Raw genomic sequence first — 64,584 nt, forward strand, 5'->3', positions numbered from 1 at the left:
TACATTGGTGACGGATGTGTATAGTGTTGCAGACCCTTTTAAGAAACATTTTATAGCTGTTACTGAAAAGATGGAGTTGTCATTTTCTGTAGATGTTGCTGTGCAATACCTCAGATCAGACATTTCAAGTAACTTCCATAATATGAATTTGACCGTGACTACATCAGAAGAAGTAATGTCCATCATATAATCTTTAAAATCAAAAACATCTAGTGGGTATCATGAAATATCAACAAAGTTAATCAAAGAATGTGATTCTGAGTTAAGTAACATGTTAAGCTATCTGTGTAACCAGTCGTTTATCAGTGGAATGTTTCCTGAATGGTTGAAATATGCTGAAGTTAAGCCACTGTTTAAGAAGGGAGATAAAGAATTAGCATCAAATTTCTGTCCAGTTTCACTTTTGCCGGCATTCTCAAAACTTCAGCTTTATAACTGTCTTCACAAATAACATACTGTCAAAGTTGCAGTTCGGATTTCTAAAGGGTTCTGATATTCAGAATGCTATCTGCACTTGCAGAGAAAATATACTTAATTCATTAGACAAATAATTGCAGGCAACTGGTATATTTTGTGATCTGTCAAAGGCATTTGACTGTGTAAATCACAATATCCTTTTAAGTAAATTAGAATATTATGGTGAAAAGGAAATGCTGCAAAATGGTTCAAATCTTATATCTCTGGCAGGAAACAAAGGGTGTTATTAGGAAAGAGACATGTATTAAGCTATCAGGCATCATCCAACTGAGAACTAATTACATGTGGGCTCCCACAAGGTTCCATCTTAGGGCCCTTACTTTTTCTTGCATATGTTAATGACCTTTCATCAGTAACATTACCAGATGCCAAGTTTGCTTTGTTTGCTGATGATACAAACATTGCAATAAATAGCAAATCAAGTGTATTCTTAGAAAGATCGGCTAATAAAATATTTGTGGCCATTAATCACTGGTTCCTAGCCAATTCTTTGTCACTAAACTTTGAAAAAAGAAAAACACTACATGCGGTTCAGAAGTTGCAAGGGGTGTCCCACGAGTATATGCCTAACATACGATGACAAGCACATAGAAGAAATGGACAATGTTAAATTCTTAGGATTACAGCTTGATAATAAATTCAACTGGGAGGAGCACACCACAGAACTGCTGAAGCATCTTAATAGATCTCCATTTGCAATGCGAAAAAGCTGGCATACTATGCTTACTTCCATTCCATAGTGTCACATGGGATTATTTTTTGGGGTAATTCATCAAGCCAAGCTAAGGTTTTCTGGGCAGAAAAACGTGCAATAAGAGATATGTGGTGCAAACTCATGAACATCCTGCAGAAGCCCGTTTAGGGAACTAGGAATACTAACTACAGCTTCCCAATATATTTATTCCTTAATGGAATTTGTCGTTAAAAATATATCACTTTTTCAAACCAACAGCTCAATTCATGGAATCAATACTAGAAATAAGAATAATCTACACAAGGATTTAAAGTCACTTACTCTTATACAAAAAAATGTTCATAATGCAGGAACACACTTTTTCAATAACTTGCTAGTAGCCATAAAAAGCTTAACCACCAATGAAATTCAATTTAAGAGAAGCCTACAGGATTTATTGGTGGCCAACTCCTTCTACTCCATTGATGAATTTCTCAGTAGAACCAGCCGATTTGTGTGTGTGTAAGGACAATCTAACTTCTGCAACATTTCAGTGTAGTAATGTGTTCATTGTAAATACGTGTGTGTGTGTGTGTGTGTGTGTGTGTGTGTGTGTGTGTGTGTGTAGTTCTGTTATATGTTTATTACCTTATAAATAAAAAAAACATTTTTTTTTTAATTTTAAATTCAGTGCATTAATGTGATCTTAGTAAATGAGTGTTAGTAAAATAATTCTTTCATATAGTGTTCATTAAAAAAAATGACTATCATTCCACTTGAGACCTGTGAAAGGTACATTAGCTTATTTGTTTCAGTTGTAAATATTTGTCATGTGTTATTGTTTTTCTGACATGCTCTACATCCTGGAGGGCCTCCTCACAATGGATCAATTGGAATGAAAGTAAATCTAATCTGATCTGATTTAATTTTCAAGAAATCGTACAAACATGCAGTCATTTCACCATTGGACATACTCCCCTATGGATGTGGTGGTAAGGATACCTGACATAGAGAAACAACTGAAGGACTTGAAAGCAAATAAATCACTGGTTCAGGATGAAATCCCAGATCAGTTCTACAGATACGCCTCTAAAGCATTGGCCCCTTACCTACCTTGCAGTATTGGGACAAAGGCTTTCTACCCTACTCTCCATGTTGCCAGATGTAACCAAGACGGCGGCGATGATGTCATCCAAGATGGCGGCGTGTGGACTTGGCAACAGTGCATGAAATCATCCAAGATGGGGACCGTGACATCATTCAAAATGGCGGCCTTTGGCGGAAGTTTTGAATTTTGGTGGGAAGATATGTCAATTGTTCTATTCCACTAACCTAACCCCCTCCCCCAGAAAATGGAAGGAAGTTTAAATTCCATCAGGATAATGCAGCCTCTACTAACGTATGAAAATGGCGAGAAAGAAAGGGCAGTTGGGCTACCTCCACTGACCCAAGTCATCCAACTGCCATCTCTTCCTAGGGATTAGCGTGAACTTTGAGTATTGGTGGTAAAGAAAGCTCACTTGGGCTATCCCAATTAACCTAAGAGAATGGCGGGAAAGTAAGTGCCGTTGGGCAACCTCCACTAACATAAGTCACCCAACCGCCACCTTGTCCTAGGAAATGGCGGGTAGAAGACACAGCCTGTGCTGGACATAAGTCTTTATTATTTTGCATACAGTCTTTATTTAAACAATCTGAGGCAGTACAGCCATCCAGTGTGTTCACCACGAGCTCTGGACTCCAATTGGCCTAGTACACAGTACTGCCACCAGAGTGCGCTGTTGTCCATTCTGCAACGTAATCCAAGATGGCGGTCTGGTGGTGGAGAGGAAGGGTCTCATAACAGTTTGTGGGAGTTGGATTTCTCTTGCTCATCCTCTGATGTTTATAAACATGTAGGTCTTGTAAGAAGTAATTATATGGAGCAAACATGTTGCATAACCTAATGTTCAGCACTGTACTCTGTTCATCGTAACCTAATGCTCGGTCCTTTGTCGCCACTTAACCTATTGTTCCGTTAAGTGGTTTCTCATATCACCCCCATTTCCTTAAGCAGAATGATTATAATATTGTATAATGAGAAAAGAAAACATTTAAAGCTAATGTGGTTTGCTGTATTTGTAATTACTTAGTATGTTTATTGTTACAACAGTGCTTATGGTTTAGATTTTCTGTAAGGTTTTTGTAATGAAGTTATATAGTTCTGTCTTTCACTGCAGTGATAAATGTTGAAGAGACATTTTGTGAATCAGTTCATGTGTGAGAGGTGCGGAAATCTGCATTCACTTAATGAAGTTCAGTAACAACTTAAAGTGTAGGTTCAGTCTTTGTCGGTGAGATTAGTATCCCATTTTTCATTTAGATGTATGGTTTTATATGACTGCACACTCACCTTGCACTGCATGAGTTGTGTACTGAGAAACATTATTGAGTATTGATGAAATGTCGTCTCGCATTGCACATCGCAAGTACTATAAAAAAAAGATTGCAGAGCAGACAAGCAGTAATTTGCACATAGGCAAGCCACAAATTTCATTGTCATTGTAGTTCATAGTCAGAGTCAACGCAGTGATTTTCAGAGAGCGTTTATGAGAATAATATCAACAGAAGTTTAGAAGTTTAATGTGAGTGAAATATTTTATGAAAGTTTGCACTTTGATTTCAGACAGTTTAACAGATAAAGTCAGATGTGTTGAATTCACTGATCATTTGTTGTGTAATTACTGTAATAATTGTGGTACAGCAATTGTTTTCTAAAATAACAAAGATTCGCAACAATTTAGTGCCAATGTTTAACACAGTCATTTTGTCACAGAGTCAGATGGCATATGTAAATTTCAGTGAGAACAGATTTCTTTCTCGCTGTCGTACTGTCTGGTTGACTGGTTACTCTGGATTTCACATCGTATAGTGTGGGCTTTCCATATTTCTGTCTCAAATAAGCTTCAGATATTTTCAGTCAACATTTCTCAATTACTCCATCTTTGCATATCTTACTGTCAGACGTCACAACTACATGAGTGCTAAAACATTTTGAAGTGTGCTTTGAAGATCTCATTGGCTCTTCTGATTGCTGAATACGTTTAATTTCAACAAGATGGCCGGGACTGCCACATATTGAATGCAACAATAGACTTGTTATGAGAGAGGTTCTGTGTATGGGTGATTTCTCTCATTGGTGATGTGAAATGGCCACCCAGATCTTATGATTTTACTGTGGAGTATTTGAAATATTGTGTGTGAATCAACAAATCACGATCTATTCCATCCTGAAGGCTGAGATCCAGTGTTTAACATCAGAACTAGAGTTGTAAGTATGCCAAAAAGTTTTTGGAAAATTTAAATGAAAGAACTAGAGAGAGTTTGCAGAGTCATGGTTGACATTTGATTGATTTCATATTTCAAACATTATCACAGGTCATATACACTGCAGTAATAGGTAAATTACTTAATTTCATCAATAAATTTATGTCATTATATGCTCAAAAGGAGCGATCAATATGGCACAATCCTTATTTGCGAGCTCACCATACATAGTCCTTGTAGCATCACACGAATGTCCTGTCGATTTTAAAATAATTAGACTAGTGAGTGAGTGTTGTTCATGTGCGTACATCTTGCAGACATTTGTTCAGGCTTATAGGCAATGTCAATAATTTATTCACTGATGAAAATTTTTCTCACCAGTCCATTGCATTTTGAAAGAAATAGAGATTTTCACAAATAAGTTATCATCAAATTATTTTTAGAAAAAACTGACGTACTGTTAGATGTATTTAGAAAAACTAGATGGAAATATTATGATAGTGGAGATCTGAATCTAGATTTTGATGTAACAACATATAAACAAGTGTCACTGAACAGAAAAATCTCCTAAGATACTACAGTTATCACTCTGTTAATAAAGGCTGACTCGCATTTGATGGAACCGAACATCACGCCAGTTCTAAACATTACACAGTGCATTTCTGTTACTGCATTCACACTGGCCATCATTTGCACAGAATGTCATGTCACATCCCCGTTAAGGTTTCTTGGGAAGAACGTTTTGAGGTTGGAGTGTGGGTAGGGGAACTGCGTCTTTGTCTGCTAACAACAGAAGTTAAACAATCTTAGCCCAGCTTAGTCATTTTATAGTAGTGTATTTGTGCTTTTCCTTCCTCTATACCTTTATTTTGTTATTTTGCTTTGTTTTCATAACAAATGTTAAATGTTCCATGAAGACATGGCTATTGCTCCATTGAGTGCTCTTACATATGTGAGTCTATGTGTCTAAAAGCGAAAAATGGTTTAGATTTTACAATAACAGAACAGAGCTGATGCCTACACACCTAAACAAGGACATAAATTGATGAAGAAATTTTTATTAAATAAGTTTTTATAATTAAGTGAAAAGTAAACTCTATTGAAGGAGAAAAATACAGTTGTTTATGATATTATTTCAAAGTATCAAAAAACGTAACGGATAAGTTAACCAGTCTCTAAATAGTCCGTTACAAATACCGTTTGATCTGTTTGTATGGTTATGTTTCCCTAGCAAACAAATTTCAATGTTTTGAAATACTGTTTCACTTCTCAGCAGTTTAACATACTAAATTCATCAAGAGCATCCGTTGTTCAGTTTGATGGTACATTGTGTAATGTGTCAGTCCATTCAGTTCTATTGACCTCTACTGCGAATGGGCTTTGATAGACTCATAAAAAATCAAGCACGTCTTGACAGTATTTGTGTCACTTTTTAAGCAACAGAAGAATCATGTGATGTGGCAGTGTTTCCATTATCTGATCATTAATCTGTATCTTTAAATTATACTGTAGGCATATAACTATGCCTGTCCAGAGAGTTGTTATCATCTGAACTGCCACTGAGGATAAAAGTAAAATGTTTCATAAGTCCTTCACTGACAGATTCTGGTTTTGTCAGTATTATGGTAACATATGTCAATTTAAAAAATTATTTGCCAGCTAAGATAATATTTAATATGTTTTTAACGCATTTTAACACAATTTAATGACAGAATTCCTGTAAGAAATGCAAAGTAAGTGCTAGTTTAGTCTGTGTTAAATGTGGGAATGAGTATAAAAAAGCCATTGCAGAACCCAAAAAAACACAATCTCAGTAATATTAAGAGTCCCATCAATAAACTTCATAGAACATAATAAATAATGTTGCTAAATATGCAACAAATAACAAAATTAATATCTCTCCTCAAAAAATCTAGTTTTTTATATTATATCAGTTGAAGAATTAGAAAGTGTCCATATCAAACTTGGTTCATCAGAATTATATTCAACAAATGCATGTATCTCATCAATAAATACAAGTGTGCTTATCTCCTCTGTGATCTTGCCTGGGTTTGTTCCAAGAATAGTAAAGCTGTTCAAATCATTAGACAGTGTAAGATATGTATATAACATCTTGCAAGAAATTGAAGAAAATAATAGAGTTACTGTACATCATTTAATGTACTATATAAAAGAGTGTATAACTGATAGATATGTTTCTGATGAACCTTAAGTATCTCAAGTAGTTCCAGCATATAAAAAGATAGATATAGACTCTCCTTCAAGTTGAAAAACAATTTCTATAGTACCAGCTTTTCTAAAGAATTGGAATGTATAACTTACCAGTTGTTATCTAGGAATAATTAGTACATCACAACATGATTTCAAGAAAAACTTGTCCTGTGTTGATGATATAGCCTCTGTACTCAAATACCTACCTCAAGTATTTGAGAATAAGTACTCTGCTCAAGTCACTTTTGTGACATAAGGAAAGCCTTTGCCTGTGTAGAGCATACACTACTTCTAGAAAGAATAGACTACTATGACATTAGGGATAACAGCCTTAAACTATTAAAAACAGATCTATCGAATTTCAAGAAAGTTGTCTGTGTTGGCAAAGAAATGTCCAGTACAGAACAAGTTGAGGTAGGTGTTTCACAGGGAACTATACTGGGCCTTTTCTTGTTCCCAATAACGATTTAACTATTTATTGGCTATTTCCTTTTAGTCCGTTACCTATAAGCAAGAATAGACTAAATGTTGTATATTAACTTTCATGAACAGCACATAATATTCTAACACTATTTCAAATATGTTAGTATAACTAAGCATTATGATATTTAAGTGGAGGATCTACATAAAATGTTTACATAAAAAGAAAATAATAATGAAAGTCTATGTACTACCATTTGGCCATCTGGTGCACAGATGTATGTCCTTCCACAAACCAGAAGGCATGTGCCACTAGTCTACTACAGTATGCAGCACTGGTGTATCAATAATTTTGGAGTTTGTAATTCTGGACTATGCTACTATAAACACTACATTACACAATACTACACTGCTGTACTTGACATCAGAACCAAGCTAGTTACCTCATTTGTCCAGATGGGTAGGCCCTGGTGGACTGAAGTACAATTCAGCATTCACAGGAGTTGTGCTACTGTGCATCCAGATCCTCCTTGAGTCTAATCTCCTCACTGCTTCCAGAAGGTTGTTACAGGTGTATGTTCTGCTGTGGTGCATCTCATTGTTGTGATGTATGCTCTCTTCCTGGTTGTCTCTCAGTCATGTAGGCTTGCAGTTCATAAGCTGATATATTAGCTACCATTCCAATTCTGCTTGTGCCACAGTTCCACATTTCTTATTATGTTATAGGCTGTTGTTTGTTTTCTAGACAAAATAGTTACCTAATGTCTCAAGAAATAGCCTACTATTTTAATATAATTTACCCCTTATGTTGGCAGATACTACACTTATCAAATCATCTTCATAGGCAATGCACCATGTAGTGTTTGTTACACTCAAGTTCGATCAGTAATGGTTCTGTGTCAACATCCCAGAACTCTGGACGACAAACAGAACCCTGTCGGCCACCTGTGGTGATGTTTTCTTTTGTGGCGGCGTTCGTATCGACAAACAATTCGCTGTAGAAACGGCTTACGAAGTCACCGCCACACTTTTAATAGCGGGCCAACCGGTCCGCTGGAACTGTGAACAGAAAGATGAAAACCCAAACACTCTGATTAAATAGAAGTCGGTACTTATCTTTATTAACGAAGATACAGAAACACAGTAGTGAACTCCGTGTCTACAGAAATCTGTCTAGTTCGAGTCGGAGCGGCTAGGTCAGCGTCGGCTGACGACAAACAACAACTCTGCTGCGATGAACACACAACTGACTAGCAAGTACACAATTCGGTGGCGAGTATACAACTGAGCGGCGAATACAGAACTGTCCTAGCACTCGCGACTCCAGCGCTTAAGAAACCAGAAGCCAGCGGTGGCGCGCGCAGACTTGCGGCGATTTCCTGTCTCGCTGGCGCTGCTTATGCGGACGGCGTCCAGACTTTGATGCTGCCAACCTTTTGACAGCCGGCTCGGGTGGCATTACTGGCTAGGATATAACACTCCTCCTCCCCAAATCGCCGCACCGTCGTTGAATAATGACGTGGCGAGCGTCGACGGCGGGGGAGGGGTCTGGCCGCAGGCGTAGCAGAAGAGACCGGGGCAGAGACTTGTCGGTGGCAGTCCCCGGTCTGCACCCCAGCATTGGCTGCGCGGGGCCTCGGGAAACACCGACTGAAAACCGAGGTCAGGGTGCACGCCTGTGACCACGGGCGCAGCTTCTGGTACTGGACGCGACGGGGCGTCGGGACCCACGAAGAGAGGCAGCGTCTCCTGACGCTGCGTCGACGGCTGCTGAGTGGGCGCCGGACAAGGTGCTGCGGTGTCAGACTCCTTGGGGGTGCCCAAGGAAAGCGGCTGCAGGACAGGCTGCACAGCCACCGCTTGGGAAGGCGGCCCGACTGCGGGGTCGACGTCCATCAGCTCCGAAGGTGGTGGCGACTGAAGAGGGACCGCAGGCGCCGGAGCGACCACCTGGGGCGCTCCCGGATGAAGCTGCGCGGGAGGCATCAACGGGACGGGCTGTCGGCGTGGTAGCGGCGACGGCTGCTGCTGCTGCCCTGGGGGCGGCAGCGAAGTCGGAAGGCGCGGCTGGAACCCGCCGCGGACCAAATCTGTGGACAAAGAACGAGCGGCAGAATCCGGGCGGCCAGCGCGGCGCAACTGGTTCTGATGCCTCCTGTGCACCCCAGTAGCACCTTGAACAGTATAAAAACCGCGACCCTGGACACTTATCACGGTACCACGTTCCCAACGACAGCGACGTGATAAACTGAAAAAAAACGGCGTCGTTGCGCTGAAAACGCGTGCGATGCTCAGAAGCGGCGGGTCGATCCGGGGGGTGCAACAACCGTAGTAGGGTGCGATGACGACGGCCGTGGAGAAGCTCCGCAGGCGAAGGGCCGTCGCGTGGCGTGGTCCGGTACGACGACAGGAACGTGATGAGGGCCTGCTGACGAGAGTGCGTAGCACGAAGGCGGTCCATATGATCCTTGAATGTGCGTACAAAACGTTCCGCTGCACCATTCGATTGAGGGTGGAACGGCGGAGTAAGAACATGGCGAATGCCTTTGGCAGAACAAAAACTTTCAAATTCAGCAGAGGTAAATTGTGGACCATTGTCAGACACTAAAACTTCTGGAAGACCCTCAATACAAAAAATTGAAGTCAACGCCTGTATAGTTTGTGGACTGCATGGGCACAACAAACGGAAAATTACTAAATGCATCTATCACGATGAGCCAACGAGAATTCCAATATGGACCAGCGAAATCAATATGTACTCGCTGCCAGGGACCGGCAGGGCGTGCCCACTCAAAATAGCGTTGAGGCGGAGCAGCTTGGTGTTCGGCACACGTCGAACAATCTGTAGACATCTGCGTAATCTGCTTATCAATGCCGATCCATGTACAATGACGGCGGGCAAGCTGCTTGGTGCGGACCACTCCCCAATGACCTTGATGCAACAAGTCGAGGACCTTGGATTGGAGCACTTGGGGAACCACTACACGAAGCTGGTCATTCTCGGTGCGTAACAGCAAAACTCCGTGCGAAACAGACAACAGATGACGTTGCGGATAATAGCGACGAACCACATGATCTGATATGTCCTTTGCCTTGGACGGCCAACCACGTTGAACAAAACGTAATAGTAAACTCAGATGAGGATCCGTAGCTGTCTCACGTGCCACCTGACGATAATCAATCGGAAAATCCCGGAGGGATTGATGCTCATCGGCGTCAATCTGATGGCAAGAGTCGTCAGAGGAATCGAAGACATCATCCGCAGCAATCGGCAATCTAGAAAGCGCGTCAGCGTTTGCATGCTGAGCTGTAGGGCGATACAGTATCTCATACTGGTATTGTGATAACAAAAGAGCCCAACGTTGTATTCTCTGAGCTGTCCGCTGAGGAACTGGTTTAGACGGATGAAACAGTGACGTCAGGGGCTTGTGATCTGTTACTAAATAGAATGATCTACCATAGAGGTAGTGATGGAATTTTGTGACACCGAACACAATAGCCAACGCTTCCTTGTCCAATTGGCTATAATTACACTGAGCTTTGTTTAGCAATTTAGATGCGAACGCAATAGGACGTTCGGTGTTACCGACTCGGTGAGACAACACAGCACCGAGGCCGAATGAAGAGGCATCACAAGCTAACACCAGAGGCTTGTTAAGGTCGTAATGGACCAGACAACGATCAGTCAATAAAGCCTCTTTAAGCTGCTGAAAGGCTGATTGGCAATCAGCTGACCACACAAACGGAACATTCTTACGGCGGAGACGATGCAACGGTGCAGCAATCTGTGATGCATTAGGTATAAACCTAATATAATATGTCAATTTGCCAAGAACTGCTTGCAATTCATGCAGATTGCGAGGAGCGGGCAAGTCACGAATAGCTGCTACATGTGACTGGGAGGGATGAATGCCTTGAGCATTAATAACATGTCCCAGATACTCCATCTCCGTAAGGAAAAATGAACATTTATCGATGTTGCAACGTAGGCCTGCCTGAGACAACACTGTAAACAAACACTCCAAATTACGGAAATGTTCAGCAGGCGTCCGACCGGACACAACAATATCGTCTAAATAGTTGCAACACGATGGCACATTAGCCAGAAGTTGTGACAAAAAACGCTGAAAAACAGCTGGAGCTGACGCTCAACCAAAAGGCAAACGCAGAAAACGGAACAACCCCAACGACGTGTTTATGACAAAATACTGTTGTGATTGCTCGTCGAGGGGCAATTGCAAATATGCTTCACGGAGATCAATTTTGGAAAAGAAACGAGCTTCCCCTAACTTATCCATCAGCTCGTCCGGTCTAGGCAAAGGAAAAGAATCAATGACAGTCTGAGGGTTAACTGTCGACTTAAAATCAGCACACAAACGTAACTTGCCAGACGGTTTCTTTATAATAACTAAGGGAGAAGCCCACTGGCTCGCTGAAACGGGTTGAATAACACCGTTGTTTTGCCAACGACGAAGTTCATCTGCTACAGGTGCCCGGAGGGCGTGAGGCACTGGACGAGCATGAAAAAATCGAGGCTGAGCATTATCTTTTAACGTAATATGAGCGGCAAAGTTCGCAGCACTAACCTAGTTCGTCTTTAAATATGTCACTGTATTGTTTACACAAATCGGTTATGCTGTCTTGAGGAACAACAACAGAATTAATTAGCAACACATTGTCTTGGATAGACAGGCCAAACAAGTCAAAACAGTAATCCGAAAATGTTTACACTGTCTGTAGCGCGGAGCACTGTGAATGAAACTGTTTTTGTATTGCCACGGAATGTGGCTGGCACGCTACATACACCTAACACAGGAATTTGTTCGTCACTATAAGTAGCCAAAGAATGTTTTGCCGCTGAAAGTTTAGGGCGGCCGATAGCCGCATACGTAGCACTATTTATGAGAGTCACAGACGCACCAGTGTCTAATTGAAAATTGAAGGTCTTATCCTGGATGCGTAGCTTCACAAATAGTTTATTACACTGTCTCTGGATCGGTGCAGTGGAGGCGGAAGACACAAAATCAGCGCGTGTTCGCTGCTTACGACAACTCGTGGGTTGGGCGGGTGGAACAACAACTCCCGCTTCACTTGCAGTCTGTACATTACTTTTTACAGCGTTTGAAATACGCTTGGGTCGCATAGCAGAGGGCTGGGTGGGTGGCTTATTGCGAACAAGTTTATTACCCACACGAACCGTGGAAGAGTCTTTAAACGCGACCTTCTGGACGGGCTGGCTTTGAAGAACATGAATATCCATGGGCTGGGCAGCACTAGAATTGTTCTTGCGTTTACGCAAACAAACAGTCTGGATGTGTCCTTTCCTTTGACAAAAGTGACAAACCGCGTTTCTTAACGGGCAACGTTCACGAGGATGAGCAAGAACACACTTAGGGCAAGACTTAACTCTATCATTTTGCACACGCGGCTGACGAATGTGTTTAACATGACGCGGCCGGCTAGTGTTTACAGTCTGACTCTGCCGGTGGGGCCGCGGGCGTGACATAACTTGCTTAGCACAGGCAATTTGAGAAATACATGGCTGATCTAACTCACACTCAGCATAGTCAAAGGTATCTTGGGCTTCAATGATGTTCATCACAGTCTCTAATGACGGGTCAGGCAACTTTAAGATAGCAGCACGAATACGAGAATCTGCAATGTTTTGAGTAATAGCGTCTCGTAACATGACATCACTGTAGGAAGCTCCACACACACAATTAAATCGGCACTGACGGGTGAGGCCCCGTAAATCTGTTAACCACTGTTTATTAGATTGATGTGGCAGTTTCTTTAATCTGAAGAACTTGAATCTGGCTGCTGCCACACGAACTCGCGACTCGAAATACTCAGCAAGCTTGTTAACAACAACGTCATAGTCTAAAGCTTCTGGCTTGGATTCCGGGAACAACTTACAAAGTAGTCGATAGACTTCCACGCCTGCAGTGGAAATTAAATAAAGCTGCCGCTCAGTACCCGTGATTTTGTAGACTGTCATGTGCGCCTGCAACTGCGCGAAATATTCTCGCCATTCTTCTCTTGATGCATCAAAAGCACGGAAAGGTGGTGCTGCCTGTGCTTGTTCCTGTTGTGTTGGAGGGTTAGCCGCTTGTTTGGTGATTGCTTCCACCAGACTTTGTATTTGCTGACTCTGTAACAAGATCAACTGTTGTAATTCGGCAGACATAGTGAACACAAATTAAACCAGCCCCCAAAATTTTGTCGCTATAATTAGTATAACCAGAAACAAGTTGAACCAGCCCTGCACACGAGTTCGGAAGCCCTCGTCGCCAGTTTTGTGGCGGCGTTCGTAACGACAAACAATTCGCTGTAGAAACGGCTTACGAAGTCACCGCCACACTTTTAATAGCGGGCCGACCGGTCCGCTGGAACAGTGAACAGAAAGATGAAAACCCAAACACTCTGATTAAATAGAAGTCGGTACTTATCTTTATTAACGAAGATACAGAAACACAGTAGTGAACTCCGTGTCTACAGAAATCTGTCTAGTTCGAGTCGGAGCGGCTAGGTCAGCGTCGGCTGACGACAAACAACAACTCTGCTGCGCTGAACACACAACTGACTAGCAAGTACACAATTCGGTGGCGAGTATACAACTGAGCGGCGAATACAGAACTGTCCTAGCGCTCGCGACTCCAGCGCTTAAGAAACCAGAAGCCAGCGGTGGCGCGCGCAGACTTGCGGCGATTTCCTGTCTCGCTGGCGCTGCTTATGCGGACGGCGTCCGGACTTTGATGCTGCCAACCTTTTGGCAGCGGGCTCGGGTGGCATTACTGGCTAGGATATAACATTTTCCACAAATGTCTTTCCAGGACATTCTAATACCACCTGCCTGTCTCTACAATAATCTCTTTTGCTGTCTCGGTTTTTAGAACAAGGCAGGCCACAATAAATTATCAGACATCCTAGCTATATCAATCATCATGTCTACAACATACTTGTTTTATGAGATATTCACAATATTCATTGCATGACTCATGACATCATCAGTGGATTTTCGTTTCCTGAATCTTCACTACAGGGGGCTCATGCCTACTAACTCTGTGTGGTTCCTCAGTCAGTGGCATGGAACCTTACGATCATCATAATAAAATAAGGGAAATCAGAGCTCGCGTAGAAAGGTATAGGTGTTCATTGTTTCCACGCACTGTTTGAGAGAGAAATAACAGAGAATTGTCGTGAAGGTGGTTCGATGAACTGTCTGCCAGGCACTCCAGTGAGATTTACAGAATATCCACGTAGATGTAAATGTACATCATTATCCCATAGGATCTTCTCAGGGTTGATAATATACAGGGCTATTACAAATGATTGAAGCGATTTCACAGCTCTACAATAACTTTATTATTTGAGATATTTTCAAAATGCTTTGCACACACATACAAAAACTCAAAAAGTTTTTTTAGGCATTCACAAATGTTCGCTATGTGCCCCTTCAGTGATTCGGCAGACATCAAGCCGATAATCAAGTTCCTCCCACACTCGGCGCAGCATGTCCCCATCAATGAGTTGCAAAGCATTGTTGATGCGAGCTCGCAGTTCTGGCACGTTTCTTGCTAGAGGAGGTTTAAACACTGAATCTTTCACATCACTATGCGTGAAACTTGCCTGCACGCGTTCAACCGTTTCTTCGCTCACTGCAGGCCGACCCGTTGATTTCCCCTTACAGAGGCATCCAGAAGCTTTAAACTGAGCATACCATTGCCAAATGGAGTTAGCAGTTGGTAGATCTTTGTTGAACTTCGTCCTGAAGTGTCGTTGCACTGTTATGACTGACTGATGTGAGTGCATTTCAAGCACGACATACGCTTTGTCGGCTCCTGTCGCCATTTTGTCTCACTGCGCTCTCGAGCGCTCTGGCAGCAGAAACCTGAAGTGCGGCTTCAGCCGAACAAAACTTTATGAGTTTTTCTACGTATCTGTAGTGTGTCGTGACCATATGCCAATGAATGGAACTACAGTGAATTTATGAAATCGCTTCAATCATTTGTAATAGCCCTGTAGTAGGTGATACAACTTTATTTGTCGCAAATTTGTACAGAAAACCGCAGACATCTGTTACCACTTGGTTGTTAATGTACGCCTCCCACTCTTATACTCTTGTTTGGGATAGAAGTTCCGTATATCGTTGTTTGACTTTTCCATAGAAACTCAGCCTTCTTTGTCATTCCGCTAAGGATCTCGGGCAGTATCTTCTTGCCTGCCTTGTTCTATGTCTTAAGGACTGTAGGCCAAGATTCCAGGGAATGTTAAATCCTTTTGACTTCCTACCAATGCTGAGACTACCTTGTCTTCTGCCATCTGCAGTGCTCACACCGATTCATCGACTTCGTCGTTAACATCAAATCTGCTTGCTTGCAGTAGTTGTATCTTGAATTCTGCCTTTAAAAGTTCCAAATTCACTTTGCATAGATTATATAGTCGCTTGGCCTGTATGTTACCGTCTAAGTCATTATCTGCAGTGTGAAGTAAATGAGATTATGGTCATCTGTTCTAAGTCCATCACAGACCTTCCAGTTTGCAGTGAGGTCACTGACTTTCGAATCTGAATGGTGGTATCTCTATTTTTTGCCACACATGTGCGATTTTCGAAAGTAAGTGGGTTGAGAGGGCTCTTCATGACAGTAAGGTCAGGCTCTTGCATGTCATCCTGCAAGCAGAGTCCTCTTTAATCAGGTACTGTGCTATGCCACATTATTGATTCTGCATTTGTGTCCATTGCAAAAAAGTGTCCTTCATGTTGACCCAGTATTGCTGCTGTTTTTGAGTTTTCTATATTTGGTTGTATCTCGTGACTGTATAGAAAATATTGTTTCATTGTCGTAGAGATGAGAGTTGGTGATTAATGACCTACAATCATTTATTAAATTCAGTGCAGCACCATATGGAAATGATACCACTCTGCTTTACATTAGTAATGATTACAGTAGCCTTATCACTTGTGTTGCAAAGACTATTGCTCAACAATCCTTTAGGTTCAATACAAACAGATTCTTACTGAATAAAAACAAAATGCAACAGATGGTTTTCAGTCTGAAAGACAAGATTCTGTCAGACGATCCAGGTTATGTTAAGTTTTTATAGTATATTTAGATGATAAATTATCTTGGGATAATATGTATGATGTGTTAGTGGTATATTGTATAGAGTAATTTATTTGTTAAGCTGGTTTATGGTTTGTGTATTTTAAAAGTATGTTAGAACATCCTATTTTTTCTTGTTTCCAAAACTTAATGTCATATGCTATTACTGAGATGTGACAAGGTAGTAGTAGGCAAAACACAACAGGGAATAACAATATTAATGTGGTAATATTAAACTGCAGGAGCGTCTATAGAAAGGTACCAGAACTGCTCTAATTAATAAATGGTCAGGAGGCCCACATAGTACTAGGGACAGAAAGTTGGCTGAAACCAGATATAAACAGTAATGAAATCCTAAACTCATATTGGAATGTATACCACAGACACAGGCTGGATAGTGAAGGGGGAGGCGTGTTTATAGAGATAAAAAGTGCAATAGTATCGATGGAAATTGACGGAGATCCGAAATGTGAAATAATTTGGGTTAAGGTCACAGTTAAAGCAGGCTCATACATGGTAATTGGATGTCACTATACGCCCCCTGGCTCAGCAGCTGTTGTGGCAGAGCACCTGAATGAAAATTTGAAAAATATTTCGAGTAGATTTCCCGACCATTTTATAGTTCTGGGTGGAAATTTTAATTTGCCGGATATAGACTGGGGACTCAAATGTTTATAACGGGCGGCAGGGACAAAGAATCCAGTGAAATTCTTTTTTTTTAAGTGCATTATTTGAAAACTACGTTGGGCAGTTAAACAGAGAACTGACTCGTGGCAATAACATATTAGACCTTCTGGTAACAAACAGACTCGAACTATTTGAAACAGTTAAAGTAGAACACGGAACCAGCGATCATAAAGCGGTTTCCGTATCGATGATTTCAGCCTTAAATAGAAATATTAAAAAAGGTAGGAAGATTTCAGAGTACTTGACGGATCAACACAAAAGTTTTGTCTCAAGTACAGATAGTGCTGAGGATCAGTGCACAAAGTTCAACACCATCATATAATATGCATTAGATGGGTATGTGCCAAGCAAGATCGTAAGAGCCGGCCGAAGTGGCCATGCAGTTCTAGGTGCTGCAGTCTGGAACCGCAAGACCGCTACGGTCACAGGTTCGAATCCTACCTTGGGCATGGATGTGTGTGCTTTCCTTAGGTTAGTTAGGTTTAAGTAGTTCTAAGTTCTAGGGGACTGATGACCTCAGATGTTAAGTCCCATAGTGCTCAGAGCCATTTGAACCAAGATCGTAAGAGATGGAAAAAGCCACCGTGGTACAACAACCGAGTTAGAAAACTGCCACAGAAGCAAAGGGGAACTTCACAGCAAAAACATAAACATAACCAAAGCCTTACAGACAAACAAAAATTACGCGAAACGAAATGTAGTGTGAGGAGGGCTATGCGAGAGGCGTTCAATGAATTCGAAAGTAAAGTTCTATCTACTGACTTGGCAGAAAATCCTGTGAAATTTTGGTCTTATGTCAAAGCGGTGGGTGGATCAAAACAAAATGTCCAGACACTCTGTGACCAAAATGGTACTGAAACAGAGGATGACAGACTAAAAGCCGAAATACTACATGTCTTTTTGCAAAGCTGTTTCACAGAGGAAGACTGCACTGTAGTTCCTTCTGTAGATTGTCGCACAGATGACAAAACGGTAGACTTCGAAATAGATGACAGAGGGATAGATAAACAGTTCCATTTTACAAAAAGTACGCGAAGGAACTTGCCCCCTTCTTGCAGCGGTGTAGCATGGGTCTCTAGAAGAGCTTAGCATTCCAAAGGATGGGAAAAGGGCACAGGTCATCCCCGTTTTCAAGAAGGGACGTCGAACAGATGTGTAGAACTATAGACCTATATCTCTAACGTCGATCTGTTGTAGAATTTTGGAACATGTATTATGTTCGAGTATAATGACTTTTCTGGAGACTAGAAATCTACCCTGTAGGTATCAGCATGGTTACGTCTGATGTCAACAACTACTGCCCAATCTCTCTTCTGACTGTGTTATCCAAAATTCTTGAAAAAGTATGCATTGTAGAGTAGTTTCACACCTTTGTACAAATAAAGTTTTAACAAAATGTCAGTTTGGTTTCCAGAAGGGTTTTTCAACGGAAAATGCTATATATGCTTTCACTAGTGAAATTTTAAATGCTCTGAGTAACCAGAAGTCACCCATTGGGATTTTTTGTGATCTATCAAAGGCTTTTGATTGTGTGAATCATGGAATACTTCTAGATAAGCTCAAGTAGCTCAAGTACTGTGCTATGAATGGGACAGTGCTCAAGTGGTTTAAATCATACCTAACTGGAAGAGTGCAGAAAGTTGAAATAAACAGTTTACATAATATGCAAAAAACTGGTGATTTCTCAAACTGGGGAACAATCAAGAATGGGGTGGCACCAAGGTTCGGTCTATGGTCATCTGCTGTTCTTAATATATATTAATGACTTGCCATTCTTTATTCACGAAGATGCAAAGCTGGTGCTTTTTGCCGATGATACAAGTATAGCTATCACACCCAACAGACAAGAATTAACTGGTGAAATTGTAAATGATGTTTTTCAGAAAATCGTTCAGTGGTTCTCTGCAAATGGGCTCTCATTGATCTTTGACAAAACACAGTATATACAGTTCCACACAGTAAATGGAATTACCCCATTAATAAATATAGTCTTTGATCAGAAATAGGTAGCTAAAGTAGAAAATTCAAAACTTCTAGGTACATGCATAGATGAGGTTTTGAACTGGATAAAACACACTGAGGATCTGCTGAAACGTTTGAGTTCAGATACTTATGCTATTAGGGTCATTGCAAATTTTGGCGATATATATCTGAGTAAATTAGATTACCACACCTATTTTCAGTCTCTGCTTTCGTATGGCATCATATTCTGGGGTAACTCATTATTGAGTAAAAGAGTGTTCATTGCACAAAAGTGTGTAGTCAGAATAATTGCTAGAGCTCATCCAAGATCATCCTGCAGACACTTATTTAAAGAGCTGGATATCTTCACTGTAGCCTCACAATATATGTATTCACTTATGAAATTTGCTATTAACAATCTGAACGAATTCAAAAATAATAGCAGTGTACACGGCTACAACAGTAGGAGAAAGGATGATCTTCACTACTCAAGGTTAAATATAACTTTGGCTCAGAATGGGGTAAATTATGCTGCCACAAAAGTCTTTGGTCACTTACCTAATAGCATCAAAAGTCTGACAGATAGCCATATAGCACTTAAAAGGAAATTAAAAGAATTTCTTAATGGCAACTCCTCCTACTCATTGGATGAATTTTTGGATATAGTAAGTGGGTAATTCCCCAACCCCCACAAAAAAAAATTAAAAATATTGAGTGTCATGTAATATTTTGTCTAATGTAAGACCTTGTATAGACACCATTTATTAACCTGACACATTCCACATCATTACGAAGTGTCGTATTCATGATCTATGGAACAAGTACTAATCTAATCTAATCTCATTACTGTATAGCTACACTATTGATGACAAACCATTGGAAACAGTATCCGGCGTAAAATATCTAGGATCCACTATCCAGAGTGAACTTAACTGGAATGACCGCATAAAACATATAGTGGGAAAAGCAGATGCCAGATTCAGATTCAGTGGAACAATCTTAATGAAATGTAACTCATCCACGAAGGAAGTGGCTTATAAAGCACTTTTTCGACCCATTCTTGAGTATTTTTCATCTGTCTGGGTTCCCTACGTGATAGGACTGATAGAAGAGATAGATAAGATCCAATGAAGAGCTGCGCATTTCGTTTCTGGGTCGTTTGTTGGTGCGAGATCGTTACGGAGATGCTGAACAAACTCCATTGGCAGCCGTTACAAGAGAGGCATTGTGCATCACTGAGAGCTTTACTATTGAAATTTTGAGAGAGCACTTTCCAGGAAGAGCTGGACAACGTATTACTCCCCCTTCCCCCTCCCTCCCACCGCCCACATACGTCTCATGTAATGCCCATGAGGAGAAAATTCGAGGTTTTAGAGCTAATACAGAAACTGACCGACAATCATTCCTCCCACGCGCTATTCGCGAGTGGAACAGTGTTAGAGGGCTCAGTTAGTAGTACAAAAAGTACCCTCTGCCACACACCATTAGGTGGCATGGAGTATGATGTAGATGTAGACTGTCACAATCAGTTAACAGTTAGAACTCATGGTGCACAAATTATTTAATAAGCTTTCACAAACTGTACAAGATTTATCAGAACAAACGTTCAAACGAACACTGCATGATTGGTTATAGTTGAGTCTGGTAAGAAGGTCCGCTACAGTCGTAACTGGCTGGACGCAGCTGCTTCGAGCGCCTACCTCAGCCAACGATTTAATGCGATTTTGTGTAACATCTCTATGGAAACGCCTCAGTGTTATCTCCGCTCTATAGACGGTTATTGTTTCCGCCTGTAGCCGATTGTGCTTCGCAACTGACAACGGGCAACAGCGCTACCACCTGTCAGGAATCTACTCATCTATTCCTGCAATACAATGAAATTTATCAACATTGCTGTATAATACTGTAAATTTGATAAGTGCCCCATAGTTCTTTTAAATTATCAGTTGTATTGTATTGTGTGTGTGCCATTGTCTATTGTTGTAATGGCCTAAGAAAAATAAAATTATTAATATTTTTACAATACCAAAAGGAAAAATGCCCTCCACTTTGCTACAGAGAATCTAACTTTGGCACAGAAAAATGTGAAATACTCATCTATCAAACTTGATAATCTGATCTTGTTAATAAAAATGTCTGATAGAAGAGCACTGGTAAGTAGATTAAAAACTTCTTCTTTAACAAGGGCAGAAGGAGTAGGAATTAGAAGTCAGTTACAAATATGTTTATGAACAGATACTCCCACATAAATATATCCTCGGGTTTTTTAACTGATTCTGTAATCTCTTGGTCAACTGATACGTTTCACACCGTAAAGTTTCTCAAGAATATGATTTACGGAGTATGAAACAAAGTAACACAAAATATTATTCCGGTCCTTCACGCTGACGTACACCGAAGGAATGTAAGTCAACTGCGTTCACATTTTAATGTCACCCTCTTTTTGAAATTATGGTGGAGGATACTAAAATGTACGTTTCTCTTCTATTATCGACGCTCCGCGCGAGGCAGGCGGATAAATATAGTTCATCTCGCCCGCACAGTCTGAGGCGGAGATTCACATGCGAAAATTGAGATATCTTCGTTTGATGTTCACGGGTTTATGGCAGACAAGTGACATTTGCGTTCCGGCGCTGGTAAATTAGTTTGGGTTAGGGAAGAGGAGTGCTTATGGTTGGACGAACGTAACCTTTATTTTGCATTGTGTGACGAGAATATGCCTTCATCTTTGTGAGTGTCATAATGAAAATATAGCTTTAATAATTCTTGTTATGAAATGTGAATCGTGCAAAAGTATGAGATTGTATTGCTGCGGATTTAATGGTTTCGGACAAGTGTCACCATCGAAGCAAATTGATACAACAGGGTATACATTGTTTCCGCTCAAGAACGTAACGGATGTTTCGTTTTCGTGGAATTACATGGTGGTCCTTACAGGTATTCATAGTTACCTCTTTCTGAAGACTAATACGTCTTTCTTAATAGGCAATAGTTATGATCAATATTGGTTTTCTAGCATCTTAAGGGAATGACATGTTGCAGGTACAGATGTTTACGTGTCTGGGTTTGTGGAAGATGAATCGAATATTAGAAAGAAACTTATTTTGGGCGATGAAGAGAGAGCGATACAGGTAAGTCAGAAAAGGCATTCACCTAACTAAACCTTCCTGTAATTTCCTTCCTGAGACACTCCACCAAACTAAGTTTTTTAAATAATACGGTTCTGGCCACTCGAAATTATCGTGCAGCAGACAGTTTTTACAGTTTCTTTTGGGGTATTTTTCGTCGTTTGTGGAGGAATCTGCTATTCTCTGTGCAAGTATTCTAATTGGAATCGAACGTCTGATATTCAAATACCACAGTAACAGAATTTAAAATGCGCAGCATTACGTATTGCCATTGGAGAGATCAGTTTCGCCCGTAGACGTAAGCAGAGGGAGGGAAAAATAAATAAACTGAAAAGCGTTTAGTTGCGGGCTTGTTGGTTGTCTCCTATTCTGTGAACTCAAGTACCACTGTATTACATAGTTGTTTCAAATCAAGTTCTCACTTTTACTTTTAAAACACTTTATTTAAAATATACACATGTTGACTTTATTAAAATAGGCGCACGAAGACTGACTAATGCGCCTCAACACACACACATATATACACAAACATCTGTCACCACAATCGATATTTCTCGAACATACTCGATATCCGATATAAATGTATTACAATTCCAACACGCCTCCTTACATTTATATCGCGATATTTAACATATTCCTAATTTTAATGAATTTTTCTTTACATAACGACTTTGTGAATATATCTGCAACATTTTCATTCGAATCTACTTTAACAATATCAATGAGTCCCTGTAAATAATACTCATGCACAAAATGGTAATGTACTTCTATATATTTTGAATTCTTTGTGAAATTACCAAACTTCGCTATATTTAATGCTCCTGAATTATCTTCATATATGACAATAGGTTTTTCAAATTTAACATTAAAAATGTCTAAAATATCATGTACAAGTTTCACCTCGCTAACAGCTTCAGACAATGCTACATATTCTGCAAAAGTTGAAGCCTTTGTGACACTCGCTTGTTTTCTTGACTTCCAAAATACAACATTACTAAATAATCTAATTACATAACCAGAAGTTGACTTTCTATCCACACTATCACCTGCCCAATCTGAATCCACAAAACAATCTAATATCTCAGCACCTTCATTCCTACAATAGTTTAATTTCAAATCTTTAGTTAAATATAAATATTTCAAAATTCTCAAAGCATATTTAAAATGAGTACTACTGTAACAACTTTGGAATCTGCTCAAGTAATTCACACTATAGCTAATATCTGGTCTAGTACCCGAACTTATGTACAAGAGTGCACCTATCAAGTTTCTATATCTAACGTCATTACAATCTTCATACGCTGGTTCTAACTTTAAATTTACTTCCATTGGAGTTTTGTACAAGATCGAATCTTCAATTTTATATTTCGCAGCTAACGAATCAATGTATTTTTCTTGACTCAAACTCATAACTCTTGTTTCATAATCATAATTAATATCGATGCCAAGATATCTTTTTACCTCACCTAAATCTTTCATATTAAATCGCTTTGACAATAAGTTCTTAATCTTAACAATTTTTTCTTTTCTCACACAGCAAATGAGCAAATCGTCGACAAAAATAATCAAATAAATCAAGACATCTCCATCTCTCAATACATAAAGACAATAATCATATTTACTCCTTTTAAAACCTAAACTTCTTAAAAACTCGTCAAGACAATTGTACCAAGCTCAGTGCAGTGTCGGGGTTAGAGTGTGGGGCTAATATGTGCATAATAATATACTAATGAATAGATTTGATGTCAAATTTTTGGCTGTGATCCCATTTCGACTTTCTCAGTTGCTCAGGTACTCTTACAAAAACTCTACTCCCATACAACTTCAAATGAGCGCAGAATTCTGAAGGCAGCAATGGCAGCACACAAGTCCCAGTACGTATGGTTCCGTAAACTGTACATGGCTTTCTCAAGGTACACAGTTTTGAACACATTGAAAGAAATTGAAATAATTGATCTTGAATTAGATCTCGAATTGGATGATTGAAATACAACAATCCCTTTGTCCCACATGGAATTTGGCAGCTACCACAAAAGACTACAGTTTGATAATTTTCAACATTATATAACACTGTCATGTAGCTGTGGATGTGAAGACAAGTAATGTAACATTTATTTTTCTGTTTATACTGGACCATTCACTGCCATTATGAATTGGAGAGGTCCAATGAAAGAATGAAACCACGCTCTGCTACCATGTTTCAAATCAAGTTCTCACTTTTACTTTTAAAACACTTTATTTAAAATATACACATGTTGACTTTATTAAAATAGGCGCACGAAGACTGACTAATGCGCCTCAACACACACACATATATACACAAACATCTGTCACCACAATCGATATTTCTCGAACATACTCGATATCCGATATAAATGTATTACAATTCCAACAATAGTTGACTGCAAAGGACAATGTCTTGTTACCAGAATTATTTATTTCATCATTTAGTCGCAAGTCCGATACAGACACTATTGGGATTGGTAATTCTCGAAACTCACTCGTCAGTGTATGAGTAGTGAAGTCCTACCTGATTTTGGTGCGGATGGCCTAAAGTTTTAATATCAGCGTTAAAGTAAATGGTGAGTTCTGTCATTCGTATTTACAGTTCGTCAAAGAATTGAACTCCTCACTATATTACCTGTAACATTTATTTTTTCCGTTTAGGCTATATATCTAATGTGGCGTTGCCAAATAGGGACAACACAACTAAGTGATAATTACCAGTACAGTTACGAAAGTGATGCTTTGTGTGTTGTTAAAACTGTTTTTTATCTTTTATCCCGCATTTTCTATAACTTTCTACCCTAAAGTGCACTACACTATGACAATTCACCAGATGTCTGTTGTTGTTTATATAGAATTGGAGATCAGCAAAATTGTCAGCATCTTGACTGCTGCTTAACTAGACTTGACTGAAGCGAAAAATTCGTATGTGTCCTTGTGAATTCTGGCGAGTAGAACTTTTCCTGGCTCTTCCATTATTTTTCCTTCAGTTCTATGTTGCTATATTAGTCAACAGAGACAAATGGACCCATGTAGCATTACAGCCGCCACACAAAAATGGACCCATGTAGGAGGCAGGTCTTTAGAGTATAAATGGAAAGATCTTTAATGTAAATTTTGTGAGTTATTGTAGCTTAAGGACTTGGTGTTAAAAGAATACAGAATTATGTGTGCAGCACTATAATCACACTTGCAGCATCTTCATACACCTTGTCCCTTTCAAACATTTTCTTATTCTCAGGCAAGAATGCCGAAGAAACAATGACCTTGTATTGTGTGGAGGAAGTTCTTTTCCCTGCCATGCAGTGGGAATGTATGAACAGTTAACATTTTTATAAACTATTTTATAATGTATTTCACATATCTTTCACGGAGTTAGGAAATGTTTCCTCGAATTGTATTTCCTTCAAACTAGGGTACTTATGTCTCCTATTCAGTTTTCATATAAGCAATTAGAGTGGAAAGTTATTTGTATGCAAGCTGAGATACTGAGATTTAGGCACCCAACTACATAGTAAATTTCTAAAGCTTTTGTATTTACCAGTAATCAAAGAATCACATTGATCCAATATTTGCAATGCACTGACCTGTTTGTGAGAAATATATGAAATTGCAGTACATGCCTTTTTTTTTTTACCCAAATCAAGTAAACATTGATTAAATACAGAGCTCTGTAAGTTTAGCACTTTACTGTATTTAATTACAGTGTAATTAAATGAATCACTTCAGAGCATCATATTTTATAATATGAAAACAAGTGTTGGTCTTGTCAGAGGTACTGCTATTGTTTGCTAATTGATCTGGTATTGAAGTAAAAACACAGAGCTGTTGGTTTCTTCTTTCCGAATGAAGGATTGCAGTGGTGAAATTTGGTACTTTTTAGTCAGTCTCCCAACTTCGTTGCTGCCTGTGCCTCAGAGCATAAATTTGACTATGTTAATTTATCTATGTGTAGCTTTGGAATAATTCAAAGAAAATGAATTATTACTACACCTGGTGTTCAGTGATCTGTCATATTACATATACCTAAATTGCATCAGTGCAGCCCTTTTACTTTAACTGTTCATTTTTGTGCCCATATAAATTGCCTCAGCAATATATCAGTGTATCCCTCTTGTGTCACTATATCTTCCAAGTGATCTCAAAGAAAGCTTAGGCTACAGGTTATATGAGGTCTTATTTCGGTCGTCAGATATGAGTGCCAACTGGTTGGTGATAGGGGAAATTATTTTTCTCAGTACCTCCACTTTTGTTGTAGTCAGAGGTTTCTTTATTATAGATGTCATATGTTTGTATTCTTATATCATGAAACATTTCAATTAATTTCACTGCATATGCTTTCTGACTTACAAACTAGGACATAAGTATATACCCTTTTATAAGCAGGTGTTTTATCTCTCTTTGGCTATCCATTGGTCACAGAGACTAACACTTCCAAACATTAATTTGCCAGACCATTTTTAAAATGTATACCAAAGCTCTCACCAGCTCTTCTTGCATTACTTCTTGAGAATTTGCCCATGCACTTGAATATTGGTGAGTTCTTGCCATTTGAATTATTATATGCATTTCATACTTGCTGCTGCTATTCAGTTTATTAGTAAAAATCTGTCACTCTTGTTATTAATTCATGGATAGTATTTTCTGATATCTTTGTTGCCAAATGTCACTATTTCCACTGGGTTTTTTGTTTATTGTATGTCCCAAAGTTTGACTGTTGAACATGCTCCAATATGGCTTTGACTAAAGAGTTTTTTAAGACAGCAGTAAAGGAATTTTGTGTGACTATGTGTAGGTCCTAAATACAATATCCTTGTTATGGAAGGTCACATTGAAAGCTCTCTACCAGTGTCAACTGACATCAGTTTCCTTGGTTTGGTTGTTCTTTATTAATATCCAGATGGTGGTCTATGTGATTCCCAAAATAAATATCTCGCAGTTCATTTTTACAGAAACTTGTACAACCAGTTCCCTTTCAAGTTTCTCCTGAATATGGTGCTTCTTTTGATGTCACAATCCCTCATAACATAGCTGTATAGTAATTATGCATCATGAATGTCATTTATTTCTGCTGCAGAATTGGTTTGGAATTTGCTTTTTAAAATGTCCCACATACTTCATGTGTGCCATGTTGTACTACCTCCTTGTTGATTCTGTCAGTACTCTGTTCGTGTGTGTATTATGATATTTTGATTATTTTCTCTATTTACTTGTAGTCTGATATGGACTGATTACAAGTTCTTACCTTGTGACCCATTTGCTTTCAGTAATTAAAAATATCCCGTTTCTTAAATCTTTCAAAGATCTTGTATTTTGGTACACTGTTGCCTGTGTAAATTTACTGCTAAAACCTCTCATGCAGTGTCAAGTTTTATGTTCTTAAGAAGTTTAACAGTTAATTCATCTAATGTCTTGCCTTCATTTGTAGTTAATAAGATGCAAATAGCGTAAGGTCTATCAACGTATTTTCATTCCTAGCTGCAGTGCCATTAATTTAACATACTCCATTAACTTTAGAGTCTTGCTGTGAGAGTTGGTACAACTTCACCTGTTACTAAGCCAAGGACTGTAGCTCCTTCAGTTGGTGGTTCTGGTTTTACCAACCTGTTATATAACATTTCTAATGCACCTATTTTTTTACTCTACAGTTTCGTGTTGGGTCATGCTTTAAATACGTGTGTAGGAAGTTAACAATTCTGTGGAAGTTGCTATAATTGTGCTTAGTGGTAGACAACAAGATAAACATGTTCCCAATTCTTTTCTATTGCAATAGTAGGGCCTTATGAAACTTGTTGCGCCGGCCGGTGTGGCCGAGCGGTTCTAGGCGCTTCAGTCCGGAACTGCACGACTGCTACGGTCGCAGGTTCGAATCCTGCCTCGGGCATGAATGTGTGTGATGTCTTTAGGTTAGTTAGGTTTAAGTAGTTCTAAGTTCTAGGGGACTGATAACCAGATATGTTAAGTCCCATAGTGCTCAGAGCCATTTGAACCATTTGAAACTTGTTGCATTTCTTCCCAAGTCATGCCATAATGAGTTATCAGCTCATCAAATTAACTGTTACGTACTGTTGTATTTTTATGCTGTTCATGTTTGTGGCACATATCACGTCTTCACCACACACATTACAGTGTGAACACAGGTATACACTGCAAGCTCTCTGTTGACAGACATGTAAGTCAGTTAATTGTGTGGCACTTACACTCACTAACATATTTGTGCCTAGATTTGATTACAACCAGAGCCATGTGTTTGAGTATGTAAATGTAAGGCATATGAAAACATTGTTGAACTGGTTCCTCTTTTTCTCAATAATTCTTAATTCACATTTCAGGAATCATTGTATTTTTTCTGTAGGCAAAAATACACATCAAACAAGTTATCATTGCCTTAGGTGAGACACACACTTCTTCAAATATTGTGCTGTTCCAAGTTTACCACTGTGATAATTTGATAGTTGATATCTAATTACTTTACATGTGCACTGCCTAAGGTGTGAATCACTTTTAATTAAGTGTTAAAATTACATTGAAAAACAATATGTACAATCTGGTTACAGAAAAATTAAGTAAACTAAAAAGCTTTAAAATAATGCAGTAACAACAAAAGCAATAAATGTAAAGTACTTTGATTTACACACTTCATATTTAAATGAAAATTTTCTACAAACACTGTCTTATGATGGGCATTTCAGATGTTAGTTTTAAAAGGCCACATTCAGCAATGTTTATAACTTCCAAATATAATTCGTAAATAGCTGTAAAGAAAAGAGCATTAAAGGATGTTTAGTTTATGACATCATTAGAGATGGGAGCAAGTGCAGATTGGGTAGGAATGGATCAAAACATTGTATGTTGTCCTTTCAAAGCAACAATCCTGGCTTTTGCCTTGGGTCATTTATGAAAACCTTGGAAAATGCAAATTTGGCTATTCAGGTTGGGATTTGGATCCAGCTCCATCTAAACAAGTCCACTACCATAAAAAGCGCACAACTTTGGCTCGGGAAACAGTTTCAAAGACCACTAGTTTCCATAGTGTAAGGCAGATTATAGGGTCTCATTTTCAAGAACAAGATTTTCTATCTAAATTTGTTTTTCTTTTTGTAACCCATACAGTCTAGCTTATTCAGCTTGTTAGACAGGCCACGTAGTTCCTTGTTGCTTCATTGGGAACAGTGGTTTACATGAAAAGAAATGGCAGAATTTCTAAATGATTATTTTAAAGCCAGTATTTCATGTATTCTCAGCATGTGGTGACTATTCTGATCCCTTAAAACAGTTGTTGTATGTCTACGCCTCGGGATTACGTATGCGGGAGGGAGCCAGCTAGTGGATACAGGAAATTATAACCGAGTCTACCTTTAGTGGCAATTGCAGTTCTAAAGATTGAATTGCCAACAGTGTCAGAGATTTGGACCATGAGCTTCACATCAGTATTTGCCAGTGGGTACTGAACATGTAAGCAGCGTGAAGAAACAAAATACATCTGCAGTTCCTAGAAAACTTCATCGACCTGTTTCCGATCTATTTCTACCTCATTTTAATGCTTTTTAAGCTCCTCTTCATTTCTTGTGGTTCATGTATTACTATTTTCCAATTGTGTTTTAAGGTCCTTCAGATTATTGTTTGTTTCAGCAATTTGACCATTGTATGAAACAGCTAATAACCTTGACAATAATTTTACAATTCCATTGTTTGAGCCTATAAATTCAGTTTCATCAAAACCAAGAAACAGTGAACAAGCATTCACGTAAACAGTTCCTACTGACTCATTATTGTAAATCCGGTTCTGTGCTACCTCACTGTTAACTTAGATTTTACTTTCATTATCTTTAATGCTATTGTTTAAACTTGCAACATTGTCTACTACCTGAAACCTGTTTTGATTACTTTTAATCATCAGATTGATAAACAAACACAGTACTAAGTACTTCGAATTAAAATTTCAGTCTTCTCACTAAAATTCTTGTCTTCACACAAAATTTCTGCCACACAGAAAAGAGATTGTCCGTGGTGTTAAAGTTTCATACCACAAACATTTTTGTCCCACTTGTTAGTTATCACCTCTTTATTTGCTTTATTGCTCACACGTGTATGTGCATGCCTATATCACAGGATCCTCCACCACAAATTAAATGCTACAGGGTGTAACAATTAATAGCAAATACTCATCTTCATTTCTCAGCACTCTTCTTTGCTGCAGTGGCTGTAAAAGAATTTGCGAATATCTGCTCCACCAAAATTTGCTGCAAGTTGCTGAGTTCTTGACAGTGCAGCTAATGTTTTGGTAGTTCCAAGAGAAATTTCAAGAAATTCGAGTTGTGTGTCTCTTCTATAATTACATGTTTAATGTATAATATGGTTACTCTGACTGCTAATTTGCCACCCTTCATACATTATTGTAATAATTAGTAGTTACATAATCCTTTATTAGAAACAGAAAATTTTTGTATTACAATCAAAAACTTGTTGGTGTATACAGGCAGACATCATGGAATTACATATTAGTTTACTTCTCTCATACTGCAACATGAAGTTTTACACAGCTTTTAGTATAGAAATTCGTAAAATAGGTTCAGTAACAATGCTTTTTGCAGAGCTGCTTACATCATGAAGGTTCTATGTTCATAACATATGCACATGTTCATTCCACTAACACTAATGAAATGCTGGTTTCACTTCTTCTGAAAGGTATTCTGGAAGTACACAATGAGAATTGTTTGTTTTATGCCTAAGTACCTGTTAGTAAAAGTGCAAAGGTGTATATGTGCTTGTTAAAGTCAAAACAAAATTGACAGAATTTGAGTCAGTGTAATACGTTGAGTTCTAAAAGGATCAGAGTAATGAAATGATTGTAACAAAATTTATATAAACCTGTAAATGTGACAGCCTGACACTTGATGTCAACATTTTGTCGTATGTATCCTAACAATCACATATTGATACATTTCAGTCTGCCGCTTACTCCCTCTCCCCCCCCCCCCCCCCTTCCCAACCCAACAAGGAAGGAACTAATAGTTATGAAAGCTAGAAAGATCTCTATTATAAATGTGCCTGTTGACATTACTGAAATATTCCCTTCTGGAGACTGGCTGGCCATTGTGTCTCGTAATTTTAGTTTCCTTAGGTGAACTCTACCTTTGATAAAAATGGAATTTCTTAAGAGATTTGTTCCTTGATATTATATGTGGTCTGTGTGTTACTTTCCAAAACTGACAGATTTTCTCTCCTCCACTCCCCCATTCTTAAAGGTCCTATATCTTTCAGGTTAGCAGACATAGATAATATAGTTGGAATATTGATGATAATCCACTTTCTATTCAAGTTACCATTGGTTTTACAGATTGGAGATTGTGCAGTGGGGAAAAAGTTAGAACAACACTGATGTGCAGTATCATAAAAATTTGGGCAGAATTAGTGATCTTACAGAAGCTTTTATTTTTCAGGCTGCTTGCTCCTCTTCACGGGCATTGATACTTACAGATAGCGGTGAGTGTTGGCAGTACATTTCGTCCACAGGAGCCTTAAAAAAGCTGCCAAATTTTGTGAATGTTGAGACTGAGATGTCTACATCTGATGATGAGAAGGAAACCGTAAATAAACAGTGTAGGCATGGGAAGAGGATTCAGGATGGAGCACTTCCAAATTCGAGTAGTGGAGAATCCCACCAAAAAATTGTTAAAATATGCTGTGGTGAAGCTATTCATGTGGCAGTAACTGCGGCTGGTAAGGATCTTTGCACTATAGTTTGTGTTATCATAAAACTGTAAGGAGGTATTAATTTAAATTTAAGTTCACACTGATAAATATACACATCAAAACCAAACAAAATTTGTAGTCCATACAAGAATATCACCACCATTCAAAATAAATGTTTTGATACAAACTGTCTATAATCAAAAATGTCAAAGTGTGTATTCTTGATTGATCATCACAATTTTGGTATTTTATCTTTTTAAATTACTTCAAGTTAGTGACAGAAAAATTCTGTACCAACTGTCTCGACATGCTGAAACAGTTCTTTGACTTCGTGAAGCATACCTCTCTGATGGGATGCATAAAATCAGTTTTTTGTTAATGATCAGAACATATATTTTCATTGTCAAACAAAAATATATATCATAAGTATTGACTTCCTTTGTTGCAAAATAGGTTGTGCCTTCAGTATTCCATCTCCATTGCCTCTCACGAAACATCGTGTGACTGCTGTTGCTTGTGGTATAGAACATTGCCTCCTACTGACAGATGCTGGAACTGTTTACTCTTGGGGAACTGGCACGTAAGTAATATGGCACTCTTGCATTTGATTCCATTACAAGACTTTAATATGAGGAAGCTTTACATCTTATGTGATTTACACGCATTAACCAGTGACAAATTTTGCCTAAGACAATGCTGAAGTCGCAGGAATGAAATAACGCCACTTCCTTCAAAGATAATCATTAGTAAAGAGTTTGTATGACTAGTTTTGCATAGTTTGTAAGTTATCTGGCATATAACTTGAAGTGATGCAATTGTTTATTTAAACATCAGAAAATTAGAATATTACCAAAGATGAGAAGACTGAGGGAGAGGTGAAGTTACTTCTGGTTTTATGAGTTCATGCGAATCGGAAAAGACTTTAGAATATAGAAAGAAAAATTCGAACCTTTATGTGATGGTTGCCTGTAAGCTAACAATGATAATTGATCTCGTAATAAACTAGAAGTTTGTAACAGACTGTTTGGTGCAAATGTGTGTTACGGTATACTCATTGAATGTTCACAAATTAAACTAATTTCTTACTTCATTATACTTTCAAACATTCAACCTGAAAGACGATTGAGGTACACAGGAATCATAAAATGTAGTTGGTTTATTTTGTGGTTGGTTAATGATTGAGATGATGGCAGAAATGACAATCTCCCAGGGGCATACAATTCTTTTGTGAGTACATGCTTGGCTATCATGAGCCCCCCAGCCTTTGTGGGAGTGTTACTCTCTCTGTGATGCAAGCCTATACTTCCACTATCCCTTTCCCTCCTCTGCTTTTCCATCATATGGTCTCTCTGGTGCAGACTCCACTTGGGCCTGGACCCGGTCCATTTCACTTCCAGTGCACTCTACATCGTTTCTTTAATAAATACATGGTCCTCATTGTTGGATTTGACATGCTATAACATTTCCAAAATTTTCAGAAGTGCGGGATAACACAGAGGTCACCCAGTGTGGTATCTCTTTTACTTTTGTGCCTTTCCACCTTAGCTCCCTTGCACCCTTGCTTTCCAGCATAGTAGCCATCCCATTGTGGGAGAGGGGAGGTGGCCTTTGTCAAGTACCTGCAAGGTGGTAGCCCCTGACCATGCAGGGATCACACTGTTGGTGCCTGAGCTGAAACATCCCCCTCTATGCCAAGGAGTATGCGCCCATCATGATTGGGGCATGGGCACTCTAAGCAGCAGATTACTGGCCAGTTAACCGTTGCTGAGGTTGGATTGTGCCCATGGTGAGAACCCCTGTTGGAGTGAGTAGCTTCATCTGCCATGATGCAATCTCCTGCTGGTTTTCATAAGGCTGTCTCTTCAGAAGGAAGGAACTCATTCAATGCAGAGAGATGTGACACCCAATTGTTTCCTTCCCTGGCTACGCTGTAGGAGGAACGTCGGGTTAACAGACAAGTAGGGAAATACTCCCCACCAATACCTGGTTTGTACAAGGACGGATGGGGATTCTTTTCTGGCCACAAAGCCTAGGACAAGTTTTGGGGAAGTCGCAGCCATCTCCAAAATGAAGAGTGGGTCAGTTTTCATTGAAACAGCATTCCCTGTCCAGTCAGAAGTGTTGCTTGCTTGTGACAAGGGGGTAATATTCCAGTGACAGTCACTCCCTATAGTAGTCTAAACATGGTTCAAGGCATCATTTTCCATTGTGACCACCTCTTGCAGTCTGATGATGAGCTGTGCCAACTTGGGGGGGGGGATGTAAACTTCGTCCGTCATGTCTATAGGGGTCCAAAGGAGAGTAGAGTTGCTACTGGGGCCTTCATCTTGGCCTTTGGAGGTAATTCATTGCCTGAAAAGGTCAAGGCGATGGTATACCAATACTACGCGAAACTCTGTGTTCTGCCCTCTACATTGTGCTTCAAATGTGTGAAATTCTGGCACGTCTTCGTGTTGTAATGCAAGGATTGTGGATGGCTGTGGCATGTGAATGTTCCTTGTGCTCCTTCCATTGTCTAAATAACCTGTGGAGAGCACCATTCTCTGTGCTCAGTAGTCTACACTGTCTTCCAGAGAGAGAAAAGTACGGGAATGTTATACTCTGGAGAGACTGACATACCAACAGGCGAAGAAAATGTACGACCATCCACATCCTGCTTGCATGACAGTATTGTAGGCTACAGCTATGACAAGGTCACTACCTTGAATGATGGTACTCTTCCCCTATTCTGCATCCTACAATGAGCCCTCAGAGCCATTCGACCATGCCTGCCCCCTGCTGGTTGGGGGCTGTCCTGCTGCTGCTGCTGCCTCCACACCCACATTGGTACAACCACTGGGGATGCTGATCCCCATCGCCAGCTGGACACACATCACTTTCGTCTGGCTTCTCACGCCAGGAAGGGGTTGCTCGGGACACTTCCCTCAAAGGTCTCTGCCAGTCTGCAGCAGTATACCAATCAATGGCTGAAGGAGCCACAAACTGCTGGCTTCATGTTCTTCAGTCCCTGAAACTAATTCAGGGAGGCTCTCCCAGTCGTCCAAAGCCCCTAAGGAAAAGGACAAAAAGAAGTCGTTGAAGATGAAGGAAATTCCAGATGAAGCTACTCACTCCAACAGGGGTTCTCACCATGGGCACAACCCAACCTCAGCAACGATCCCAGTGGCCCCTGAGGCTCCACATCGCAACACACATTTCTTAGATCCTGTATGTGTTAACATCACCTTTCAACCAGTGCCAACAGGTGAGCGTGGGACACAACCTGCCTCCTTGGTCCCATCAAGCCCTCACAGTATACAGACAGCACAATTCTCCAGTGGAATTGTAGCAGTTTTTTTCCACCGCCTGAGCTGTGACATCTATTAAGCTCCTAGCCTGCTTTTTGCATTGCCCTTCAGGAAACTTGGTTTCCACCAATGAAGACCCCTGCCCTCTGTGGCTACCGGGGTTATTTTAAGAATCGCCCGATTATAATAGTGTGTCTGGTGGAGTTTCCACACATTCTCTGGACTTGGTATACATCAAACATGTTGCTCTTGATTCAACTTTGGAGACTGTGACTGTTCAGGTAAGGGCATTTCAGGATTTTACCCTCCCAATGGTGTGGTGCCTCAATACATAACTGTCTGCATTGGTTTCTCAGCTCCCCTCACTTTGCCTAATCATGGGCGACATCAATGTCCATAACCTTTTGTGGGGTGGACCCATGATCATTAAAGACATTGAAAACTTACTGGCAAATCTTGACATAAGTCTCTCCAATACTGGTGCCTCCAAACTCTTCACTGTGGCACATGAAACTAACTCAGCCATTGATCTGTTTGCAGCCATGGTCTTCTCCCATTCATCCACTGGAGGGTCCACAATGACCTGTGGTAGCAACCACTTTCCAATCTTCCTGTCCCTCTCTGTGTCACTCGCATGGGCACCCATCCAGATGGGCTCTCCAGAGTGCCGACTGGCACACTTTCACCTCCACTGTTATTCTGAGCTCCCCGCTACATGGAGGCATTGATGCAGTTGTCGAGGGTGCAACAGAAGCCGTTCTATTGGCAGCTGGCATAGCGATGCCCTATTTTTTGGGATCCCTCCATTGGAAGAGAGTACCTTGTTGGACCTCGGAAATCACGGAGACCATTAGAGATTGCAGGCAGGCTGTCCAACATCATAAGTGGCATCCATCGATAGAGCACCTCATTATCTTTAAACGGCTATGTGCCCAGGTCTGCCGCTTAACAAAATGCTGGGGATAGTAAGTTTCAACCATCGAACCACATGTGCCTCATTCTTAAGTTTGGGGGATCAGAACCCCTGTGGATACCAGACCTTTGCAAATGTACTTGTTATTTCCTTGAGTGGCGCTGTTTTCAGTGACGCAGACACCGTATCCGAACATTTTGCTCTGCATTATGCTAAAACCTCTACATCTGAGAACTACCAACCTGCCTTTTGTGTCATTTAACAATGGATTGAGCAATTGCTGTTATCTTTCACTAAATGTCACCTTATAGCCCTATAGTGCTCCATTCAGGGAATGGGAATTTTTCAGTGCCCTTTGCGTTGATACAGCCCCAGAGCCAGACTGCGTCCACACCCAGATGCTCAGATACCTATCAGTAGATTGTCAGTATCATCTCTTACCGAGCGAGGTGGCGCAGTGGTTAGCACACTGGACTCGCATTCGGGAGGATGACGGTTCAATCCCGTCTCCGGCCATCCTGATTTTGGTTTTCCGTGATTTCCCTAAATCATTTCAGGCAAATGCCAGGAAGGTTCCTTTGAAAGGGCACGGCCGATTTCCTTCCCAAACCTTCTCTAACCCGAGCTTGCGCTCCGTCTCTAATGACCTCGTTGTCGACGGGACGTTAAACACTAACCACCACCACCACCACCACCACCACCACCACCATCAGTATCATCTCCTAACCATCTTCACTCGTATCTGGAGCAAAAGTGGGTTCCCATCTCAATGGTGAGAAAGCACTATCGTCCCAGTACTGAAACTGGGTAAGTACCACCTAGAGTTGGACAGATATCACACAACTGGTCTCACCAATGTTTGCTGTAAGTTGCTCAAATGTAAGATGAAGCATCTTCTTTGTTGGCTCCTCAAGTCTTAGGGCCTTCAGGCTCTGTTCCAAGGCAGTTTTTGTCAATGCCATTCCACTGTTAATTTGGTGTGCCTGGAATCTACCATCTAGACAGACTTGATGTCTGTACCTTATTACTGCTTTCTTAGATATCCAAAAGGCTTATGACATCACACTGTGACACCACAACCTCGCCACCGCTTCTGATTTTTTTCCAGAACTTCTTGTCGCACTGAACTTCCTGCATCCGAGTTGGTGCTTCCCACAGCACTTCCATATTGCTTGAGGTCCCACAGGGTTCTGTATTAAGTGTTCTTCTCTTTCTAATGGCCATCAATGGTCTAACAGCAGTTGTGGGGTCTTCAGTATCACCTTCCTGTATACCGACAATTTCTGCTTGTACTATTGCTCCTCTAGTGTGGGTGTTATTGAACACAGACTGCAAGACACCCTTCGAAAGCTGCAGTCATGGGCCGTCACCCATGGCTTTCTTTATTGCTGTCAAGACTCGCGTAGTGCAGTTCTGTTGACATTGTACTGTTTATCCACAACCAGAATTTTACCTGGACAACCAATTACTCAACATAGTGGAGACTTATCACTTTTTGGGATTGGTCTTCAGAGCTCGACTGATGTGGCTTCCCCATCTTCAACTACTTTAAGGTGCAGTCTACACCTCAGTATACTTTGCTGCCTCAGTAACACCAGCTGGGGTGCACACTGCACTACCCTCTGTGGTTTTACAAAGCCCTGATCCTGTCCAATCTCGGTTAAGGGTGCCTGGTATATGGTTCGGTATCGCTCTGCTGTCACTGGACCAGATCCACCAGTATGGGGTCAAACTTGCAGCAGGAGTCCTTTGAACTAGCCCTGTGAACAGCCTACTCACTGTTGTTGGCGCTGGTGCCCCTCCATGGCAATCAGGGGCCAACAATAGCTATTCAGTTGTGCTTTACATTTTCACGGCTCCCCTAAGCATCCAAATTACCATGCCCTTTTTAGTCATAGGATGATCCATCTCTCACAGCAGAGACCCAGAACTGGGGTCACAATTGTACACTCCTGGAAATTGAAATTAGAACACCGTGAATTCATTGTCCCAGGAAGGGGAAACTTTATTGACACATTCCTGGGGTCAGATACATCACATGATCACACTGACAGAACCACAGGCACATAGACACAGGCAACAGAGCATGCACAATGTCGGCACTAGTACAGTGTATATCCACCTTTCGCAGCAATGCAGGCTGCTATTCTCCCATGGAGACGATCGTAGAGATGCTGGATGTAGTCCTGTGGAACGGCTTACCATGCCATTTCCACCTGGCGCCTCAGTTGGACCAGCGTTCGTGCTGGACGTGCAGACCGCGTGAGACGACGCTTCATCCAGTCCCAAACATGCTCAATGGGGGACAGATCCGGAGATCTTGCTGGCCAGGGTAGTTGACTTACACCTTCTAGAGCACGTTGGGTGGCACGGGATACATGCGGACGTGCATTGTCCTGTTGGAACAGCAAGTTCCCTTGCCGGTCTCGGAATGGTAGAACGATGGGTTCGATGACGGTTTGGATGTACCGTGCACTATTCAGTGTCCCTTCGACGATCACCAGTGGTGTACGGCCAGTGTAAGAGATCGCTCCCCACACCATGATGCCGGGTGTTGGCCCTGTGTGCCTCGGTCGTATGCAGTCCTGATTGTGGCCCTCACCTGCACGGCGCCAAACACGCATACGACCATCATTGGCACCAAGGCAGAAGCGACTCTCATCGCTGAAGACGACACGTCTCCATTCGTCCCTCCATTCACGCCTGTCGCGACACCACTGGAGGCGGGCTGCACGATGTTGGGGCGTGAGCGGAAGACGGCCTAACGGTGTGCGGGACCGTAGCCCAGCTTCATGGAGACGGTTTCGAATGGTCCTCGCCGATACCCCAGGAGCAACAGTGTCCCTAATTTGCTGGGAAGTGGCGGTGCGGTCCCCTACGGCACTGCGTAGGATCCTACGGTCTTGGCGTGCATCCGTGCGTCGCTGCGGTCCGGTCCCAGGTCGACGGGCACGTGCACCTTCCGCCGACCACTGGCGACAACATCGATGTACTGTAGAGACCTCACGCCCCACGTGTTGAGCAATTCGGCGGTACGTCCACCCGGCCTCCCGCATGCCCACTATACGCCCTCGCTCAAAGTCCGTCAACTGCACATACGGTTCACGTCCACGCTGTCGCGGCATGCTACCAGTGTTAAAGACTGCGATGGAGCTCCGTATGCCACGGCAAACTGGCTGACACTGACGGCGGCGGTGCACAAATGCTGCGCAGCTAGCGCCATTCGACGGCCAACACCACGGTTCCTGGTGTGTCCGCTGTGCCGTGCGTGTGATCATTGCTTGTACAGCCCTCTCGCAGTGTCCAGAGCAAGTATGGTGGGTCTGACACACCGGTGTCAATGCGTTCTTTTTTTCCATTTCCAGGAGTGTAGTTCAGCTACAGTGCCTCTGCTCTGAACTCACTTTACCCACTGTTGCCTCTTGCGAAAGAGCAATCATGTGCACCCCCAGCGTGTGTCCCCTGAACTAGGATTTGTCTCGATTTATCCTTTGGACTGAAAGATTCAGTTGACCCCACGGTGTTTTGCCACCTGTTCCTCACTGTCTTCGATTTCTGGATTCAAAACAAGGTGCAGTGAATTACATTCTCTGCCAAAAATGATGGAGTGTCTTCCCTGCTGGATTGGTGGCCCTCAAACAAGCCCTCAGCCACGCTCATTCTTGTGCTGGTAAGGTGCGTCCAATCTGCAGCAGTTGCCTGAGTAGTCTTCAGGCTATAGACCAGTGCTACCCTTCTCTTCCCAAGACCTTCTTTATGACCTCCCTCAAGCTGGATGGCCAGTCATCCTTGTTAGAATCTGCGGACATCTTGGTATCTCGGGAATGAACATGCCTACTATGTGGCAAAGTTGGCTACTAGGTTGCTGATTATCGAAATGGGGCTACCAAAACTGGACCTTCGATCAACTCTGTGCCATCAATTGTTGAGTTCTGGAACTCGGAATGGTCTGCCCTGAACTCCCCAAACAAACTGGTGGCAGTAATGGAGACCACAATCATGTGGCAGTCTTCCCTTTGCACTTCTCGCAGGGAATCCGCTACACCTTACCTACACTTGGCTGACCCATGGCCCTAATCCCTGACATTAGGACCCGCCTTACTGCTAATAAGGTGATCAGTTTACAGTTACCTACATTGTACCATACCGCCCAAATTTGGCTGCTATACGGTGATACCTTAACCTTCCTGACACTACCTCTGATGCTAGTGGATGACACCAAAGCAACCAACCTGATTTTACTTTTCATCGTTGTAGGTGGTGTCTACTCATCTTTGTGAGGTGGGGCACTTTGGTATCATTGAGCGTCTGAGGTGTTTGAGGGGTATCTAACTGCTCTGGCCCAGTGGGCGCATGGTGGTCCTAGCACAGTGGTCTGGCATGGCCTCTATCCATCCCACCTTTTATTTTCTCTCTTTCTCTCTCTTTCTCTCTTTTACCACTTTTAATGTTTTCTTTCCTAAAATTTTATTGTCTTCTGTGCGCTACTCATTCTTATGCAGTAATGGTTGGTGAGGTGGTGCTGGCTTGTTGCAGAGGGTGCGCCTCCCACTGCAAATCGTGCTCCAGTGACCTGCAACTGCATTCTGAGCAGAGCGGCCTGCGCACCCTACGCCCTCTGTCCCCTCCTACTTCTCCTTGATTTGTCTGTCTTATTGTATCTTGCTTACAATCAGGCTTCCCAGAATTTTTGTTTTGTATCCTTCTTCTGAGAATTATTCGTGGATTGGATCTTGATGACCTCGCAGTTTCGTCCCTGTAAACCCAACAACCAACCAACCAAAAATGACAAGCCCATGTGTTGTAATTTTGGAGCTATATTGCAATTTGCTGTTAATATAACCACTATGTGATTTGACTTTTCATTGCTCAGCTCCCAAGGAAGTAAAGGCGAAAGGATTATTAAATATGACACACTGATAAAACGTAAAGATCAAAAACATATTGAAGTGCGGTGTATAATGGAAAATAACCTTCCATTCCCATTCTGTTTTCAGTTAGTTGCCAGTAAGTAAGTCATTTGTCACCCTTTTCAAGCAGTCGTTTGTTCCCATTTTTATTAATCACTTGCCAATCATATTAAATATCTTTAGAAATTGACAAGCCTTTGATGCTTGGTAACAGTGTATAAGTAGTCCACAGATCAGAGAAGCAAGAGTGTGGTCATTTGTTTCCAAATCCTTACCATTATTGGCAGCACATGATGTCTTTCTTTAGTAATGTGGGTGAACAGAATGCCTAGAGAAAGTATGTAAAAGTGTTAAGCACTATTGTATTGGTTTGCTGATTGCACCACCAGCATCACAAATAAACGAAAAAAATTGCGCAACTGGACTGTAATATCTATAGTAAGATATTTATTCTGTGTATGTCTAATTGAAAAGAGTTGGAAAAATTTTAGGCTATCATTTGGCAGGAACTGAGGTGAGAGACAAAAAGAAGATAATTTGTCTGCTGAAAGAAATTTAAATTCCTTAGTAATGGATAGTCTCAATCTACATTAAGAAAAATAGTTTGTTTGCCCAAGGAACTTCTAGTAGTTGAATTCAGGAGAAAAAAGAACACTAGCGAGATATCAGTCTCAAAAGTCCATCCCGCCTGAAAATTTGGGCCATAATTCAGATTGTACACAGTTATGACCTCTTTGAATGTACAGCTTGTAAACTTTCCTGCATGCACATTGTCATTTGCCCCACCCCACTGCAGCTGCCTAATGCCATAGAGTGAAGTACAGTACAGTGGCATGACAAGAAGAACCCTACTATTCACAGAATATTTTAACAGTATTCTTGTATTTCTATTTTGCAGCAATATATATGCCTCAAAATCCAAAAGAATACACTTAAGCAACTGAAGTCTGAAATGAAGTCAACTGTTTTTTATTTAAAATTCAGTCATGCCAGTGAAGTTGAAGAAAAGCACATCTGCTGTGAATGTTCTTCACTTTAAGAATACCAGCTTTAAAATCCAAAGAAACAATGCACAACATCAGTGTTAATTATTAAATAGTGCTAAACTACTTCTTTACTAATGTACTCATTTGTTTCATTCATTTACACTGCATTTGTGAATTAAAACATAAAAATGTTCAAAGCAAACAGATCTTGAGCACTAGCTACAGGTTATAAACCACACACTTTGACGCAATGAACAAAGGACATTACTGCTGTCAAAACAATATTTCAGAAACCTCTTATGCACACCATTTCACAGCACTTTGCACTCGGGCATTTAGTGGCTGCAGTGGGGCAAAATGAGTGACAACCAGTGCACACAAAAGTTTAAAAACTGTACATTCAGGTCATAGCTGTGTACTATCAGAATATGCCCCAAATTTTCACACAGAATTGCACTTGTGCTTTTTTTTTCCCCTTAAAATATGAGGGTAAGATGTTGATCTCGTGTTAGTGTGTAATGAATGCAGTAAGGTAAATATAGTAGTAATATACTGCTGCACAGAGTGATGTGGTGCAATAGTTCGTACATTGGCCATGTGTTCGTGAGGATGATGGTTCAAACTTGCATCTGGACATTCAAATTGAGGTTTTCCATGGTTTCCGTAAATCAGTTCAGGCAATGGCAGGATGATTCCTTTGAAAAGGCACGGTAGATTTCCTTTGCGATCATTGACACAATTCAAGCTTGTGCTTAGTTTCTAATGACCTCGATGTGGATTGGTCTTTAAACCCCATCTTCCTTCCTTCCTTCCTTCCTTCCTTCAGTGAGTCAGTCTGTCTGTCAGTTTACAGCCTCATAATATTTTGGACCCTTAGTTATTGTTAGTGAAGAAAATTATGTGGAAATGTAGTGGATGTTACTTGTGTTATTATTGTATTACTATTTGCTGGTTTTATGGGTTGTTGTAAAGGATGTTTTGGTAATGGTTTCCTGATTATTACACTTCAGAAGAGAATATATACTGACATACTTTTCATATGAAGGTTTGTGTTTTACATGCATTTACCAGGAGCTTCTATATAATAAATGGAAGTTATTGTCCAAAAATTCTTGTAGCTACTCATTTAAATAGTGATAATGAAAGTAAAGTGTATAGAACCAATCAAAAATTAACCGGTGCCAGTTCCAAGATACTTCCCATATATAATAAGCTAGAATACTTCGCAGTTTTTTTAATTAAGTCTTGTCATAGTTTTCTACACCAAATTTTCTTAACAGTAGAAATGATCTGTAGTAAATATTTTTATTTAATTTTGTGTTTTACTGTCAAGCAATAGGATACTTGCAGGTATATTATAAATTTGTATGCTAATACTAGATTAATTTAACATTCTAATTTTTGAATAGGCGTGGTCAGCTTGGACTGGGCACATTTGAAAACGAAGAGAAACCTTGTGAAGTGGAGGTTTTGAGTGGACTGCATGTAACATTTGTGGCAGCTGGTGGATGGCATTCTGCAGCTGTCACATTATCCGGTGATTTGTACATGTGGGGATGGAATAATTCAGGTCAGTTAGGCCGACCGGCTTTTCGTAGAAGAAAAAGTGCCAATGGCAGGCTTGATGACTCATCAAGCACAGCTCTTGAAAGGAAGCTATCTGAGAAAGGGACAGCTAGGTCACCTGCTGACAAAGGTAAGCCACACAGGAAAATGCTGTGTCACCTGACAACTTTCAGTTGGTTATGGACTCTGAAAACACCAATACATGTCATGATAGGCCATGGAAAGCAGTTTAAATCATTGCCACTGAATGATCATGGAATTCTGAAGGGACTATAGGTATGGCTTTGTTGTTGCTACAGCAGGATGATATGCTAATGTAGTTCCACTTTGAGTCTGAATATACCACAAGTGACACAAACTCAGGAGGGAAAGGAGTTGTGGAACATTATTCAGTGTGGATCAAAGTACCTTACAAAGGGATTGTGGCATTTTTTGGTGACCAATTTGGTAGAAATTCTATTTAAGTGGTTTTTGAGAATATCGGCATAGAAGTTCCTCTGGTACCGAAATATTAATAATGATAACCATGTAGCAAGCTGATCCAGTGGGCAAATGCTTAGGTGTCTCATTCAATATTTAGTCTTGGATTCATGTTCACCTCAACATTTTAAGAAAAAAATCTTATGTAAATTTTTTATCAAAGTAAATATTTCAGTAATAAAATTAGTTACATCCTTAATGTGGATAAAGATAGCTAATATTTATTCCATTTCATAATCATATATTATAATGTCCTTCCATTCATCATAGCTAGCTTAGACTACATTGTTTTGTAGTGTTACTATAATGTTAATTTGTGTCTTCTGCACTACACAAGTATTGGTGTGGAACTTGTAGAAGAGTCATGCCATGCCAAGTGGTGTAGAGATTCACACATGACGATAAAGGATTTTGATGAAATTTTATATGAACAGTTGCACGTGTTCCCAGTGAACATTGGTAAAGTTTTATGATCATTAATTCAATATTTCTAGAGATATGGTCATTTGACACCACAGTGCAGCTATCAATAGTGCACCATTGAGTTTTTGATAATTTCGTGACATAATATAGCTGGTAACGTTTTCATGAAACAAACAAAACTAGGTCATCTTGTACTCTTAAGTGAAATAATAAGAAAGAACTTTCCCAAGCAATTTGTGTATGGATAATTTGAAGCAGTCAACCGAAAAAAATAGACTTTTAAAAAAAACTTTAAAGTTCAGCATTTTGTATCTCTGGAAGTATTTGTGGGGATAAATCTGAAATTTTGCACATAACTACTTACCAATAAAAGGACTTAGAATCTAAAATTTAACTGTCGTGTTGTTTACAAATAGTTTACAAGTTTAGGCCAAAGTTGACCATTTTTCAAAAAATGGCTATATATTGCCCACTTTTGTAAAAGTCTTCTGCAAACTCTTTCAAGCTGTTCCCACTAGAAAGACCATGTTATAAACCACCAGCTGTGCGGGGTAACCATGCAGTCTGAGGAGTCTTGTCACGGTTCGTGCGGCTCTTGCTGTCAGAGGTTCAAGTCTTCCCTCGGGCATGGGTGTGTGTGTTGTCCTTAGTGTAAGTTAGTTTAATTAGTGTGTAAGCCTAGGCACCGATGACCTCAGCAGTTTGGTCCCAGAGTCCTTACCACAAATTTCCAATTTCGGAGACCCGTATTAAAGTCCCGTATACAGATAGTCATTTGAAATACCTTTGAACACTTATATTGAGCAGGCCACTCACAATGGAAATATCTTCAACCTTGTAGCTACAAATAGGCCAGACCTTATTGACAGTGTCAGTATAGAAACAGGGATTAGTGATCAGGATGTCATTATAGAAACTACGATTGCAAAAGTTAACAAATCAGTCAAGAAGGCTAGGAGAGTGTTTCTACTAGATAGAGCAGATAATCAGTTATTAACATCTCACTTAGTGAGTTGGCATCACTTAGTTCCAGTAAGGCAGTAAGATGGATGTGGATGAATTATGGGCAAAGTTCAAGCAGACTGTAAATCGTGGTCTGGAGAGTTATATGCCTAATAAGTGGATAAAGGGCGAAAAGATCCACCATGGTTCAAGGAGGAAATTTGGAGGATGGTGAAAAAGCAGAGGCTGTTGCAATCTTGATTCAAAACAGAATGCATAAATGATGACAATGAAGGTTAGTAGAGATTAGAACATCTGTGAAAAGATCTATGCATGAAGCATACAACTACTTCCACTGTCACACCTTAGCAAAAGATCTGGCAGAGAACACAAGAATATTCTGATCATATGTAAAATCACAAAGCGATTCTAAGGCTTCCATTCAGTCTGGTGTGGCAGTTGAAGACAAAAAAACAAAAGATGAAGTTTTAAATGTCATGTTAAAGAAATTGTTCACAGAGGAGAATTGTACATACATATAGTCATATTTGACCATTGGACAGACTCCTGTGTGGACAACGTAGTAATAAGCATGTCTAGCATAGAGAAACAACTGAAGGATTTGAAAGCAAATAAATCACCAGGTCAAGATGGAATTCCGGTTCGATTTTTCAAAGAGTACTCTACAGCATTGGCCTCTTAACTGGCTTGCATTTACCATGAATCTATCACCAAGCACAAAGTCGTAAGTGAGTGGAAAAAAGCACAGATTACTCCAGTATGTAAGAATGGTAAATGAATGGACCTGCAAAATTACAGACCAATATCCCTAACTTCGGTTTGCTGCAGAATCCTTGAGCATATTCTCAGTTTGAATATAATAAACTTCCTTGAGGCTATGAAGCTTATGTGCACGAATCATGATGGTTTTAGAAAGCATCACTCGTGCAAAACTCTGCTTTCAGTTTTCTCACATGGTATACTGAGAACTGGATGAACGGCAACAGACAGTTTCCACATTTGTATATTTCTGGAAAGCATTTCACATGATGCCACATTGCAGGCTGTTAACGAAGGTACGAGCATATGGAATAAGTTCATAGATAGGAGTGTGGCTCGAAGACTTCTTAAGTAATAGAACCCAGTAAGTTGTTATCGGCTGCAAGTGTTCATCAGAGACAAAGGTATTGTCAGAGTTGCCCCAGGGAAGTGTGATAGGACTGTCACTGTTCTCTATATGCACAGATGATTTGGCCTACAGGGTGTGCAGCAATCTGCGATTGTTTGCTGATGGTGCTGTGGTGTCGAAATTGAGTGACTACAGGAAGGCAAAAGACAACTTAGACAAAATTTCCAGTTAGTGTGACAAATGGCAGTTAGCCTTAAATATGGAAAAATGTAAGCTAATGTTGATGAGTATGAAGATCAAACCTGTAATGTTCGGATACAGTATTATTAGTGTTTTGCTTGAGAGCAAGCCATTCAAATATCAGGGCATAACATTGCAAAGTGATATGAGGTGGAATGAGTACATGAGAACTGTGGTATGGAAAGTGAATGGTAGACTTAAGTTTATTGGGAGAATTTTAGGAAAGAGGGGTTCACCTGTAAAGGACACTGCATGTAGGACTCTGGTGTAACCTATTCTTGAGTACTGCTAGAGTGTTTAGGAGCCATATCAGGTCGGATTGAAAGATGTCAAAGAAATTCAGAGGTGGGCTGCTAGATGTGTTACTGGTAGGTTCAGACAACACGTAAGTGTTAAGGAGATGCTTCAGGAACTCAGATTGGAATCCCTGGAGGGAAGGTTATGTTCTTTTCTAGAAATTCTATTTAGAAATATTAGAGCACCGACATTTGAAGCTGACTGCCGAACAATTCTACTGCTGCCAACATACATTTCATGTAAGGACCTCAAAGATAAGATATATGAAATTAGGGCTTAAACGGAGGCATACAGACAGATGTTTTTTTTCCCTCACTCTGTTTGCAAGTGTAACAGGAAAGGAAATGACAAGTAGTTCTACATGGCAGCGAAGAGTGTGCACCAGAATATGCTTCGTAGGTACAATGTCTGTAACAGCATTGGTCGCCACATCAAGTCCCTGTTGTAATGCATCAGTACTGTTCTGTACATACGGTATACTGGGCTCTTTTTTGTTTTGGAATAATGTAAACACAGAATATTTAAGTGTTGATACTAATGTACTTGGGTAAAAAATGGATGTTTTGTGATGTTCCCTTTTGAATTGTTGCCTAATAATTGTACTGCATCATGCCTCATTCAGCTCCTCAGTCAGGAGTGGGTGAGTTAAATACCTGAACCGAAACTGTTGTAGAATGGAAACAGTATGTTTCAGGACATTAGTTCCAATTCAAAATATTATGTACCCCCTCCCCTGTACAACTCCTAGATGTTTATAATGGAAATTTCCGAACACCCTGTATAAGGCCAGAAAAAAGGGCAGGGAGGAGATGCATTGAAAAAGGGCCCAAATTCCACAGGTATCTTCTGTTATGTTATACACTATTTAGTATTCTCCAGGGAAGGCAATATCAAAACTCTTGATGATGACTAGGAAGTGAGATAAAATCCGAATAACTTGAAAATTTCCAAAACTTGGGTCTTTTGTCATGACTCGTAGTGACATATTCCAGTCTATTTTTCTGCTATAACTACAGACTCAAACTAGTTGTAGACTTCACAATTTAACTGTGCAATACCAAGGCAGTGGAGATAATGGTAGCAAAAATTGTTGCATAACAGCGGCAGCACACAGCGTATAAATATCATGCTGATTTTACACAATCGTCACATTGTGTAAATTTAAGTGAAGTCCACAGCAGTCTTCCTGACATATTTTTGGAATAGATTCATGTTACAGCCAGTTATTAGTGTGTCTTTTTCTTGTATAATGCTGTTGATGTGCTAGTTTAATTCTGGAGTAAGGTATAGTGTACTTTTTGTTAGCATAGTTTGCTGTCAGTGTGGACCTCTGATATACACATGGAAAATTGTATGAATGTGTTAGTATGTTCCAGTGGCTTAATCATTGCAGGTTCCTTTTAAAGTGAGAAAACCAGAATCCCTGTTGCCATAGGGGTCCCAGCCGATAGCTGTGCAACACCAGCAATGGGTGGGTTTCTTTATCACAGGTTCTCAAACTCGATAAGTGTTGGAGGCCAAAGTCAGAAGAGTCTCTTTCACGATCATAAGCTTCTGTTTAATTCAAGCTACTTCAATCTTTTAAAGGTTTCATTAATGTTGTGAGGAAAACTATACTGCTGGCCAGATTATTTCACTGACGGGATTGTTTGGGAAGAAATTTTGGTAACACAGAACCAAAAAACTTATTTTCCAAATGTGATAGTCTCAAATTGTTAGAGCTGCATAAACAAGAAAACTAGTCTTTCTATTTGATTCCTTGATCAATTTCATTTTTTATGAAAAAATTTTTGTAGAGCTGAGTGTGTTGAGAAGCAGAAAGAGAGACTGCTTACCCGCAGTTCTTGTGACTCAACCTCATTTCTTAATCATTGGGACTTTTGATATTGTCTTCTACAGAGAGAAATAACCAGTTGCATAGCATAATAAAGGATGTCAGATTTAATTTGAGTGCCAGTGGAACATGGGCCCATTATCAGTACAACTCCACTCTTTTTTTTTTTTTTTTTTTTTTTTTTTTTTTTTTTTTTTTTTTTTTTTTTTTTTTAGAGCATCATATGCTTGCATTGAAAAGCCAAATAGTTTAGGTGATTTAAAACATGATCTTTCTAACAAAAATATTTGAGTTTGTGGAAGACTTCTTTTTAATTGTGGGGGCAAAAATAGCCATTTTTGGCATTTTTAGAAAACTCAACAACTTTGCTTTCAATTTGTAAACTATTAGAAATCAATAGGAGAACACAATTTTGTATTCTATGGCCTTGTGGAAAGTATGAGGTGTGTACCACAATTACTTCCGGAGATACAAAAAGCTAAACTTCACATTTTTGAAGTTTCTATTTTTTTGGCCAAATTTGCTTAGTGTTATCTATATGTGAATTGCTCAGGAAATGTTTTTATTATTGTGCTTAAGAGAGTGGAAAAACTTGTACAAGTTAGTCAAGTTTCGTTTATTTCAAGAAAATATTGCTGGGGATATTATGTCTCAGATTTGCAGAAAACTCCCATGTCTACTGTTGATAGCTGCAATATGGGGTCAAATAAATGACCCTATCTCTGCAAGTATTAAATTTGCAAAAGTAAAACTTCACTAGAAAAAATAAAACTTGGGTGAAAAGCCTGGTATGAGTGTGCATAGGACACACTATTTTGGCAATCTACCACGTTGCCATCATCAGGTGCGCTGATGTACTGACCAGCGGTGGCCCAGTGCCAGGTATATATAGGACAATCCCCCTCTTGCTCCTCTGTGATGTTTGAAATTACTAAGAGACAGAGAAACAAACAAAATGGGGTGGGGCATTTTGCAAAACTAATGGATGATACATGGAGTGAGTTCTTTACTGGATTGCAAAAGGAGGAAAACAAACAAATGGAAGGCAGATAGATGCCATTAGGAAAAAAAAAAATGCTGATGTGATGTGAAGAGATTACAATACACAATCCAGTGAACTGTCTGAAGGAAGTTCTTGAATGCTATCCAAGAATTATCCTTCCTGACAATTCTTCAAAATCTTGTTAGTAGTCTGTACAGTGCCACAGTCACAAAGGTTCTTCTCCAAAAAATGCCATTTGCCTTGACTTAATTAAACTGGCCCTGAAAACTAACAAAAATAGTTTCATTGGACACACAATTTCCAGAGTCCTTAATTATCAGAGGCACCAGCTGGTTGAGTTTGTACTATTTGATTGTTATGGGAGTTTGTCGGAACAAGGCAGCACAGTAGTAAGACCGGAATCACATTCAGGATGTCAGGGCTCAAATCCATGACCATAAAGATTTAGGTTTTCTGTTCTTTCCTTAGATGGTTTGAGGCAAATGCTGTGATAGTTTGTTTGAAAAGGACACTTACATACCCTAGTCATTCTCCAGCTACTGCTCCTTGTTCATATTGTAATCGACGGGAGATTAGATTACAATCTTCGCTCCTTCCTGTTATGGGGTTGTGCCTCTTACCTTTCTCTTTGTCAATTAATCTTCTGCTGAAACTATTTACACGGAGTGAGATAAGTTGTTGAAATAGTATTGTGGGTTTCTAGTGCCCATCTCCAGTAAAAAAGTTCCAATTGGAGCTCATATTTATTTAAATGATATCAGAAAAGTATTACTGATAAGATGAGAATTACATGCACTTCATAATGGAAGGTAACTCTGAAGATACAATATTTGATTAGGTTGTTACACTTAGGTATGATGGAAAGGCAATAAATTTGTCTGACAATCAGTTGCTTCTAGCATGTGTTGGTATGTCAGTGTCATACACAGGTAGTGTGTAATGTCACATTTCCAATAGGAAAGTTCTGCCATTTTTGCTAGGATATTTTGGCATAATCAGTAATTTGTTAGTATTACTGCTTCATGGATATTTTAAATTGAAGACTGTTCAACAATTACATGTAGAAATATTGTATTACTCACATAACATTGACCATTTTCAAATTGTTAGCTACATAGAAAACCATTACAGAACCACAAAATGTTGCGTCCATATGTCATTTGAAATCCTAACAACATATGTCACTCCCATTTACTGATATTTATCATGTTTAATTATTTGAGTGTTTTTTAGCTTGTTCAAATGATTACTCCGTGGCATGTAATATGAGTTATTTTCCTTACATTTTATGACAGTTTCATGAAAATGCAAAGTAGATGACAGATGATCAGTGAAGATAAATGGTACAAATGATGGTTTTTGCCAGATTTTGTTTCTTTGTATTAGACTGACCTGGAGGAGGAATGGTACTTTGGGCTTGAAAATCTCTCCAAAGTAATTGTTACTGTTCACATAGCCCTCACTACATAATTGAAATCTTATGTTGTACTCATCAGGTGCCCAAAATACCACATTGACAGGTGTTTGTGTATTTCCACTTCGAAGCCCATTCACTGCACAAGCTAGGCTTAACAAGTTTTCTTCTTGCATAATAGAGGGTGGTGCATAGCCTAAGTCTGTGTGATCTCTTCACTATTTTAGTTTGCTTTTGTGGCATACTATTCTGAAAATTTGCAGAGAATACATTCATCTCAACCATCGAGTCTGTGTGTTGCAATTTGTACAAACAGAAGTGTGTTTTGTTTTGGAACAACCCCTTCTCTCATTTGCCAAGTGTGTGGCAGTTACCACTGTAATTATTGCCATTGCTGTTGTGGTCTGGTATCCTGTCAATGGAGAGATTCTTAAAAGTTTAGCATAGCCCAGTTGGACAAGAACTAGCTAAGAAATAGGAGATCTGAGCATCTGCCCAAACTCCCATCTGACACTTTCCAACTACATAGTCTTCCTCTCCCTTCTCCTCTCTCGCCTCAAATATCAATACTTACATGGGAATTGGATGCTTGAGTATACTGCAGTATGTGTTATACACACACATAACAAAAACTTGGGGCGCACAATCCCCCGTGCCCCTCAGTACTAGTCATCAGTGATTTGATTTTCTTACTTGCAGTCATCGCATAACTTGCAACAGATCTTGTGATGTGGCATGACAGGACTTTTTTCTTATGGTGGCTCCAACCTTGCACAAAATTGTTGAAGGATTTTTTTAAATTTTGTGTCAGTGCTGTATTTGTATATTTCTTCTATACAGGATCTGCTGTGCTTCCTTCTTTTGATAAATAACATATCTCCTTCTCAGGGTTTGTGTAGTATTTTTTGTAATATAGTAAGAGGATCGCTAACTACTCATTTGCAGATTAATTATAGTTGGCACATAAGTCAACTTAGCCTGTTTCATGTATTTGTTCTGTGTTTTGTCTAATTATTTCTATCCCATAGGTGGTGATGTTGATGACAGCGGTTTCTCTCAGATTGGGTGTAGAAAGTATGATGAAAGCTCAGGGATACATAGTGATGAAAACAAGGCAAAAAAGCGGAAAGCTGGTGCTGATGAAGATGATGCATTTAAGACTGATGAAAAAGACAGCTCCTTTGAAAAAGATCCGTCAACTTTAATTGGAGTGCCAATGCCTGTAGACTTCCCATCTGGTATCTATGCCAATGTGAAGGAGGTGGGGTGTGGAAGCCGTCACACAATAGTACTTTTAGGTCAGTAGTATAGTGTTTCAATAAGAATCAATAGCAAGTAGGTTTATATTCACATGAAAATGGGCCTGGCTTTTGCATTATTTGGTCACTGCAGGGGCATTTTAGTTTCTCATTGTGTACAATTATCAGTGACAGATTATTTGTTACATTTATGCATATTATTTCAGATGATGGTTCAGTGTGGGGCTGTGGTTGGAATGCATATGGACAGCTAGGCAAGCGACCAAGTGTACTCCTTAATGTTGATGAAATGACAAGGCTAACACTACCATCTGCCAGCAGTAATGGAGAGACCGGCAGTCTGAAAGTTGTAGGTGTAAGATGTGGAGCATGGAACTCTGGTTTGTTAGTGGAAGATGACTTGTCTGCGTGCTGACTTTTTGTTGCTCAAAGTATTGTACAAGATTGTGCCATATTTATTTCTGTGATCTTATGAGTGATATACTTTACAGCTTATAATATTTTAAAGCAAGTCCTAAGCACAAAATAAATTTTTCTTTTATTCCTAAGTTTTATTAGGTCTGTATGTACAAATATGTTGCTGAATAAAATATCAATTAAGTTTTTTATACATATGCAGTCTTTTATTTTTTATATAGTGCAAATATATGTATATATAAATAACTTATGTGTTTATTAAGAAATATCTTGTGTAATTGACTGAGTAATGTGAATGTGTCATTTTGCTTGACTGTTATATTAGCAAATGGTAATGTGTGGATCTAAACTTCAGATTTTTTGTAAGGATTAGGTATTCAGGCCTTGACATAAACATTATCTCTGTACATTCATCTAATAATCTTCATAGGCTGGCAAGCTGTATGGTATTATAAGTACTTAACAGATTGTTAAAAAGACATTTCCTCTGTTTCCGAGTGTTCCATCAGTATAAAACATGCAATCATAAATGTCCTTAACATGACCTTCACAACAGAAGTATCTTCGGGTTAATTGATAAAAGTACTGGAGGGAAATACTAGTTTTCTCTCTGCTGTTTATCAGTAATTTATTTTATTAAGAACAAAGTAACAAGACCTGAAAAGCTTTTCCTTTCTCAAATTGTTCGCTCATTATTTGAAATTGTGCTAATAATCAGAAACATCAAAGATAGTTAAACTTGCTTTTAAATTTTGCTATTGTGAAGTTCTTAAAATTTTTGTCCTAAGCCTGTCATCAACTTTAGTACTTCCATTTAAGTACTTACACATTGTCATAATTATTGAATTAAATTTTTCAATACCTGCTAATACCTAACTATAATTTTTGAAGCCTGCTAAGACATGAATATGAGTGTTGCCTTTTTATTGTGAGAAATTGCCATTCTGTTGTTCTCAAAAGAAAATAGCTTTTTGTAAAATAAAACTTTTTAACTGTGTGCTTATTGTGTTTTGACTACTCATGCTACTAATCTGTCCAACAATACTGAAACAATCTAAACATTCAGAACTAAAGTTAAATATCCATTTGCCCTTGACCAGTTAGGTGGTCATAGTGGTCTGTGAAAAAAGAAACAAATGATTTATTCCAAAATAGCATTGAAAATAAGCCATGTAATTCTGCTTGCTGCACAGAGAATTTTCACTGGTTGTGAGCAATCAGATGAGCCAGTGGCACGTGGCATGACGAGCGTTTTGATCTGCCTGCCAGATCTTACATGATAGCCAACTTCATACTCTTAGCTGCTATGATATAGCTTCATGCTACTAGAGTGAAATGGAAAATTATGGAACTGTTTTAAAAGAAATTGAATTCGTTAATGGGGCTTCTGATATTAAACATTTTCTGCTCAAAACAAGTGCGGAAATATCAGCTGTCAAAGTGCTCAAATGTTAGAGCAGAGAATTCCTTTCATTGTTGCCTCCTGAAGAAATGATTATTCGTTGTTTTTTTATTCATTTCATTCCTGAGAACACCTGCACATGATTTCTGCAATATTTTTGTATAGCTTGGGAAATTGTTTTTTGCTGTAATGAATCGTACCACCATGACAAATTTAGCATGGGTTGTACCTGTGTTTCCACAAAGTTGGACTTTGCAACTCTTTAACTTCTAACTGTAGCGATGATAATTTATTGGGGGAAGCAGGAATGAGTGCTGAACAATTTCACTAAACTTCCACAGTTGTGAGCCCTCAGAATCTTGTTTCAAAAGATGTGATGAGCTGCTTTATCTTAGCTGGAAAAATGTCAAACTCGTATTTTGGGATGGTTTTAAAGAAACCAGGTGACTGAAAAATCTTAAATTCTGTTATGGTACTGTGCTCATTTGCCTCCTCAAACACACTAACTTTTCTATGAACACTCTGATTTGATTGTGCATGTCAACTCTTAACTGCTCTTTGCCCTACAATGATAAGTTTAAATTGAAATGTAAATTTGTCAGTTAGGACCACTAGGTCTGATTCCATTTTCAATCTTTCAGACAATGTATGTCTTTCCCCTTCATTTCAAGAAAGAGAGAGATTCCCTCACTAGTTGCAAAGAAAATATCAATTACTTTTGCTCAACTTAGCCAATGAACTGTGCAGTGGTAAGGTATGTCCTCATACTGAACTTCCATTAAATTGGCAACGATTTACACCTTGACACCAATCAAAATGAATACACTTGACTGCAAATTTCATTGTTACCCAGTTCCACTGCTTCAGCATTACCCCTTTGTGAGTGAAACAAATAGTCAAAAGATATTTGCTGAATACTCTTCTGAGTTATTTTTAAATGAGAAGTGAAACCTAGATGGTGCCCAGTCATTTGTGGTGCATTTTCTGTGACTACAGTATGGAGTTTATCTCACTTCAAATTCGCATTCTCCACTGATTCAAAAACATCAAGACCTGTCACAGTGAAATTGAGTAGTAATATATCAGAACGTTATTATGTTATTTACAGCTCCATACTGACATGTACAAATACTGAAAGCTGAGCACAGCCAGTAACATCACTGCTTTCATCAAGCACAAGCAAAACTGCAAGAAAGCTCTGTTTGTTTCATGAGCTGTTTCTAAATGCTGCCATGTCCAGAATTTGATGATAGAATGTTTGCTTCAAAAGGCAAACCCTGTCAGTTGTTTGCAGCTTTCTTGGAAACAAACATTCTGCATCTGCTACCACCCCTGATTTTATGAGAGATCCTACTGAAAACAGCTCGCCACTAATCGTTATGATGTGAGTGACTTTTTAGCTTTCTCAAATTGCTCCTTCAGTTGTTTTCTTCCCTGTCATTCACCTGACACACACAAATGCATTACAGTATATCAACCATTCTGCAAATTTCTGTAGTCTCCTAGTATATCATTTTTAAGCCTGGCTACTATCTCTCTGTGATTTGCTTTCCACCTGCTAATAATGTGTGGGTCATGAAGGCATGCATAATGGTGCTGTACTGCTTAACGGAATTATACTTTATGACTTACCCTGGGGTGACAAGTCATGTGATACCTCCAAATATCATGTTAGACCTTCGCAGCTGCACAGTGTAATTGCTCGATATGGTCAACAACTTGTTGGAGGTCCCCTGCAGAAATACTGAGCCGTGCTGCCTGTACAACCATCCATAACTGTGAAAGTTTTGCCAGTGCATGATTCTGTGCACGAACTGACCATAAATGTTTGGGGATTCATTTTGGGCAGTCTGGGTGGCCAAATCATTTGATAGACTTGTCCAGAATGTTCTTCAAATCAATTGTGAACAATTGTGGCCTGATGACATGGTGTGCTGCCATCCATAAAAATCCCATTGTTGTTCGGGAACATGAAGTCCATGAGTGTCTGCAAATGGTCTCCAGGTACCTGAACATTATCATTTCCAGTCAATAGTCGGTTCATTTGGAGTAGTGGACCCAGTCCATTCCATGTAAACACAGTCTGCACCATCATCTTGCACAATGCCTGGTTGAAAACCTGGATTCATGGCTTTGTGGCATCTGTGCAACTGTCAAACCCTACCTTCAGCTTTTACCAACTGAAATTGGGACTAGTCTGGCCAGGCCATGGTTTTCCAGTCATCCAGGGTCGAACTGATAATGGTCAGGAAACCGTAAGAGGCAATGTTGTTCCATTAGCAAAGGCTCTCGCAGAAGTCGTCTGCTGCCATAGCCCATTAACGTCAAATTTTGCTGCATTGTCTTAAAGGATATGTTCGCCATATGTCCCACATTGATTTCTGGAATTACTTCACACAGCGTTCCTTGTCTGTTAGCACCGACAACTGTATGCAAATGCCACTGCTCTTGGTCATTAACACTTTCGCTGTGGCATCAGTGCAGGCACACAACTCCCCAGTGCAGCCCGGCAAAGTGCGGGTGCGGGCCAGTAGCACTCTGAAACGGCAGATACCGCTTGGAGCTGACGCTCCTAAGCACACCTGAGCTACAGGCTGACGTCAAGACCTTGTAAGATCTGTAGGATCATGTTCTATACTTACTTAATGATGACGCATTAGATGCATTACTTCAAATAAGCTTCAACTGTGCTTTGGTCGTGTTAAAGTCTGTTTGCTGTCTGACACATATAGGGGTCACAGGCGTCATTCAAATGTTCGTGATATGTTGATAATGTAACAAAAAATACAATTCAAACAAGCAATAAATCCACTGCATTCAGGAAAAATTTGGATTCAAAACGTAAATTCTTAAGAAGGAAAAAAAAGGAAACTAGATTCATTTGAAATTATATTTACTTCAAATGCGCATTTTTAAGATTGACTCTGACAGAGGTCGTCAATTTAGTAGCACGTTTGCTCATGGTATGAGAGATTTAGCCGACTACATTTATCATAGATGCCCGGATGTATAGAAATTAGTAAGCGGAACACACCGCACGTGGAGGCTTCTCTCATGTCCCCCATCACTTCAATTGCGATGCTATTAAAACAAATTTAGCCCATTAAATTCTTTTGCAAAAACTGTAGGGAATGCTTTTACAACGCAATAAGAAATAAGTTGACTTAACACAACAGAAAACCTCATTTTCTGAATACTCGTGAAAAAAAGTTCTAACCTTTCACATCATAAAAAGAAACCATGCAATGTCAAAAGAAATAAAAGAAGTTGTCTTTGATAATCGGTATTTCCCCGATATTATCGCGTTATTGCTACTTATGGGAAATTATGCAGCAGTTCAAGCAGTATCCAGGTTTGTCTGGGCAGGTTGTACACTCGTATGGTGTATCAATGCACTTGCTTTGTTCTGCGCTCTTCTTTCACCACTTCCTCATAAGTTGCTTCTTCCCTGCAGTAGCTTCCCACTTTTGCACAACATGTGTTCATTTGTGATGTTTCTTGCTCACATTTCGTGTTACGTCCATTGGTAGAAGGAAGCCCTTTATAATGTTCATTCTGTAACCATACAACATCATTTTATTTCCTGCGTATTTGTTGTACAGATATAGAGAATTGAAAACTAGCATGTCAATGACATGAAGGAATAGTTTTTTCGGCCAGCTGATGGTCTTTCATTCACATAAATAATATGGTAACATCTGATCTTGTTTATCAGTCCCAGATATACACGCATTGTACCTAATAATAGGCAAAGGTTTCGTGACTATTTGCTGGAGCGCATGCGTCACTTGCTCCATAACGTTTAGGTGTCCTGTGGAAATGCAGGAAACCTCTCGTTGATCCTTCCATTTTCCAATCATAGCTCCATTAGAATACCGCGCAATTCTCTCTCCTCTCCGAAGTTTTGTCTATACAGCGTCTTTGGGGGTATATTTCCTATTTAATTTCAGAGTACCTGTAGAAAGTGTTTTTAGGTTCAACAGAGTTGTAGCTAAATGAAAACTGTTACAATAATTGTCCAAGTAAATGTGATGACCAACGTGCAGCTTTTCTGCCATCAATTGCAAAACGACCTTTTCAGCGTGACCTTTTCCACCCGTATCTCCACTACTTCCTGTGTACACAGTGCACTTGTTTATGAAACCGTCTGGATTGTTGAGCATGTACACCTTAATGCCGTATTTATTACGTTTACTTTTTATGTATTGTGTAAATGACAATCTTCCCCTCCAAAGAATCATTGATTCGTCTATTGATAAATCTCTTCCCGGGTAATACACTTGAGACATTCTCGTATTAAAATAATCCAATATAGGTCGTATCTTATATAAATGATCGTCTGGTTTCGGGTTTTCTAGAAGTGGATTTTTTCCAAAATGCAGAGAGCGTAATATGATCAAATACCGGTCTCTGCTTATACTCATCGCTATTCCTCTATTCTCAAACAGCGGTTCTTTCTTCCAGTAGTCTTGTAATCGCGGATATTTAACGTTTCTCATATGTAACGAAACACCCAGGAAAACTAGTAATTCGCCTATACTTAAAGATTTCCATTTACAGATCCTAGATCCCTCTTTTGTATTTTCGTTCATCAATGTGTTGACTGCGTTATTGTTGGTTTCGTCAACCACAAGTTGCAACAATTTGTCTGTTACCAATAATCTGAAGAAATCCATAGGAGAATTGCCAGTAGGATGATTTTGCAAAACGTCTTCCTTCGTAAGTGGGTGATACTGTATATTATGTGGTTCTTTATGCCAGGACTCACCTTGATTATCTCTGTGTGACAGGTCGGGATCTTTTTCGTTGTCGATTTCCACACAATTGTCGTGATCCGTATCGTCAGATTCGTAACTGTCATGAAACAGATTCGAAAGCTGTTCTTCCACGCTATCATCACTCTGCAATTCTTCTGCAGCCTCTAAATGACAGTCTCTGTGGTATGCCTCGTCCTCACTACACAGAAAATCACTGTCGTCTAGTACACTAAGTAACTGTTCCTCTGTCAATTTAACACCTTTCCTGCTCCTTTTCACATTGGAAGGTCCAGGTGTCTGTTCATTAGCCACCATTGCGAACAATATATGTTCGATAACTGACTACACAAAAAAAAGTTTACACGCTTTGATGCTAGCTTAGACGCTGCAACTAGACTGAGTTATCCGACAGTGAGCGCGGACGCTTATAAGCGTCAGCCGCACTATCCCGTGGCTTGTTTTGACACTTATAAGCGTTAGACGCAGCAGAAGTGTTAAGTTAAGGCCTTCAGCCACTGTGTTGTCCATGGTGAGAGGTAACATATGAAAATTGGTATTCTCAGCACACTCTGGACACTGTGGATCGTGTAATATTGAAATCCTTAATGATTTCTGAAATGGAATGCCCCATTTGTCTAGCTCCAACCACCATTCCGCATTCAGAGTCTGTTAATTCCCATCGTGCGACCGTAGTCGCACCGGAGACATTTTCTCATGAATCACTTGAGTACAAATGACAGCTCTTACATTGTCCTTTTATAGCTATGTATGTGGTACCATTGCCACCTTTATATATGCATATCATTATCGCATGACTTTTCTCACCTTAGCATCCTAGGCACTGTGGAAGACCATCCGTCTCAGTAAACAGAAATGTATCCTCCACCTGAGGCACAGGGGTTTGCGTGACTATCCATAGCTGTCAGTGAACACAGATTGTTGCACCAGTTATGGCTAGGTGGCAGTGAGTTCACTGTCTCCCACCACATGGGACTCAGAGCCACTGCAGTGAGGACGCTGGAGTGCTCCACTTCTATGAGGTACTTTTGGAACAACCTGAGGTAGAGTAAGACAAAGCCGTACCAGAAGTACACTTTGCCACACACAGTAAAAGTGTTCGCAGAAAATAGACGTGGATATAATCTGTAAACTTGTTCATCAAAATTTAAAAAAATCTAAATATATATTAAGAACATGACACTGGATTGCATTTAGCTTGTAATGCAATAGTACTGAGCTGGAAAAGAATGAAAAATGAAATTAATGCAGTGATAAACTGATAAAGAAATTCAGTTTGACATGTTTTTTACTCACATTTATACTGTGTAGCCAAAAATATCCAAAGATACATTGTTGTATAAATGAGAATAATCAGTTTTTGAAAATATATAATTGGATGGATAAAAAATATACTCACCAAGCCATGGCAGAAGTAAACACATCAGCACAATACTGGCCTAACCCACATTTTTGGAAAAATGAGATATTTGCACAGGACATCACTTTACGCCCTACCATCATGTCCTACAATCACCAGACAAGTATTTGGACACCATGGACAATGTGGCAGTGTCAGATGTTGTTTGTGCGCCATGCAGTGCCATACGAAATGGGGCGCAATAGTGGCCAATGCCACATAGGCCACTATTGCGCCATGTATGCATAGCGAGTAGGCTGGTGGGACAGTGTACCATACGTCATACAGCATGTAATGGCCAGCGGAGGACACAGCTGCAGTATATACTCACAGTATTGTGATCGACACACCACTGAACTGTCATTAGTGTTTGCATACTACAGAACGACATGTGCAGTAGCCCTGGTGATGATGTCGAAGCCGCATTGCGAGGTAAGGATGGTGTTATGTTCCCTCATTGGACTCATATGATGTGATATGGACACTGGTGCAGGTAAGGAACATTTCCATTTCAGACCTAATTGGATCGGACACTACTACCGATGCCTCAGACATGGAATGTGCACCTGGCCGATTCAGCCAGCATGCACGTGGTACAGCGGATGAGTTATGTGCCATATTATCAGAGCCCAATCTACACAGAGCATTGAAGGATACCACACCCACAATGTCAACCGTGGATGTATGGAAGGGGGATTGTAGTACTGGTACAGTAATTGCACCACAACGAGGAAGAAAACTGGTGCAGAATGCACACCTATGGGCACGGAACATTTGAAAATAAAAGTGATCGAAAGGGGAAGAATACATTAACGTGAAGGGAAATGTAGTGCCAAAGAAATGTCCCACCCTCGGAGCATGCACGTGTCAGGGGGAATGTGATCGACATTTTTCACCTGAACATCAGCAACATCTATTTGACCCATTCTATGCATTAAGTAGTTTTAACTTGCAGCCGGCATACATTTTTGCCATGGTGAAAGTAGTCTCTACAGCACACGTGTATTCTTCTGGTGCTACAAAGTCGTGACAAGTAACAACAAGGCAATGCCATTTCCAGAATGAAGAGGAAGTGGAGGTGAAGGTGTGTAAAACGTTCTTTAAGAACATTTCGCAGATATCAGACAGTAGGATTACACGGGTTCTTTCACACAAAGTGCAGCACCAGACCCCACCCATCAATAAGCAAGACACATGCCCTGCTAAAAACAAAACACCAATAGCAAAGACAGTTGTGGTAGAAAACTTCATAAAACAGTTTCCAGCATATCAGAGCCATTATGCACGAATGAATGAAACAGTCGATCGGAAGTATTTGTCACCAGACCTGAGCATGGGGAAGTTATACCATTTATATAAAGCCGTGCATGATCTGGTCACGTACTACATGTTTGGTCAGATATTTAATACAAGATTTAATCTGTCTTTCATTCCCCTGTAACTGATTCCCGCCATAAATGCGACCTCAATAACATAAACATGCTGTAGCCGACACTGCGGAAGAGAAGGGTAAATGGGAATGTGAAAGAGAGTTGCATCAACGAAAGGCCGAGAGCGTGCGGATGAGAATATATCGCGATGCAGCAGAAGGGAGGCATCAGGACAACAATACGACCGTGATCGGCTTTGATTTGATGAGGACTTTACCAACATCGTTACTCAAAACAGGTATCTGTTACTACAAGTGGCAATTGTGGACATACTGCCTTGGAATATACGACCTGTGTACCAAGAAAGCTACCATGTATGTATGGAGTGAGGGCGAAGCATCCCAAGGACCACAAGAAATTGGATTGTATCTCGTGCATTACATTAAACATAACGTCGAAACAAAGCGACTGATTATGTACTCAGATCAATGTGGCAGGCAAAATCGGAATATAAAGATGGCGTTACTATGTCAATTCCTGGTGCTGCATGCAGATTTCACACCAGAAGTAATCCACCATAAATTCCTAGTCAGTGGGCATTCATACCTACCACATGACCAGGACCTCGGTATCATCACGAAGAACAGGAAATTTCACCCAAACATATACACACCCTCTCACTGGATGAATGTCATTATCACTGCTTGAAAATAAAGTGTCGACACAAAATAACAGGGTGCAATGGTTGCATATTCAGTGGCTTCAGCACAAAGCATCCTCTCCCCATATCATGTTTTATAAGTACTCCAATGAGCCAGATGTCCCATTTGACGTTGTCAGTTTTTCTAAGCAAGGATTGAAAGTAATTGAGACTCTGGACGTACTATATCCCAATGGACATGCTATTAGTGCATTGAAAAAGACCAATTTAATGACCTTGTTGCAATTCGTACTCCCTCCTGGTGTACCATGGTTATTACTGTTCTTTGAAGATATCTGCACAGCCGTGTGGCAACACCGTCCCTGAAAATGATGATAAGGATGATGAACATTAACACCTGATGTGTATCTTGTCCAGTGTTTGACTTCAGTGTGTAAAGCAGTAATGGTCTATCCCACATGTTCAGTGTATTATGGTCAAATGCACCAAAACAATAGTGGCCTTACCCACACAAAAAAAATGGTCTAAAAACACTATTACAGTTAACTCCACATATAGCCAATTACCGGACACCATACCACATTATATATACCACAATCATTGCTATATGCACAATCACTACCTTACACATCAATTCTGCAAACGTCAACATCTTCCAGTGGCCATTCCCACAAACCAGTGTGCTGTGGGTTAGGCCACTATAGCGCTGATAGCCTCATATATGTTTAGGAAATGTGCAAGCTTTGGGAGTCAGTGGCTCCTTCTTCTGGCTGAAGGGAAGGAAGAGGGATAAAGGAAAAGGGCTGGCAGGGTTTAGGGAATGGAGAGAAAAGTTGCTCAGAACTACAGGTCAGGGTACACTTACTGGATGGGATGAGGAGGACAGATTTTCCTTCTTAGGACTTGACATCTTTCAATATGAAGTTTCATTTATTTTCTGACCATTGATATGTGTTTCAAGAGCTTATTATTTGTTGTGAGAAACAAATAAATTTGTTTTTGAGAGGTTTAGCGACAGGCTAATTGCTGTGAACTATTGGTATATATCCTGTGTGCTTGTTTCGGTTGTACACTGCACTGAAAATTTCACAGCCTTTGATCAAGGTACTAGTGTCATCAGCAAACATTACTGTATTTGCAGTGTTACTTACTGACGCTGGTAGGTCATTAACATACAGTAAGAAAATCAGTGGTGCTAGGACTGAGCCATGGGAAACATCATACTTAATAATTCCCCAATCTTATTTTATTGTTTCGCCTGCACCTGTTGGGACAACTCTTTTTCATGTTATGTAAGTAGGAGTCTGGCCAAGCTACTGGTTGGTTTTTGATGCCATTGTATTGTAGTCTTTTTTACTAATATGTTGTGTTTTACACAGCTGAAAGCCTTAGCTAGAGCACATAAAATTCCTATAAGGGTATCTTCTATGGTTCAGTTCATCCTTTTTGTTAGACTGAATATTGCTTCCTCTGTGGAGATCCCTTCATGAAAGCCAAACTGGGAGGTAGTCAGTGAACCATTTTGAGTTGTACACTACGCCCTCAAATATTTCTGAAAGAAATTGCAGCAGAGGGGTTGCTCAGTAGTTAGATATTACATGTCTCTCACCAACTTTATGTATTGGCATCACTGTAGCATGTTTTAATTTATTAGGGAATACCTCAATTTTCACAGACTGGTTACATAAGTAGCACATTATATTGCTGATTAAGCCACCACACAATTTTAGTGCCATGGTTGATATTCCATCGTACCTTGAACAGATGGTGCTTTTTTTTAGGGAAGTGACGATTTTTATAATTTCATTGGGTGCTGTGGATTTGAAGTGCACTGTCAATGTTGATGTGCATTGGATAAGATTAAACAATGGAAAATCCAGGGTGGAATGTAATAATATTATGAGAAGGAAAGTTGCTACTCACCGTATAGCAGAGATGCTGAGTCGCAGATAGGCACAACAAAAAGATTCTCATAATTAAAGCTTATAAAGGCCCATGGCCGAAAGCTTTAATTGTGAGAGTCTTTTTGTTGTGCCTATCTGCGGCTCAGCATCTCTGCTATATGGTGAGTAGCAACTTTCCTTCTCATAATATTGTTGGATAAGATTAAGCAGTTTTGTGGCTTCTGAGGGAGGCTGAGTGTTGTATGTTCCTTTATCTTCGGCTACACAAAGGAAAAATTTATTTGATTCCGGTCTTCCCTTTTC

General features: G+C 40.0%; 1 protein-coding gene across 1 annotated transcript; it reads left to right on the forward strand.

Annotated features, from left to right (window-relative positions):
• The first annotated feature begins 21,400 nt into the window (after positions 1-21,400).
• On the forward strand, positions 21,401-53,710 carry LOC126473323 (probable E3 ubiquitin-protein ligase HERC3). Its single transcript, XM_050100307.1, has 7 exons — positions 21,401-21,777; positions 21,883-21,971; positions 31,418-31,697; positions 32,124-32,250; positions 43,176-43,462; positions 52,123-52,392; positions 52,560-53,710. Exons 1-7 carry the CDS (start codon positions 21,612-21,614, stop codon positions 52,766-52,768), a joined length of 1,428 nt encoding a protein of 475 aa, XP_049956264.1. The 5' UTR covers positions 21,401-21,611; the 3' UTR covers positions 52,769-53,710.
• The last annotated feature ends 10,874 nt before the right edge of the window (positions 53,711-64,584 follow it).

This window comes from Schistocerca serialis, chromosome 4, assembly GCF_023864345.2.
Source record: "Schistocerca serialis cubense isolate TAMUIC-IGC-003099 chromosome 4, iqSchSeri2.2, whole genome shotgun sequence".
In the NCBI taxonomy this organism is placed as follows: Eukaryota; Metazoa; Arthropoda; class Insecta; order Orthoptera; family Acrididae; genus Schistocerca; species Schistocerca serialis.

Excerpts from the sequence above, each read along its gene's own strand:
- LOC126473323 (XM_050100307.1), top strand. The coding sequence starts at position 21,612 with ATGAAATGTGAATCGTGCAAAAGTATGAGATTGTATTGCTGCGGATTT. Across the intron at positions 21,972-31,417 it reads ATGAAGAGAGAGCGATACAG|GCTGCTTGCTCCTCTTCACG; the intron begins GTAAGTCAGAAA and ends TTTATTTTTCAG. Across the intron at positions 43,463-52,122 it reads TAGGTCACCTGCTGACAAAG|GTGGTGATGTTGATGACAGC; the intron begins GTAAGCCACACA and ends TCTATCCCATAG.